Here is a 71387-nt window from a genome sequence, read left to right as displayed (position 1 = left end):
GAAACATTAAAGGAATTAAAATTGGTCCAAGTGCACAATGTAGCCGACGTAGTCCGCTGATTGGTGTTGCCAGTTGCCCCCAGTGCTAGACTTGGTAACAATGGTTTGAATAATTCCTCGTTTCATTGATAGTTGTCTGAACAGCATTTACAAAAGCGGGGTCGTACCCGTTGCGTAGCTTCCCTTAGCTAAATATTGAACAAAAATTTAGCTAAGTCAAGATGCTCTTGGGTAGCGGTATGACTATTTATAGTAATACCGAAGGTGCTCGGTATTCCAGGGGTGGGTCGTTGTGACGCCATCCTTGTCCATCAAGTAGAAGGTGCCTGGGCTAACGACCTCCACAATTCTGTATGGACCCTCCCAAGTTGGGCGGAGTTTTGTTGGCGGTGGTATGACTTCTTTCATTACCCAGTCCCCCAGTTGGAGGTTGCGGGCTTTGACCCTGGCATTGTAGAAACGCGATACCCGTCGCTGGTTTTGGAGATTGCGCAAATGGGCCGCGTCTCGCTTTTCCTCTAGGAGATCCTTGTCGAGGTTAACACTGTCGCCGTTGGTCTCGGGGCCGTAACCTTCAACACTAGCGGTTGGTTGGGTTACCTCGATAGGCAGGACAGCCTCAGCTCCGAACATCATACAAAAGGGGGTTTCACCTGTGGCGGACGTTGGGGTTGTCCTGATGGCCCATAGAACTTCCGGGAGGTTCTCCGCCCACAAACCCTTGGCCCCATCGAGCTTCTTCTGTAACAATTTCTTGATTATCTTGTTTGCTGCCTCAACCTGGCCATTGGTTTGGGGTGAGCAACTGACGCAAAACGCATCTTGGTGCCCAGGTTGGCGGTGAAAGAGATGAGTTCCTTATTGTTGAACTGCGTGCCATTGTCTGTGATGATTGCATGTGGGACACCGTAGAGGCAGTAGATGTTCTTCCAGAGGAAGTGAATTACCTTGGCGGTAGTTATTGCCGTCAGGGGCTCTGCCTCTATCCATTTGTTGTTGTAGTCAATGGCGACAATGATGTATTTGAACTGACCTTTGGCGGTTTGGAATTTTCCCATCAAGTCCAGGCCCTACGTTGAGTGGATCCAGGGACCGACGATAACCGACAGAGGTTCCGCCGGGGCATGTGGAAGATCAGCATATTGTTGGCATTTGTGACAAGATTTTGATATCCGCCGGGCGTCGTCACCAAGGGTAGGCCAAAAGTAGCCTTGTCGCATTGTGCGATTAGCCAAGGATCTGGCGCCTGAGTGATTTCCGCATTCTCCTCCATGTATTGTTTCCAGCACGACCTTTCCCTCCTCTGGGGTTAGATAGCGGAGGTTGGGGTGAGTGAATCCTTAGCGGTAGAGTTTGCCGCCCTGTACGTTGTAACTGGTTGCTCTCCGCTGGAGCCGTCGCGCCTTGATCTTGTCCTCTGGCAATGTCCCGTTGCGTTTGTACTGAATTATTTCGTCCATCCAGCTAGGATTGGACTCAATGTTAAAGATCTCCGCCAGGGTTTTTGTGATACTTGGCCTATCCAGAGACTCTACCCTTGTGTCTGCTGGACTCTGGTGTGGCTGGGCAGTTGCCAATCTTGCCAATGAATCAGCCTTGGCGTTCTTTTCCCTGGGGATTTGTGTGATGGTGTGGAACTTGAATTTTTGGATGAGCGTCTTGGCGTACCCTAAATATGCCGCTAACTGCTGGTCCTTGGCTTGAAAGCTATCGTTGATCTGGTTAACAACCAACTGAGAGTCGCTGAAGATGTTGACACTGTCGGCCCCTGAATCAATGGCGAGGAGTGGGCCGGCAATGAGTGCCTCATATTCCGCCATGTTGTTAGAAGCTTTGAAGTTGAATTTTAACGCGTATTCGACGCTAAGCCCCCCCCCCCCCCCCCCGGTCCTGTTAAGATGATTCCGGCGCCACTGGCCTTGGAGCAAGCTGAACCGTCTACGTGTAGGTTCCAGTCTGATTGTTGGGGAGCCGGCCCCTCGGTTGTCGCCATCTCTGTTCCGGGCAGTATATCTATCTTGGATTTGGGCTGACGCTCGGTGAGCTCAGCAATGAAGTCTGCCACCGCCTGACCCTTCATGGCGGTTCGTGGTTTGTAATCTATGTCAAACTCGCTAAGCTCGATGGCCCACTTGCTGAGACGCCCCGAATGTTCAGGGTTCTGCATTACTTGTCTCAGTGGTTGATTTGTTAACACATGGATTGTATGGGCTTGGAAGTACTGGGGAAAGCGTCTGGAGGCAACGATGAGTGCGAGAGCAAGCTGTTCCAATGGAGGATACCGTGTTTTTGCTCCGTTCATGCCCCTACCGGCATAGAACACCGGGAGCTCGTCCTGGCCCGCCCGCAGGACTATGGCGCAGCTCACCGCTGACTGAGATACCTCTAGGTAGATGTATAATGTTTCTCCTTGCACAGGGATGGAGAGAAGTGGAACCGCCGCTAGGTATTCCTTCAGGCCTTGGAACGCCGCTTGGCATTCTGGGTTCCAATCGATGACCTTCTTATGGGTTGTTTTAAGGACATTGAAAAATGGAGTGCATCTGTCGGTCAGTCTGGAGATGAATCGAGACAAGGCGGTTAGCCTGCCCTGGAGGCACTGGACGTGCACCTTCCTTTCCGGATCTTTTAGGTTGAGGATGGCTTGTACCTTGTCAGGGTTGGCCTCGATGCCCCGCTCACTGACAATATACCCCAGAAATTTGCTGGCGCTGACACCAAAGAAACATTTTTCTGGGTTGAGGCGCATACCATAGGTCAGGAGGATGGCTACTATGATTTTTAGGTTTGCCACATGTCCGCTGGCTTTAATACTCTTGACCAACATGTCGTCTACGTAGACCTCGATTATCTTGCCCAGATGTTCCGTGAACATGGCGTTCATCAGTCGTTGATAAGTTGCCCCTGCGTTCTTCAAACCGAAAGGCATCACGTTGTAACAGTACAGGCCTTTGTCGGTGGTGAAGGTGGTGCACTCCTGGTCGTGGGGATGCATCCTGATCTGGTTATAGCCGGAGAACGCATCCATCATGCTGAGGAGCTCGTGTCCGGCGGTTGCGTCGACGAGCTGGTCGATGCGGGGTAGTGGGAAGCTGTCTTTCGGGCATGCCTTGTTAAGATTTTCAAAGTCAACGCACATCCTCCACCTGCCGCTGGCTTTTTTGACCATAACTAGGTTAGAAATCCATTGGGGATAGATGACTTGGCAGATAAACCCAATGCCCTGGAGCTTGGCAACCTCTTCTCCTATAGCGCGGTACTTCTCCTCGTCAAAGGCTCTCCGCTTCTGTTTGATAAGGTAGAAGGATGGTTTGATGCTCAACTTGTGTGAGATGATTTCAGGGGAGATACCTGGCATGTCTGCATACGACCAAGCAAAGACCATAGCGTTGTCACGTAGGAACTAAATGAGCTCTGCCGCCAGCTCTGGGTCTAATTAAGCGCCTATGCGGACTGTCCGCTTAGGGTGCTCATCAGAGATGCTGACCACCCTAAGTGATGTTTCTGGGTTGACCGGCTCTTTCCTCACGTACTTCTTTTCGTCTTCCCTAGGGTCCTCAAAAATGTTTGGTAGTGGTGCCTGACTGCCTACCGCCAGGATCTCGTGGCGGCGAGTTGATTGTGCTATGGAAGTGGAATAACACTCGCGTGCCAACTGCTGACTTCCCTTGACACAGCCTGTGCCGTTGGGTGTGGGGAATTTCATGAGCAGCATGTACCCGGCGATGATGCACTTGAGTTTGTTGAGTGCTGGCCGACCCATGATGGCGTTGTATGAGCTGAAACAATCGACAATTATGAACTCCGTATGTATCTCGGCCATACATGGACTAGTGCCGATAACTAGCCGCATATAGTCAGAACCTAGAGGTTGCGTGACGTCACCGGAGAAGCTGAGCAGCGGTTCATGATCTTGCAGCAATTTTCTGTTCCGTTTAAGATTGTTGTAACAACCGCTGAATATAACTTTGACAGCAGACCCACTATCAACCAGGATTCTGCCCACGGACATTTTGCCGAGAATGGCGTCGATCAAGAAAGGATCGTCATGGGGCAGATGCACGCCGTGTTCCTCCTCCTCTGAGAAGGTAATAGGTTCCCAACCAGCCCTTGGGAGTTTGGCGGATCTCTCATAGCGGATGTTGCAGATTTCCTTTGGGTGGTTAGCTCTTGCATAACGCTTTCTACCTCTATGAGATATGTTGGTGATTGGAGCACCTCCGTCGATGGTGTTGATGCGGCCCATGGGCTCAATGTCGGCGATCACAGGTGGTGGTTGACGCACCTTGAATTGCTCAAGCTTGCCGTCACAGTACAATGTCTCAATGGCCGTTTTGAGGGCGTTGCAGCTGTTGGTATTGTGACCGCTGTCTTCGTGGTATTTGCACCACCTGCCGGTGTTTCTTGGCTTTCCTGTTTTTCGGTACTTTCCCGGGGGCGGTGGTGGGATCTGATCTTTGCACTGATTGTAAATTTCTTCATATGAGGCCGTGAGGACCGTGAATACTGCATACCGCTGGGAAGACTCCGTATGTTTGTTGCGGTTGTCCCTATGGGATGGGCGGTTCCCCTTGTAGTGTTGGTCCTTTTGTCACTTGTTTTGGTACTGGCCCTGCTGCCATTCCCGCTTTTTGTTAGTTGGCGGAATGCTGGAGGTTTTGTTAGCGGTCTCCTGCTGACTGGAGGAGGGTTATACCGACTTTGCCAATGTGGCCGGTGGCGTTGGGTTCTCTCCATATGTGATGAATTCTGCTTGGGCATGAATGATCGCCTCACTCATAAGGTGGTCATATACCGCATTTGGATGATTGTAGTTGAGGTGATAGAGAAATGGCCCTTTGAGGAGTCCCTGCTTAAAAGCCGCCAAAGCCATTGTTTTATCTAGATCACGGCATTGAGATGCTGCCGCTCGCCACCTTGTGACGAACGCTTTCAGTGTTTCCTCCGTGCCCTGCTTGACGTTGAACAATTGGCTTGTGTTGTGGTGCCCGGCAGACAGTAGGATGAACCGGGAAAGGAAAGCAGGCAATAATGCCTGGAATGAGTCAATAGATCCCGGCGGGCATTCGAAGAACCAATTCATTGCCTCATTGTCCAGCGTTTCACTGAACAAGTGGCACAGGGTGGCGTCATTGAATCCCTTGTTGTTGGTGACTTTCTTGAAGGTGTCCATATGGACGAAGGGAACAGTCTTACCGCTGTAATGAGACATTTTTGGGGTCTTCGCATACACCGGTCTGACGGCCAGCAAAATTGCAGTGGTGAATGGTCCTGGCCTGGACGCGAAAAGTGGATTTGAAGACGGCGCTGGGGTTCCTGATTCCGCCCGGATCAACCTTTGCTCCAACTGTTGCATCCTTTCCAGTATTTGAGCAGTTGCGTCACCAGTGAGGTCCAGCCTGGTACTCCGCTGAACTGATCCTCGTCTGGGGGCGGGTGGGTTTCCCTCTGTTCTTGCCCAAGGTCTCGAGCGGTGGGTGTGCAGTGATGACTTTGCCTCCTGTTCCAGCATTTGCTGGGGTACAGGGGGTGGTCCTATTCCCGCTAGCTTTGGTGGGTGCAGCGGGACCTGCATATGCACGACTGGTGCTGGTATCAATGCTCCTGTGCCGGGTAGGCTGTGCCAGGTGCTTCGCGACTGCTCACTTCGTGCCTGGTTGGCTGTTGCCTCCATCATTTTCTTTAGCTCCTCAAAGCGGGACACAAGCGTGGCCACTTGCTGTTGGGCCTCGGCCTTCTCCTTGCGTTCTTGTTCACGTTCTCTATTTGCCTTGTGAAGATCCACCAGTGCCAGTTCATACAGAGAGGCAAGGTCTTGGCCTGGCGGGCAGCTGCTACTTGGGTTTGCCTCACCGCCGGGGTTGACCGGGGTGGTGAATAATGCGCGGTTGATGCCTACCGCTGGGTTGGTGGGTTGGGGAATGGCAGACTGGTCTGCCTACTCGTCAGCGTCTTCCCCGCTACCGCTAGTCATGGTGATTGTGGCGGGATGTCTTTTGTTCAAGGCTTCCCACAGACGGCGCCAATGTTAATGCTCAGATCCGGCGGTAGCCGGATCCTTGTTTAACGCTGGTCCGGTCGTCGGACCGCTACTACGAAGATTGGATGACTTCCGCTTGCTGTAACACGAGAGACAAGGCGTCAGAGGGAGACCGCGTGGGGCGGTCTTCACTTCTCCGATGCCTAAGTCAGTCACTGTATATGGGCAGCATAATAATAAATGAGTAGTAATTGCGTAATTAATGAGGAGAGAGGAGAGAACCTTTTATAGGTGAGGAAGAGGTTGATCTTCTCCTTGTTTCCGATGTGGGATTACTGTGCTTCGTTTCCCAGCGTCTGGAGCTTCTGATGCTGCACGCGGCACGTCAGCGGTGATCTGGGCGGTCCGGGGTTCAAACGGTAGCCCGCCTGGCCGTGCTTCCATGGGTGGGAGTCGGTACCTCTGGCGGTACCATGAGGGTGGCTCATTATAGCTAATTATGCTCGTTCTGGCACATGTAGGTACACACCGTGACCAAACCATTCCCGTTTCTTCCCAATCCTCATATCGTTCGTCACGACCGAGGCCTGTTTACTTTGGGAATAGCCTGGCCATGCTCTATAAATCTTTTTTTTTTTTTTTCGGAGCAACTAAACTAAGGAATAATTTTGTACATGAGCATTGAGAACAGGCCACCAACAAGTATAACTTACCACCACTTAGAGTATGTGTGCTGTGACAATTCAAGGTGATAGAGAATATGTTGTTCAAGCTCACAATTACAGAGTGATGCAAGAGCATATTCAAAACATGCTAGGCACCTCATTGCACACAAATTTAAGGAAAGAGTACGGCCCTTGTCAATCTAAGTTCAAAATAATCTGTCAGACACTTAGGGATACAAACCACCATTTCAATCCTGAGTTTCAAGAAACTGAATCTAACAATGCAGAAACAAAAATAATAATGCACCTATACTATGATAAAGATAATAATGCACCTATACTATGATGAAAACATACAATATGAATGCATGCAAAATGGATCAAGCAAAGTGAGAGTCTCAATACTTAGAGCATCCACCAATGGTGCTTCTAAGTGATTCAAATTGAGTTCTGTCTGAAGGCCTAGTAAACGAATTATCCAATTTGTGTTCAGTAGGAACAAAAGCAAGCTTAAGCACATTACCAGGACTATCCATATGAGCAGAAAAATGATTGTTAGAATCTTTTTTGATCCAGATTTGCTTCTGCTTCACGTTCTGCTCGTTGGGGATTGCAATACGCTCTGCAATCCTTGCGATCAACCTCAGACCCTCTTTTAACTCGGCTTGCAGCGAGGCAGTTGAGCTAATTTTCGATGCTTTCCTCTGATTTGGAGTGGCCCTGCGAAGCATATTACATCTAGGAAGTATGTGGCCTAGTCTTCCACAGTAATGACAGTAGTAGGAGTAAAATTTTTGGGGTTTTGAACATACCTGGGCTGACCAAGTTTATCAGGACTTACCGAAGCAACCTTTTGATGGGTTTGAAGGGCTAAATTTGCCTCTGATCTTTTGGGCAACTTGGGACCAGAATCATGGTTATTTGAAGCTTGTGACTGATCCAATGAACTTTTACATTCTACACCTTTTACAAAGGTTAAAGGCTTCCAAGACTCACCTTCATAACCTAATCCTTCTTTGTTGCCATGAGTTTTACCAAAGCCCATCATCTTGGAGACCTTTACAGACCCTATAGAGAACTTGTTGAAGCTTTCCTTGACCCTCAATAATTCATCCTGCAATTTCTCATTTTCAAGGGTTAGTGAAATATTTAAATTGGATTGAGCTTTTATTTCAACCTGCAACACTTTGATTTTGTTAGTAAGCTCATCAAGTTCCTTGTTCCAATCTTGAGACCTGGCATTACCATGCAAAACTTTGATCTTATCAACAAAGTTAGTACGCTCTTCTTCCTAATCTCTCAAAGAAACTTCAAATTTCTGCTCAATTTTTATCTTTTCCACTCTTAAGGATTCGATTTCTTTTTCAAGTTTATTATTTTTTCGAAGAACAATCCTAGAGGCATTATACAATTGCTTGCATTTTTCATTTGTTTCTTCATCAAGAGTATCATCTTCAAAGTCATAATCATCAGATAAATCAATATCAAGAGAGGAAGTAAGAGCAAGATTTACCTCTTCACCATCTGATTGAGACCCTTCATCACTATCACTCCATGTGGTCTTTAAAGCCTTGTTACCACGTGAATTATACTTCTTGTTGCCACAATCGACAGCAAGATGTCCAATTCCACCACACTCAAAGCATTTAGGTTTGTTAGGAAAATTTTTCGAAGAGTTTCCACATGACTTTTTGTTTTTCAAAAAAAATTTGAACTCTTTTGTCAACAATGATAAATCCACATAATCATCATCAACAACATCTTTCTTTTTAATAGAAGAGAAAGCAATATTTTTTACCTTTTTCTCAGGCTTGATCCTCATCTCAAAGGCTTTGAGATTACCTATCAGTTCCTCAAGAGAATAGGTGTCTAGGTTTTGAGTCTCCTCTATGGCAATCTGCTTTGCTTGAAATTTTGAAGGAAGAGCCCTGAGAAATTTCTTGACTGTTCGGTGCTCCTCAAATGGATCATCGATCAAGGCTGCGGCATTAGTTTGTCACATTGAGAAGTCGAGCATGAAAATCATCAATCGATTCATCTTCCCCCATGGTCATGTTCTCAAATTCCAATACGAGTCTTTGAAGTTTCTGACCTCTAGCCTTCTTGTTTCCCTCATAAGTAACCTGAAGTAGATCCCAAGCTTGTTTGGCTGTGTCATAGTGGCTAATTCTCATCCTCTCCTTCTTGGACAAAGCTGTGAATAGTGAATTCCTTGCCTTAAAGTCACAATTTCTGTCACGAACTTCCTCTTCTGTCCATTCCTTCCTAGGTTTGAGAACCCTTGCAGAGGACCCTTCTACTTTCTTTGATTCTTCTGCCTTGGTTGTATGTTCCCATCCATTCTCAACTATATTCCACATGTTTTCATCCTAAGAGTAGAGAAAAGCCCTCATCATGATCTTCCCTTGTGAGTAATCTTCACCATCAACCAAAGGGGGGCAATTTATCGAACTGGAGGCTCTGTTATATTCACGTTCCATCCTTAACTACGGATCAACTAAAAAGCTTTAGAACCTGATCTGATGCCAAGTGAAAATATAAGGACATAATGTGTTTTCTGGAAAATGGGGATTGCAGTGCACAGATCAATCCTTACTGGGCAGCAGAAACCAAAGTTAACAAACAACACACCAGATTTTGTTTACGCAGTGAAAACTACAAATATGAGATTAAAAACACTGCAGGGCTCTTACTCTTGAGAACCCAAAATAAGAACAATTTATCTATGAAGAAGGATTGTTTTTTACAACTTCAAATAGCACTATACAATTTCAAGCAAGACTCTCAATTATCCTTGCATCACTTCGTTGGCTGCCTGTGCAGTTTGCATCCTCTATATATGTGTAGAAGCAACGCCAACCCTATTAGACTCCTAATAGGAAAGGATCTTGGTGATTGAATATTGACCAAATAAAATATCAAGTCCTAGAAAACTTAGGATTACACTACATCACCTTAAAAGCCACGGGAATACCTTTTCTAAATAAACATTGAAACCAAAAGATAATTTCCCTTAACAGCATCTTTAAAACAACATATCAGTTTGTATGGGAATGCCAATAAAACAACTTATATCAACATTTTACATGTCTGTTGAAACAATGGAGAAAATTTTCTGCTCACAAGTGATTCCTCTCTAATTACATGGATTGTGATTGCTGCCGGAATCCAATCGTTGAGTTTTCTAATAGAAAAATAAAGAGTTTTTAATTTTATTTTATTTTTAATTAAAGAGGGTAAGGAAAAAAATAAAAAAATAAAAATTTCTATTTGTTTTTCTCCTCGTCGCCACTTGGCAAGTTGAGAGTGGATATACGGCAAGTACTCCCCTATTTCTTAATGAAGTGTGGACCACGGCCATCTGATTCCTTGAAAGTTCAGGAATTTAGCGGTAGGCAAAAATCATGGCTACGAGACTCTGACAAAAACAAGTAGCATAACCAACTAGAAAAGAAAGACTACTGATTAAGAGTTGGAATGGAGACGAAGACTTTGAAAATTCAAATTTTCTCCCAAAAAAAGGTACATTTTTCCAACCTCAATAATGCAATGTGGTTGCTGGATATCCCCTATTTTGGTATTAGTGGTCCAAATAATTTCTCAAGACTGATGAAATCAGAGAAAGTATTGAGCTTGACAATCATCCAAAATAGACATATCGGTAAACTAGAAGCCGTTAGCAGTTTCCAGCCCCAATGTAGTCAATTAATTACCAATGAAAAAAGAAAAGAAGTAATAATGCAAGTGCAGATTTATAGTGGAGATCTGTACAAGAATTTATGGAAGATAAAGTTTTGAATCAAAAAGAGTGGAGAGGTTTTTGAATGTGTAAATTGGGTGAGAGAATCATCCCTATATTATTATATATTATTATTATTATTATTATTATTATATAGGGGAAATGATCATTTACCCTATTTTAGCTTAAAAATTGCCCACTTGCTCTACTAACAGTTTTTTAACCTCATTTACCCAAAACACTCTAAGGGATTATTTCCCTAATACCCAATTAATTCTTTTTTTTATTTTTTTATTTATTTTTGAGACTTTTTTGCCCTCTCCTTCATTCTCACTTAGAGAGAGAAGTCATCCTCCACCTTGCTGTGCTCCGATGACAAGTGGCCGGGTGCCGACTCCGGCGACCGGTGACCTGAATCCGGAATCCGGCTACCGGACTGGTGACTGGATTCCGGCATCTGAATTTATTGCTCCCTATTAATACCCAGTAACCATATTATTGCCCCCCAGTAATCATATTATTGCCTCCCAATAATCATATTATTGCCTCCCAAAATCATATTATTGTTGTCTAGTGAATTGTATAAACTCCCAAAACCAAAATGAATACACTACAGGCACAATTGATCAATTTATATGCATATTATTGCCCCCCAATACTCATATTATTGCCTCCCAAAATCATATTATTGTCGTCCAGTGAATTGTATAAACTCCCAAAACTAAAATGAATACACTACAGGCACAATTGATCAATTTATATGCATATTATTGCCTCCCAATACTCATATTATTGTCTCCCAATAATCATATTATTGCCCCGCAATAGACATGTATAACTACTCAATAAATCTTTCTTCTTTCCTTATAAGCCTTCTACCAAATTTACCAAAAAAAAAAAAGAACTTGAGAGAATTTCACAGAAGAAGAAGAAGAGAGAGAAAATTTCTACAGAGAGAAAGTTTGCAATGACGAACGAGAAGCTGCTGAGGAAAATTGCAGAGGCATTCAAGGAGCTGGAGGCAGCCGTGAAATCGAAGACCGGCGAAGTAGAAGTTGCGCCGATCTCACAGGCGTGTTATCTCGTCTCGACGCTGTTTCATGACGGGTACGGAGAGGGAGGCGACGATGGGCATGGCACGGAAGGCGGCGACCTGAGGCTAGAGGAATCGAACGTAGCGGTGTGCCACCACGAGCATGGTGACGGTGTCCATCTTCTTCTCCCATGGCGGCAGCTTCTGCAACCGTCCGGTGCCGTCTGAGCCGAGAGAGAGAGAGAGAGAGAGAGAGAGAGAGAGAGAGAGAGAGAGAGAGAGAGAGAAGAGAGAGAGAGGTCTGTGGCCAACATATCGCCTACTGGAGGTGGGAGGGAGGGAGGGAGAGATCAATGAGAGAGAGAGAGATGTAATTTATTAATTAAAATAGAGACAAAACTGTCAATGAATGTTAGATTGGGTATATGGGATTAAAAAACTCTTAGTGAAATAAGTGGACAATTTTTAGCCTAAAATCGGGTAAGTGGTCACGGCCCCTTATATAGCCACATGTTATAATCACTAGAAAATGTGCCCGCGCTTTGCTACGGGACTTGTTATTATTACAATTGCATTATTATGTATCATTCGGATAATCAAATTATACTCGGCTAATGTCAGTGGTGAAAATTGTTTGGCTGAGTAATTGCTTGTATAGACAATAATATTGTTGATCTCATAACATTAATTTGTAGAATCTTTGTGCAAACTGATTTGAATTTATTGATTACGGAGAAATTGGAGTAATGTCTTCACACACACTTTGAGGTCATGTACAACTTACCAACTACCTTTTGAGGTCAAGTACACATTACCAAAATTTCTTGACCCCAATCAATAAGTTGAATTGAAACTTGGTGTGTGAGAACTCTTGATGGAAGTTGGCCTGAACAGATTGAGCCAATGAAAAAGCACATTAAGACTTCTTTTGTGTAAGACTTTAGTGGCTTCCTGTTGCACATCTTTTTGCTGGATATAAGTTAGCCTCTGGTCTTGATATTAGCTTCCAGTCACTCCAAAGTGGTTGTTTTGGCTGTGATGATATAGAAGTATTATCAAAGATGTTATACAGTATGAAATGTTATAAGCAGGAAAAATGTTATAAAATAGTTTATGTATGATTCTTAGCTGAAATGTTAAGATGGAGAGGTAGTACAGCAAGAGATTAAAGCAGCTTGATTCGGCATGTAAAAGTTTAGTGTGAAGTTAATCTACTTGAGACACGATCATATCTTAAGAGAAGTACAGTTTATGTGCAATTTGATACGAATTTGTTTTCAGATTGTAAGAGTTGGAAAAGAGATATTCACCTTTATCCGAGAGTGAGCTAACATTGTGCTCAATCCTCTGTTGAGTCTTTTGCACATAGTTCTCTGCATATTTTGGAAGAACAACAAAAGCTTGAGAAATTTAACGCAAACAGAATTAATAGTGTTGGCATGCAAGAAGGAGATAGGAGATGTCAGTATACCTTGAAATGTTTTCACCCTGAGACTTGTGAAGATGACTAAAACTGGAGGAGAAAGTTCTCTTATACGGTCTGTTTCAAACCCATGTGCAAGGTCTCCCCACAGACACTATCTGCTATGAATAGCACAACTCTGTCCGATTACTTTTTCTGCAAGTAGAGTAGCAAGTTATTGCATACCTAATCGAGATTGATAGTTCACAAAATCTTACAGATATAGATTACAACATCACGCTCATAGCAAAATTACAATCTAAGAATATGAAAGGTAGAGTGATATAAAGTTGGCAAATTGGGATCTATCTATAATATATAGAGCATGCTTGACGTGATAATATAGGAGGACAAAATTAAGTCAGTAAGTTCCAGGTGTAGATATTGCATCCATTTTGGCATATTACTGTGGAAACTCCTCTCAGAGCTTTCCTTAGGAATGGCTTGTCCCTTGAATCTCCAGTCAATGACTTCGTAAATAAAAAGCACAACCATGTAATGAATGTTTGAAAAACAAAGACAAAGAAATATGAATAAAACAACCAAAAAGACTAACAGAACATCCTTTCCCTCTCAAAAGGGGTAAATTTATATCAACTAATTCCCATCTACCTCAACATAAGTTCCAAATCTTCAAGTGCAGCTTGCTTATCCTTCACCAACGCTTTTACTCTAGCTCTTTTGACAATCAACCTGTAACAAATTCAATCAGTTCATAATGAACACAATTACTTGAAGCAAAACCCACTATGCTTGAAGAAAATTATGAAAGCTTATAATCATATGAAATGTTACAGAAGATAGCTATTGGAATTGAGGAAAAAACGGAAGATAAACATACCAAGTAAAACGGAACGAAAATGAGGGTTTCTTCACTATCCATGATCATAGAATCAATAATCCCAAAAACCACGCAAAATAATTATCAGCACCCTAAAACAAACAAATCACCCAAAAATATCGAAACCATATTAATATTAATTCAAGACCAGAATTTTTGAAATCGCCCAAACATCAAAATCTCACCTCCAAGCTCTTCCAACCAATTACTGAAATCGCAAATTCCACAACAAACAATATCCCTAAAACATAAAAACCCATATCAATTCAAAAGCAACTACACGAAAAACCCCAATGAAAACCCAAAAACCTAGAGAGCTACCGAGATTGTTGGGTTTGTTACATGTGTGGTTGCAGTGATGCTGTACTTCTTCCATGTCGTAGTAAGTGATGGCGATAGCTTAAAGGGCAGAAAGGAGGAAGAGAGAAACCAACAGAAGAGAGAAGCATCCGATGGTCGTAGAAGAAAGAAGAAACTGATGGAAGCATCTAGTCCAGCTCCATGGCAGAACGGCACAAAAATCTCAAATGAGGGCAAAAGCGTCACTTCAACCGCGCTTATGAACAGTGCGTAGGAACAGTAACCCACCTTCAGTACTAGCGAGATAGCCCGTGCGATGCTGCGAGTATATTATCATCATTATTCCATTTGAGTATATAAATATTAGGTACACTAAAACACATTATTTTACATATTATAAAATCTGGTACTTTAAGCCAGATTTCAAAATTACATATATGTTACACATTATTTGAAGTCGGATACTTTAGCTAGATTTCAACACATGGTAACCAAGTAGGTATACATGTGCATATTACAAAAAATGGTTAAACTTCGCAAAAAAACTTGTCGACGATAGCAGTTCAGACTCCGCATCTTTAGCTAGTTCTTTGTTCTATTTACTGCTATCAAGTCCTCACAAATGGTCACCTAATTAGCCAAGACAAAGTAAGAATGCAGCAGAAGGGAATAAGAATGGATAACAGTTGAATATGTAGCAAGTAACGGAAAAACAGAGAATTCCAGGAGCTGTTTCAAACTGGAAAAACTTAATCAAAATTTGTTATATTAGAAACATAGAGAGAGTAGCTATACATCCAATGCTCTCGTTTCCAGTTAGTGTCGTCTTGAGTTCCTTACACCTTCATCAAAGTAGATGGCCTCCATGCCATATCTGTGCTGTACATAAAACATCAAGGCAATAAAGTCAAAGTTAGAGACAATAGAAGCCGAAGAATCACTGACAATAAGAGTTGCTAATGCACATAAGCAGAAATACAATTAACCATATACAAAGCAAAGCAGAACTTACTCAGAAAAATACGTGTTTAGGATGCAGCTGAGCTACTTGCCAAAACTTGGTATCGAACATATTTATGAAGCAATGAATAAGGACATTGCTTGCTGGTGTAGTAATATGTGGTTTGATTCATTACAACTCTCTCATCTGATTCAGTCGAGACAGTTGCAAGTGCATAAATTCCTGGAAAGAACGATGACAAAATTAATCCAACTATTTCAGTCATTTGGAGAAAATGAATTGTAATATATATGAAAAGAGTAGTAGATATGTTACTTAGCCATTTCTAATTGCTGGTACACAAATTCATTCTCTTTGTATCATTTATTTGGGATAGAAAGAAAAAAAAAAAGCCATTCTTTTCAGGATTATTTGGTTGGGAACAAAAAATAGACAGAAAGTAGGATCAATATTCAGGAACCCCTCCTTCTGGAAAAATAGGTTCAGTGGGAGCTGGAATTTGGGATCAAAGCTGAAACTATTAAATTAAAGTGATTTGAGTGATCAATCCATCTATTCGATCTCTACTTGATAAACCAAATACAGAAGCACTACACAACTCCACCACAAAAGTCCATAGCTATCCCTGCTCTCTATTAACCACCATAACCAAACAGCTTTTCCTGGATTCCATGCTCCCTTTCCAAAGCACCAATGCACTCACTGGTAACCCCAAAACCATGTACTGATAACCCCAAAACCATAAATACTCCGAAACAGCCAAATATATAATTTGCCTAAACATACAGAGCATATCAAATATTTTTTTTTCACACTTTTTGCTAAAATCAATTCTGAGTACCATTGAGCCAGCAATCAAATATACGGTGTAAAGGCAAATCGATCAACTCTATGATTGTTAAAACATGCTAACACCAAAACAATTCATTAGTGTTTGTTTTTCGCTTTTCAGCTAAACATCTCTTCATCATTTGATGCTTCAAGAATCTGAGCCATAGAAAAGAGTTAACCTGCGGTCAACTTACACAATGTTAGAGACTACTAAAATAGAACTGCTGCAAGGTCAAACCTATACAATGTTAGAGACTACTAAAATAGAACTATAGTGGGTGAAGCAATAAGTCATTTCACATTTTAAATGTAGTCCTTGGTACAAATTTACTGAGAGAATGACCTTGCGATAATCTATCAACACATCAAAAGAAATATGATAGCAAATAAGGAAAGTTAAAAACCTGTATACATAACCAATTCAAGCAAATATAAAATTGGAGTATAAGGAAAGCAAATGAATGCATAACCAATTTAAGCAAATGTCTTAACAATTAGCCAAGCTCAATAGTTGACAAAGAACATTGGATAACTTTAAGATCATAGCTTTAAGGTAAGTAAAATGAAAACAACCCTTTAGCATACAAAGTAAAAGGCTTGAAATTCTTACCAAAATTGGTTTTGTTCAAAGCAAGACTTGAAATTCGTTGCCGGAATCAAAACCACCAAGTCAACTTCAATAACTGGGCAATGAGTTGCAAAATTTCAGGCAATATTGTTCCAAACATCACACATTGTATACTGCGATGAACTAAACCATATATCAATATTCTAGAAGGCACTACTACTAACAGATTACAGGAACCCTAATCATACCTCATGTGCATCATGATATGAACTTATATTCTACTTATCTGTCTATAATGAATCAGAAAATAACCTGCACGTAACCTCCCAGTGAGATTCTGAAGCGCAGCTGCAGCATGTTCTCCCTCCCTAAACTGAACGTACACATGCCTGAATTATTCAATCACAAAATCCTACTTTTAGCCAAAAAAAAAATAATAATAATAATAAAGAATTTAAAACTGAGAAGTAAAACCATGCGGTCAGCCAAATTATCACAGATTTTCAAGGTCTTGATCTGTCTGTGATTGCTCAGCTCTTCAAATAGGTTCTCATGGAGATCCCGCACACAAAAATCAGATAAAGAACTTTAACAATTTTGGTTAAAGTCAAGGAGTAGAGAGTTGAAACTGGGAGTACAACTTTCTCAAAATCAATATATATATATATATATATATATATATATATATATATCCAAATTGAATGAACTTTAGTTATGAAAAGGTAATGTCAATACTAAGTAGCACTGATACGGGTACGGATATCCGAATACGATGCGATGCGATACGTGGATACGGCAAATCTTAAATATAATAGGATACGGATACGAGAAGGATACGTCAATTAAATATATATATATATATATATAATTAGAAATTTTTTTTTGAATAATCTATCTAATAAAAATAAATAAGTCAATAATAATAATTAAATCCAACAAATTTGAGCTCCATGTTCTTAGCATGTGCCTTCAGACACGTGAATGATGTGATCATGACTCACTGTAGAGGTTCCATTACCTCCAAGAAAGAAACCGTCAAGTTTCTGTCTCCTCTGTAACGTCCCGTATCTCAATTTACCTGTTTACTAATCATTTGGACGGTAAACGACAATTACTTTCACTTTTACTTTGTTTCGATTCTTTTAGTGGCCCTAAAAGTTGACTTTTTATTCGGGTCAAAATTTGAAAAAATGTTCTTCATGAAAGTTGTAGGGGACATTAAACCGAGCGCATGCATATGTGGTACGTAAAAATTGGAGCTCGTATGCAAAAGTTATAAGCGAAATACTAAAATTACTGTTCATATGGTAAGTTTCTATAAATAGCCAACTTACTGTGGTAAGTTTCCATTTTCGGAAACTTACCCAGCTTTTCTCTCTCTTCTCCCCCGATTCTTTCTTCTTTTCGGCCCGATTTCTTCTTCCTCTGATTTCTTCCTCCTACAGCCACCCCACGATGGAATCTGGGCACCTTCAAGCTCGCCTCCTCCTTCTTGTCACGCCTGTGGTGGTGTTTTGCGGTGACTCGACCGGTAGAGCTCGGAATTGAGCCGTGAAGTTCACTGTAGCAGCTTGGTAGTTTTGTCGATTACCGGCGATTCCGGCCGTCTCCGGCCACCAAACAGGCGTCGAAGGTTCTGTTTTTGTCATAGATCATTTCCCCTAAGGTCTTTCATTTCAATTTTCAGTGTAGAGGTCGAATTAACAATTTCAATTTCTAGGGTTCTTGGAATTTCTGGAAATTTTTGCACCGGCCGGTTTCGACTGTTTAAAAGTAAAATTGGGATGTGTTGTAGTTGAGAAAAATGATCAATGTGTTGAGTAGGTGTTGCTGTCAAATTTTGGTGTCCATTGGAGTTGGTGGCAGTGGCGGCGACGCCGCCACTGTGGACGGTTGTAGCGGCGGCTAAGGTAGCTTTTTAATTTCGATTTCTGGCTAGTTAAATTCTATAATTATCATAGAGAATATATGTGAAGTTTGGTGAATTTTGGAGGAGTTTGGAATTGTTTGTGAATTTCCGAAGTTTGAAGTTTTGTGATTGAATTGTGGGAAGTCCGGCCGTCGGATTTCCCTCGTTTTCATTGTGGAATATGTAAATTGAGGAATTGGTGTTGTGGAAGAGATTTGGGGGAATTTGAGAAGTAATGGAGATAGGGATTTTCGGGTTTCGTTTAGGTTCGTATTTATTTTATCGGATTGCCGTTTACGGAAATATAATTGTGTATAGGGCAATGTCGCGAGCTACGGCTAGATAACGGAACTCGTTTGCGTGGTCGCCCAATAGTATTGTGAGTGGACTTTTGATTTGAAGTGATGCATGCAATATTATTTCGTAATTAATTATTACGTTTATTATTTGAGAATATAAATTGATTTATCTCGGTTATAATTTCAAAATGATTTTGGCTCTAAGTTTTAAAAGGATATTGCGAATTTTGAAATAAAGTATGATGATTTGCTATCGGAAGTGATTTCGGATTTGTTTGGGTTTTGAGATTTAGGAAATATTATAAAGTGATTTTGGGAATGGATTGTTTTTAGATTTCAAATGGAATTTTTGTCGAGAAAACGATTGATTTAATTATTCTTTTAGCGTGTGGGACACGTACGCTGTTGATTTTTGTGACTTACTACAAGAATTTCCGGGTACGGTTGGGAATCATACCCCTGTTTTCTTTATTCGCGGGACTTATTGGGAAGCCTTATAGATTTATTGGATTTGAATGGTTTTTACCCGCTATACCTGGGTCGCTTTATTTTATTGCTAGCTAGCCTATTAGTACTCCTCCCTGCTTACTATGTGTTCGTGTGTGAGTAAGAGCAGAGCATGGGATGCTCCAGAGTGTGGGACACTCCGACCCGAGTTTGGGAGGCTCCCTTCTTTCGTATGGTGAAACTTCTTCCTCATATCTTATCGTTGCTTGACTAGAGGGGCCAGTCCGATTTTCACTGTAGCCAGCGGGGCTAGTCCTATCTTCTTGAGAAACGATATTTCAGTTTTACAATATATTTTCGAATGTTGTGACTAGCGAGGCTAGTCGGTTTATCGTTTTGAAATCCTTGGATTTAAAGCTAAATGTGTTTTACCATTTGTGCATGCATCGAGTTTTTAAAGGAATAAATGTGGGAAAGTATGAAATCCTTCTTATTTTAAATTGTTTATTTTTATCCACTCACGCTAACGTTTTTCGTCTACTTTCCTCTGGGCCTTTGGGTTTCTAATGCCCAGTTTGCAGACGTTATTAGTTGAGGTCAGGCGTACGTGGTTCGAGGCATAGCTGATGAATAGTTTCCTCACTTCTTCACTTGGCTCTGATATTTTGTGAGTTAATAGTTTTGGGTAGTTCACTTTAGGGGTGACTCGGCCAATTCTTGGTAGAGTTATCTCTAAGGTAGGCCCCGCAGGGCCACCTCTGATTTCATGGTGAAATCCAGGGAGGGTCCTGTCAATTTGGTATCAGAGCATTGGGTTGTTAGGTTCTGTAGACTCGTTTCTATTCTGTTACCTTATATGCTTGGTGTTTCCCAGTACCTCTCGAGTGATGGCCCGACTGCAGCGGTTCCCCATCGTGTACTCTTCGGTGCTGTGGTATTCATCAAGTGTGTATGGTACATAGCTAGTTGGTTTTCTTCTGGTGTTATGCCTCTTGTACGCCGACCTCCTAGGGTTTTCTTTGCGTATTCGATTGGTTAACTGTCTTGCCCTTATCCCTGGTGATGGTAGAGTAAAACTACTCTACAGTTTCGAGTTGTGCTACGAAATGTGATTGGAGGAAAAATGTTGTGGTTGTCTTTTCCTCCATGCCAACAAGTTTGTTGGGGCAGGGATTAAGGTGCGGAAACCGGAGTTCGAGTTTGTGTTTGAGAGTCTGAGATGAGTGACAATATTTTTGGGTTGTCTCTGCGTACTATAATTGCTTCGGAAATCAGGATCGTTGGTGGGAATGGAACTAGTGGTAATAATGGTGGTTTTGACTTTCAACCAAGTTTCGAGAAATATGTTTTGTGATGTGATCGGTTGTTAAGTAGCATTTGAAATATTATTGGGAGTTTTTGGTGATTCCTTGGGAACAGGGCCGGTCCTGAGAGTGTAGAGGCCTGAGGCGAATATATACATTTTTGTTTCCTTATCAAATTATTTTTTATTTAATTTAATAATTATATAATGATAACAGCGAAAAGAAACATATAGTATTTATGTTATATAAGTACTTCAAAGACATATGACTCGAGAACATGTCTGTACGAAAAAAAAAAAAAACTAATTCAAAAATATACAAAAAAAAACTTAAGAAAATATATGCAAAAATGTCATTAGTGGGATTCAAACTCATGCTAAAAAAGACCCCTAAAAGGCAGCCTTGCCACTACTCTAATTTATAACATTGGTGATTTAGGTGCATAGTTTATATATATTATATAATATTTACTGAAAGTCAGAGTTATGAGGCCCCCAAAAGCTGGTGGCCTGAGACGGTTGCCTCAGTGGGCAGCCCTCAGGGCCGGCTCTGCTTGGGAATCTCAGTGTTGGAAATCATTTACAGAGAAAATTGAATAAATATTCTAAATTTTTATGGCTAGATGTTGTGTTTCCAAGTGACTCTGGTCACTGATAATGGCAAAGTATTCCAGTGGTGATTAATTCAAGAAATTGGATCGTTATGTGGTGGGACCACTTTTGGATCCGAGTGTTGTGGTGTTTGATACAAGATATTGGACGAGTGCCATTTGTTCTCTATCATGGATACCATTTAAGGAAGACCTGGTGAATGGTGGTTTGTCGTCCTGGAAAACTGTTTGTTGTTTGAGTTTAAAACGTGTAGAGGATTGCTTTGGAGGAATTGAGTGGTCACACTATCTTGGTGCCATTACTGGTGGTAATGGTTAAGCTGTGAGATATCAGTTCTGACAACAAGTCTCGGAAGATGTGTTACATGACGTGATCGGCTATGTAAGTGACATTTGGGGACGTGTATAGTTGTTACTTGTCCGTGTTAATTTCGAGGGCGAAATTTTTATAAGGAGGGGAGATTGTAACGTCTCGTATCTCAATTAACCTGTTTACTAGTCATTTGGACGGTAAACGACAATTACTTTCACTTTTACTTTGTTTCGATTCTTTTAGTGGCCCTAAAAGTTGACTTTTTATTAGGGTCAAAATTTGAGAAAATGTTCTTCATGAAAGTTGTAGGGGACGTTAAACGAGCGCGTGCATATGTGGTACGTGAAAATCGGAGCTTGTATGCAAAAGTTATACGCGAAATACTAAAGTTACTGTTCATGTGATAAGTTTCTATAAATAGCCAACTTACTGTGGTAAGTTTCCATTTTTGGAAACTTACCCAGCTTTTCTCTCTCTTCTCCCCCGATTGTTTCTTCTTTTCGGCCCGATTTCTTCTTCCTCTGATTTCTTCCTCCTCCGGCCACCCCACGATGGAATTCGGGCACCTTCAAGCTCGTCTCCTCCTTCTTGTCATGCCTGTGGTGGTGTTTTGCGGTGGCTCGACCGGTAGAGCTTGGAATTGAGCCGTGAAGTTCACTGTAGCAGTTTGGGAGTTTTGTCGATTTCCGGCTATTCCGGCCGTCTCCGGCCACCAAACCAGCGTCGAAGGTTCGGTTTTTGACATAGATAATTTCCCCTAAGGTCTTTCATTTCAATTTGCAGTGTAGAGGTCGAATTAACAATTTCAATTTCTAGGGTTCTTGGAATTTCTGGAAATTTTTGCACCGGACGGTTTCGACTGTTTAAAAGTAAAATTGGGATGTGTTGTAGTTGAGAAAAATGATCAGTGTGTTGAGTAGGTGTTGCTGTCAAATTTTGGTGTCCATTGGAGTTGGTGGCAGTGGCGGCGGCGGCGCCACTGTGGACGGCTATAGCCGCGGCTAGGGTAGCTTTTTAATTTTGATTTCTGGCTAGTTAAATTCTATAATTATCATAGAGAATATATGTGACGTTTGGTGAATTTTGGAGGAGTTTGGAATTGTTTGTGAATTTCCGAAGTTTGAAGTTTTGTGATTGAATTGTGGGAAGTCCGGCCGTCGGATTTCCCTCATTTTCATTGTGGAATATGTAAATTGAGGAATTGGTGTTGTGGAAGAGATTTGGGGGAATTTGAGAAGTAATGGAGATAGGGATTTTCAGGTTTCGTTTAGGTTCGTATTTATTTTATCGGATTGCCGTTTACGGAAATATAATTGTGTACAGGGCAATGTCGCGAGCTACGGCTAGATGAAGGAACTCATTTCGTGGTCGCCCAATAGTACTGTGAGTGGATTTTTGATTTGAAGTGATGCATGCAATATTATTTCATAATTAATTATTACGTTTATTATTTGAGAATATAAATTGATTTATCTCGGTTATAATTTCAGAATGATTTTGGCTCTAAGTTTTAAAAGGATATTGCGAATTTTGAAATAAAGTATGATGATTTGCTATCGGAAGTGATTTCGGATTTGTTTGGGTTTTGAGATTTATGAAATATTATAAAGTGATTTTGGGAATGAATTGTTTTTAGATTTCAAATGGAATTTTTGTCGAGGAAACGATTGATTTAATTATTCTTTTAGCGTGTGGGACACGCTGTTGATTTTTGTGACTTACTACGAGAATTTCCGGGTACGGTTGGGAATCGTACCCGTGTTTTCTTTATTAGCGGGACTTATGGGGAAGCCTTAGAGATTTACTGGATTTGAATAGTTTTTACCCGCCATACCTGGGTCGCTTTATTTTATTGCTAGCTAGCCTATTAGTACTCCTCCCTGCTTACTATGTGTTTGTGGGTGAGTAAGAGCAGAGCATGGGATGCTCTAGAGTGTGGGACACTCCGACCCGAGCCTGAGATGCTCCCTTCTTTCGTATGGTGAAACTTCTTCCCCATATCTTATCGTTGCTTGACTAGCGGGGCTAGTCCGATTTTCACTGTAGCCAGCGGGCCTGGTCTTATCTTCTTGAGAAACGAGATTTCGGTTTTACGATTTATTTTTTGAATGTTGTGACTAGCGAGGCTAGTCGGTTTATCGTTTTGATATCCTTGGATTTAAAGCTAAATGTGTTTTACCATTTGTGCATGCATCGAGTTTTTAAAGGAATAAATGTGGGAAAGTATGAAATCCTTCTTATTTTAAATTGATTATTTTTGTCCACTCACGCTAACGTTTTTCATCTACTTTCCCATGGGCCTTTCGGTTTCTAATGCTCAGTTTGCAAGCGTTATTAGTTGAGGTTGGGCGTATGTGGTTCGAGGCATAGCTGATGAATAGCTTCCGCACTTCTTCATTTGGCTCTGATATTTTGTGAGTTAATAGTTTTGGGTAGTTCACTTTAGGGGTGACTCGGCCAATTCTCTGTAGAGTTATCTCTAGGGTGGGCCCCGCAGGGCCACCTGGGATTTCAGGGTGAAATCCCGGGCGGGTCCTGTCATCCTCTCTCTCTTGGGCGGGTCCTGTCATCCTCTCTCTCTTCAAGAAGTCCCACATTCACATTTCAAAAAAAAAAAAAAGTCCCACATTCACTATAACCTTGATCCCCCCGTCTCCCTCTCTGTCAAGCATTAGAAAAACTGAGGTCCATGCCTCAATGTGGCATCAATCTCAAGCTCTTGTCCTCTTCTGCTCCTTTCTCCTCCTCTTCCTTATCTTAATACTCAGATCAAACCTCTCATCTCCGACGCTGACTGATCAGACGACCTCCTCGCGTCCGCCCTCTGCTACATCCTTAAGTCTCTCTCCACAGCGTCATCTCACCGAAGCCCAAGCCTACCCGGACCGGATCCCCAACTCTCCCGGCCTGATATCTGCCTCGAGAAGCAGGACCGTTCTGAAATGGAGAGCCGAGTTCCAATCCATTCTGGAAGACAGCGTCGCTGGTGACTGCCGGAGCTGATTCCGTTTTTTTTTTTTTTTTTCAGGGTAAAAAGTCAGTATTATCCCCACATATCCGATTTATTTACGTTCTTACGTATCTAAATAGGATACGGATGTATCCAAACCATATCCAAATCTGGATACACGTATCCGAGCGTATCGTACCCGTTTCCCTGATCGATACGGGATACGAAGGCAAAATCACGTATCCGTGCATCATAGGTCAATACAATCCAAACTGTTGCAAGAGTAAGTCAAACTCATTAAAACTTTAAAAAACTGAATGTAGGAACTAACCTAGCATGGTCAGACAATGAACAGCAGCAATGGTGGTTGTTATATGCTTTTTCGGAAAATCTAACTTTTTAATGTCATAACATATCTCTTGAACCATTATCTCACTCTGCTCAACCTTCGTTTCGATTTCTGGATCTTATACATGAGTTCCTACTTCAGAGGATCACAAAAGAAATAAATAAAGTAAAAGAGCGACAACATATCACAACAAAAACAAATTAGCCATATATAGCAAAAACAATACTAATGGACAGAGTTCATTAACAGGCCTCCATGGCTTGTGTACCGGCAGTAAGAGAAAAGGAAAAATAAAAAAAGAGGAAAAGCTATCGAGATCATGTACTATTACCTGCTCCTTATCATATGGATTAAGAAGCTTCTCCATTGAAGCTTAAGGTCGCTTGCTGTACTACTTGAACTCTATGTGACAATGGTTTATCTGGCGAATGAAGACCCACAACAATTACTGAAATCTGACCTCCGACCTCTTCCAACCAATTACTGAAATCGCAAACTCCACAACAAACAATATCCCTGAAACATGAAAACCCATATCAATTCAAAAGCAACGGCAGCAAAAACCCCAATGAAAACCCAAAAATCTAGAAATTTTCAAATCGCCCAAACATCAAAATCTCACCTCCAAGCTCTTCTAACCAATTACTGAAATCGGAAATCCCACAACGAACAATATCCCAAAAACATGAAAACCCATATCAATTCAAAAGCAACTACACCAAAAACCCCAATGAAAACCCAAAAACCTAGAGATCTACCGCGTAATACCTTCGATGTTAAACCTTTCACAATCCAGGCAACCAACAGCCGACCACTTATCCAAACCGAACAGAAACCAATCTCTTCCCTTCTTCCCACGATGGTCCCAACGATTTAATAGCTTCTATCGCCTTCCTGTGCTGTACTCCCTTCGACTGCAAAAAGCCAACCTCACAATAGCCACCATCGAATAACAACGCACTACACCAATGAGACAGCGCATTTGACAAAAAAAGACCAGGGGCAAAAGCATCACTTCAAATCGGGCCCTTAAGAACAATGCTTAAGAACAGTAACTGACCTTTGGTATATAGTAAATATAGTAAATTTTCCATGAACTGATTATAAATCATTTGCAGAGAATTCCTATCAATGAAAAAAAAACAGCAGGTTTCAGTCTAACAAAAGGAGAGACTTCACCCACACGTACTCTATCTAGAGCTGAACCCACGTTGGCTTTGGGCCTTTCCTGTGTAGCTTAGTTTCCTGCAAAAGCAATATAAGAAAAAATCAATCAGAAACCAAGTGAAGGTAGGAGCAAAATTTAGGAAATTGAGATAAGGGTTCCTGCTTTGACGAATGAAACTGAGGAGAAATTAACTCACAGAGACAGTTGGACAATTAGTCAGTTTGATATGAGTACTGCAGGGTCAAAATAAGCAAAGCAGTTCTTAACGTTTAGTCACAGCAGGAAATCAAGCTTCTTGCTCAAAACAGTCACCTGCGAACACAGATACACTTTTTTTTTCTTGATAAACACAGATATTTACAAGTTAATAACTGGCATCAATGATAAATGAGGCCAAGCACAAAAAGTCAATCTTTCAACCTGAATTGACTACATAATCAATCGAACTGAAGTTAGAAAGGAATTCCATACAAACCATTATTATGATCAGTAATATGCTATGAGAGATCATGCAATATACAAACATCTTTGTTAGATATCTATTCAGATTTTCAAACAGGGGAAGAAAAGATCTTGGAATGTTAATTAATCTTGGTTAATGAAACTAATAGAACATGTGAGTTTGATCTTGTCAAATAATCAAGTAAAGATAAAGAATCTGGTATAAGATATTATCATAATTTTCAACTAAGCAGACCTGACGCAGAATTACAACCATATTTAAACTAGCCTAGTATAAACATAAGTAATATTAGATAACAAACCAGTTTAGCATTTGGTGGTGAATATAACCAGTTAAGCATGAACACAAAGTATCTATGTTTGTAAAAGAAAATGGTAATGCATTCTAATAAGAAACAGAAGAATCACCCTACTTGATCCAGCCTAGCATAAAAGCAAATAATGCATGGTTGTAAAAGAAGCCAAACTTAATAAACTGGTATTTCCGAAGTTAAAATCTGAGTTTCTGAAACTAAGAGGCTCAGACTAAAGTCCAGTTTATATTAGAATGAGCGACTATAAGCTGTGTGAGCTGAAGCTGTCAATTTGAGGTCTGACTAGATTGGTGGCTCTAAAGATGGAGGAAGTTTACAGGAAAAAGATTGATTGATCAACAATGATTGCTTGGTACTCAAATATTTTGAAGTTGTTTTTTTTTTCTCTATCATTTTCGCAGAAGAGAAACAAATTGAATGTTAATTCAAATGTTAGGTTTTATAAACTGAGTGGCAGCCAACACATGACTGTTGGAGAATACACGCATAAGATAGGAGACTATAACCATTTGCATTATTTTGGAATCAGATTTAGCCACTGTATTCATAAAAGTTCAAGGCTAAGTTTTGAATAGATGGAAGTAGTTTAGAGTACCATTAATGGAGAAATTCATAACCGCTCAAGAATTCTAAGACATTTGATACAACAAAAACTCTGGTGGCATAATTTGAGCAAGTAAAAGTTATCGCCAATCACCTGAAACAACTTAGGCAAAATCTATCCAATTCGAAGCTCAATCTCCATCTTCACAACCTCCATAACCTGCTATACCAATACAATATCCCAATAAGCCTAAAATTTGAGTTTGTTTTGCACTGAACACACTTATATAAAGTAATAACAATTGGAAAGCATCCTACACATTTGATTGAATAAAGGAATTCGAACATTGTTTCTGTGAGATGGACCCAGTTCTATGGACTCGCTTGATCTTCACAACACGAAGAGACTGAACCTTTGGGTAAATGATCAACTAATACAAAAACCGGGCTACTGTTGCCAGCACGTTGAAAGCAGATGAAGTAACCCTTCTAGTTCCAAAAACTACAGCAAAACAAAATAAAAATGACAATAAGAATTGGGGAAGATAATCACCAACATCCACCATCAGAAAAAGAAAACGTAAATATTAATGAATCAGAATTAATATATATATATATATATGTATCTATATATATATGTGTGTGTGTGTGTGTGGAAGTTCTTATACTTTTATATATAATATGTGCATTAGTGCATATATATATTCTACATATTGGTTGACCAATTCGATCGGATTCTAAAATATGGTGAAATTGGCTAAATTTTTTACCACACTCATAATTTATTTTAATAAACTCATCCAACGGTTGGTACGGTTTTTCCATTTTCTTTGAATTGACAGTGGTATCAAAGCTAGAACTACTCAAGATCTAGTTTGTATATAGTGATCAAGCTTCAAGCTTGAGGAAACTCAAGCAGCATATCCATCCAGTAAGGTTCTTACTATGTAAATTACTTTTTGTCTATTATCTTGCTATTTTATTACCTTGCTCATCTGTTAGAACTAAAATCTTGTTATAGAAAGATTTGTCACTCATATTTCATAGTAAAATGATAGGAGCATTTTAATGCGACGTTTTAACTGTTATTTCCCTATATTTCCTACGTTATTTCCTTAATAAAACTCTGTTTAGGAAAGTTTCCATTCTTTGAATGGGAAAGTTCCTAATTGTAGAAAGTTTCCGTTTTGTAATAAGTTTCCGTTTTGTAGTTTCTATTTTTCATTTTTAGAAAGTTTCCCATTTTAGTTTAGGAAAGTTTCCATTTCTTATTTTAGAAAGCTTCTATTTTCAGGTCTTTGGAATAAATAAGCTGAATTGAGTTCATAAATGGAAAGAGAAGCTTCATGAAGATGAAATGGCAAGAAGGTGACATCAAGAGAAAAATGTGGAGACTTAAGAGTTTTGTCGTCCAAAGCAAGAGGAAATCAAGGAAGAGTTTTTAAAAAGGAAAATATATTTTCCTTGGGGATTAAATTTGCCGTGTAATACTTAAGGAAAAACAAGGTGACAACGTGGGAATTAAAGATGATTGATTGAGGATTTCAAGGAGAGATTTTCTTGGGAGACTTTTATGGAAAGAAATATTGTTGGAGGAATAATTTGGTGTGATTGCCAACGTGAAAATCAGAAATAATCAAGGAGATGACGCCAAGAGAGATTCAAGAGAGATTTTTATGGAAGGAAAATATGTGTGCACCAAGGAAAAGCTCAAAACATGTCTAGGTCCATCCCTAAATTCCCTAAAGGAATTTTAGCCGAAATTCATAAAGAAAATCAGAATAATTTCAAGGAAATTTGGCAATTAAATATTAGGGAGGTATTTTAGAGAATTTTGATTGGTTGGAACACATCACAAGGCTTACTTGGCATTCTATGATTGGTTGGACCACATCACAAGCTTACTTGGCGAATTATCATTGGTTGAAGCTATGTGGAAAATTTGCTTTGTGAACCCTAGCCGTGCTCCTATATATACCCACCTCTTCATTCATAAAATTCTCTCCACAACGTCAAGCTTTCTCTCCATCCTCTAGTTTCAAGTCTCTGCGTCTTCAAGCAAAGAGAAGAAGAGAAGAAGAAGCCATGAAGCCTCCTAGCCGCCTTCATCTACCTTGTGTCGTGAAGCTTTGGAGCCTTGCTTTCAAGATCCAAGACCAACGTCTCAAGCTTTCCACCATTCATCCTTCATGGTGTAATTCTATCTTATTCCTTGTAACCTTTTTGGTTTTCTTTGTTTTGATTTCGTATGAACTTGATTTCTAGTTGACATGACGTTAAGGGCAAAGTTTAAAGCCCATTTTTATGTTTTGAAATAAAGTTGTGATTTCTTTATGTTGATTGATATGTTGCTTATGTGAGATTGCTTGATTGATTTTGGATTATAGAAAACTTTTGCATGTTTATGTTCTTTGGTGGCCAACTTAGGATATATGCATGTAATTGGAGCTAATTTAAGTAGTAAAGGCTTTGGACAAAAGTCGAAATCAATTAAGGAGGATTGCAAATAGGTGAACTTATTCATAACTAGGTTGTGCACTTTGGTTGACATCATTTCTTTGTTCTTAATGCGTTGAATGTGTTCTTGATTAGCTAGCTTTCTAGACTATGATTGCATGTTTAATAGGATTGATTTAGGTGTTTTCACTTAGATTAATTATTCAAAGAAAGTAAAAAATGGGAAATCGTTTGCTTTCTAACGTTTCACGTGGTCAACTTCTTCCTCATGACATAGAAAATCAACTATAGGAATTGTGATTGGATTTCATTCATATGATTGTGGTTTTGATCTTTGTTACATCTATGAAATATTAATGGCGAAACTTTTTGTAACAAAACCTTTAGAATGTTTATATGATGAACAAAATTGTGATCATACTTTACATATTCCAAAAAATTATAATAAGGATATTTCTGTTGTTAGTAGTTCTGTAAATTCTATTTGTGATATGTTACATATGCAATCAAAAAACACATAGTGAAAAAGTTGAACAACAACTTTCTAATCTAATTACTAAAACAAGCAAGATTGAACAAAAAATTCAATCTCTTGCTCAAATTGTAGACATAGATCTCAAAACAGAGACTAAAGAACAAATACAAGAGTTAACTAAAACAGTTAATACTCTTATTTTACAACAAGATGTGATGAGTTACCTTGGAGATAACCAAATCCCCAGACTGTTCTACGGAACAGAAGATATAATGGTTCTTCAAAACAAAGAACCAAATCAAGATGAATATAATAATATAGTTGAAATATTAGACTATTGTGGCCGAAAATAAATCAGAAAATCAGAATTTATTCATGGAATTTCAGCAACTTAATATTAGGGAATTATTTTGGTGAGTTTTTGGACAACACAACAAGGCTTACGTGGAAATTTTTGATTGGTTGAGTGACATGACAAGCTGACGTGGCATTAACTGATTGGATGGAGCTGTGTCATGAAGCCTTGATTTCCCTTATAAATGTCCTCCCTCCTTGGACGTTTGAGGGGACACACTTTACAATTTTCAGAAAATTACTTGCTCATAAACGTCTAGCCTCTCCTCCTCTCTCCATCCTCTAGTGCACCCACGGATTTCAAGCAAGGCCGAAGAAGAGAAGAATGAGCCGTGAAGTAATTCATCCATCACCACCCTTGGAGCTTGCTTTCGAGATTCAAGAAACCAACAACATAAATCATTCATCCTCATCTTCCATCCACGATGTAATTCGACCTCTTCTTTGTAACCTTGTTTTGATTTTCGTTGGGTTGTTTCTAGTTGACATTGATGTTTGAACAAAGTTGTTAATTCTGAAATTTATATAATTGAATGAAATTTTCGATTCCTATGTTGTGATTCTTAGTTGTTTTTGTGAGATTGTTTAGTTAAATTTGTTTGATTGAAATCTTTTATGTATTTATCTTATGTGGTTCGAAACATATAGGGTTTATATATAATTGTTGCTAGATTTAAGAACATGATTCAACTTATTCACTACTAGCAAAATAACAATACACACGGATTTACTGTAGTTAAAAGCCACAGAAATCCGTGTGAAATAGAAATACTAACAGAAATCCGTGTGAAATGAGCATAATCGGGCCCACAATAATTTATACAATAACAATATCAACGGAAATCCGTGTGCATAAACAACAGTCACAGATATCTGTGTAAAAACAAAAACATTTTCACACGGATATCTGTGTGAAAATCAATTCACACTGATTTCTGTACGTAATATAAATTAGTTTATTTCGAAATAATTAATTTTTTATGTTATGTGAATTATGGAGGGACGGATTTCCGTTACAATAAGTATTTGATACAGATATCTGTGTGAAAAGAACATAATTGAGCGCTACAGTGATTTATACAATAACAATATCGACGGAAATCCGTGTGAATAAACAATAGTAACAGATGTCTGTGTAAATGATAAAATATTTTTACACGGATACCTGTGTGCATACCAATTCACACTGATTTATGTGTGAAAATCCGAAATTAGTTTATTTCGGGATCATTAATTTTGTTTGTTATGTGAATTAAGGAGGGACAGATTTCCGTTATAATAAGTATTTGATACAGATTTCTGTGTGGAATGAGTAATACACACGGATTTCCGTGTGAAAATGTTGACACAGATATCTGTGTGAAAAGAACAATGAGCTACAGAATTCCGTGTGAAAAAAGGAGACTACACACAGAAATCCGTGTAAATAAACAACAGTAACTGATGTCTGTGTAAAAACTAAAACTTTTTCACACGGATATCCGTGTGCAAAGAACAATTAGCTACAAAATTCCGTGTGAAAAAGTATATGTATATATAAGGTTAACCACTTATTTGATATTGAAAGAACGGCGGATTGAGTTAATTTTTTTACACCGTACCTATTAATACGCTATAAATAGATGAGTAATGTCAAATTTATCAATTTTTTATTTTTATTTTTTGGATTGCACAAAATTCTTATATGTCTACTAATGTGGTATAACTAGTTTATTAGTTATAATGAAAAGTATACCTTCTATAAGCAACAATGCGTAGGAAATAGACTTTATTAAAATCGACCGTAGGATGTTATCATGATAAGAATAAATGGTTTTGTTCAAAATTTCAGCTATTTTCGTCGTCGTTTGGGCTTCGATCTAGTAGGTTAACCCTAAACCTTAAATACTACATAAAACTAATATGCTCATTACCGCTCACTCGTAACTTATTTTTTTGATCTGTAAACTCTCATGCTCTCATGGGTAGAAGCTATATCAACTAATGTAAAAATTTCTGAAATTTTATCTCCTCAAGGGTCGGCTCCCCTTAGGTAAGTAGAAGAGTTTAAAGGGTTGACCGGTTTTTGGCACAGACATCTGTGTGAAATGAGTAACAGACACGGATATCTGTGTGAAATATTAATACAGAAGTCCGTGTGAAAAGAACCATTATCTACAGAATTCCGTGTGAAAAACTCTATCAGGGACAGAATTCTGTGTAAACAATCGAATGACAATTAACATGATAGTTATTAGATACCGAGGTAAATATACACGGATATCAGTTACAATTGTATATGTATTTCACACGGATTTCCGTGAGAATTCTACTTGTAATTTAGAATCCCGCTCACCATTTTTAGCTAAATTCTAATTTCCCACCTTACTTAACATTCTTTTGGAAAAAATGAAACCAAATCGCAAACCCAGATCTCTCCCTTCATCTCTCATCTTGTTTCCTCTTCTTCTCTTCATCCCCACTCATTGATAAAAAGGCCGATGCCAATAATCCGGTCATCAGGTGAGCCCATCATCGGGTGAGTACTTCTCTCTCATCTCTCCCAAACTCAATTGGGGCTTGTTTCTGATATGACAATTTTTTTTTTTGTGAATTCCTTCAGAGCCAATAATCAGACAAGTCGCTGGTCACTCTGGTCTCTGTGGCTTCTAGCGAAGGAAGGCGAGAAGAGTTCCACACCGAAACGATGACGGATGAGGCGTCGGGGAATCTGGAGTACGATTTCTATTGGAACCCAACAAAGTGAAGGTAAGCTCTGTAAATGAAGGTTTTTTTGGGATTTTTGGGTACTATGTGCTGAAGTGGGTATCAATGGTGTTTGGTATCATCTGCATCTTATATGGGTATGAGAAATTTTGGTTCTATAATTGTAATTCTAGTCTCGTATTTGAGTTCTTTGTTTGCAACCAATTTTGAAATATAGGAAGAGTTGTCATTGACTTTTTAATGTGTTTAAGCTTGAATGATGAAATCAATGTCCAGTTCATGGTGTTAATTGAACCACGAGAGTTCTATATGTTTGAACTTCAAGAGGATCATATGTGGTTGTTTTTCCTTTAATACTCTTCTTCTGGGATTTGAGTAGAATCTGGTGACGTTTTCATTTATTTATTTATTTATTTAGGTGTCTTTTTTTTTATTGTGAGTAGATACGGTAACAAATTGAGCATCTAAAGAAGGAAGTTAGAAATTTGAGAGTTAAGTCGGAGCTTGGTCTAAATGTTTTCCAAACAGGGGAGTTTGCAAATCTTGGGAATTTATATCCCTTTTTCAAGTCCCACCACTCCAACAATATTTGGTATTTTCAATTACCTCTCCAAACACGTTATCAAGGATTTTTGTAGTCGAGTGATATATAAGTATCCCTCGACTACCTGTCCGTGAGGTGTTCTATAAGCTGTTGATTAATTTGATTAAGCTTGTATGTTTTTAAACTATGATTTCGGGTCATATGAGTTTCCAAATCCTAATGAATTTATACCATGGTTTACATGACTACCACTTATGTCAAGCTTTTCTCGCAGATTAACTGAATTATGCTCCTCTACACAGTATGATTTGATACATGTCGCTGCTGGAGATTTACTTAGAGCGGAAATTGCATCTGGGAGTGAAAATGGGAAGCATGCAAGGGCGTACATGGACAAAGGACAATTGGTTCCAGATGAAATAGTTGTTATGGTAGGGAAATTATATTCATGTTGGCTTATCGTCATGCTACTGGTGATTCTGTGGTGTCAATCATGTAGATGGTGAAAGAGCGTCTATTACAGCCAGATTCTCGAGAAAAAGGCTGGCTCTTGGATGGATACCCTAGGAGCTCATCGCAAGCAATTGCTCTTAAGGAATTCGGCTTCGAGCCGGATCTTTTCATTCTTCTTGACGTAAGTATTTGCTTTTCTGCTGTTGATCTTTCATAATGTTCATGAACTTTATATTTAAATAAGAAACTATCTTGAAGATGCTTCTGAACTCAGTGTAATTAAGTTGTTTGTGTTATACTGTTATTTCATAAGCTATGAATAAATATGGTAGTATGAATTATAACATATGATGATGCATAAAAAAACCATGTATATCCCCTTATTCGATCCAGAAAGTAAGAGTGAGCTGTTACAACCCTTGGTGATCGACCATGTCAACTTGCATTTGCAGGTCCCTGAAGAGATTCTTGTTGACAGAGTAGTTGGAAGAAGGTTAGATCCTGTTACTGGAAAGATCTACCATCTGAAGTATTCTCCTCCAGAGACCCCAGAGATCGCGGCAAGGCTCACCCAACGTTTTGATGATACAGAAGAAAAGGTATTATTCAAATTTATTCTTCCTACTTGTAATACTTGACTTCAAGGTGATCAAATTATCATTTGCCTATTAATTAATGGTGTTTTAACCTCCCATATTCTTATTTTGCACTAGTTGCTATTATTCTTAGCAACTATGTTCGTCTCCTTTTCTTGTTGGACAATGCAAAAGTACTCTGAAGAAATTAGCAGAAATGTTTTGGTCTTAATTTGTGTAGTGCTTAAAATACTTGTGTTGCAGGACCCCGTAATCAGGCCACTATATGAACTGGAGAAAAGTAACTTGGAAGATATTCTAACTGAAATTCCATTGTGGATTAACCTCTCCCGATTACGATTGAGTTAGTATCGCCATCCTTTCATTTTACATTGAACTTCTGCTCTTTCCTTCTCTAACTGCTGCTAAGAATATCTCAGTACTCATTATATGCTTTCTTGTGCCCTCAGGCAGAGACCATTGTGAGGTATAGGCCAACTTTTACTGGGGTCTTATCAAGCCTTTGGTTTACATCTATGTGCATATTTAATATTATTAGAATTTTTCTGCTTAGACACTTTGCTGTAATACTTATAAATTATGAACATATGTCCTTGAAAATTTTAAAATTTTCAATTTGAGGTTTAATCTTATGACTTCAAGTTCTAATTGTTTCTTCATCCCAGTAATTTCTGTTGATAACTGACCACTTATCCTACTTGGTTACGGCATTCCTCTCTTATTGCGTAGGAGATGATCAATACTTGGTTTTTTCATTGAGCAAAAGCCCTTGCTTGGTTTGCTCTCTGGTCCCTTTATGTGTTTTGGTTATACATAAAAGCAAGAGAAGTTTTGTGATTCCATTGAACATCATAGTATATATTCCTCCTATGTGCATTTTATTTGGATTCACATATTTATCTAACCATTCTGTTATGTTGACAGTTTATTTGAAGAGGGAGGTGATTGGGAAAGGAAGAATCGATTGAAGGTATATGAAGGCTTGTACTGCATGTCCACTCGAAATTTTAAGAAGGCAGCTGATTTGTTCCTGGATTCCATTTCTACCTTCACCACTTACACAATATTTCCCTATGACATCTTCATATTTTATACCGTCCTGACAAGCATTATATCTTTGGACAGAGTTTCTTTAAAACAGAAGGTATACTGTTTGTTACCAAGTATTTGTGATTTTACATTCTTGGTGTATATGTTCCTATTAATTCATTGGGTAATGGGCATGCATATGTGAATTTTACACTTTGGTGTGAGTTTTTTTGTGATATGGCTTTAATTTCTGGTTTGAAGTATCGAAATATAGGGATATATGGATTCTTGAAATTACGGATTTCTTGATTGTTTGAGGCTGAAGATCAGCTTGGCATTGAATGTGGTTTGGGGTTTTGCTCAAATCGGTTTTAGTTGCTCTGCTTTTAACCATTGAAATTATTTCTTGACTCTTGAAATGCGTAAAATGTAGCTTGATTCTTTGGAGCGTATATATGCTTTCCATTTGCTGTAGCTTGTCAACAAAAGGAGGTTGAATCCATGGGACCAATTGCAGAGCGTTGGAGAATCAGAAGTAAAAGTGTGTTACATATATTGAGATATGGAGGCCCTTGGTTGAAGAGAAGAGCTGGGTTAGGCATGGGTATGGTTGCAGCCTATAATCCAAGTCTCCATTATCTCATTGAATCTCATGGTTTTATTGAAGAGGATGCAAAATCTTGTACAATTTCTTTGCTTCTTTAAAGTAAAGCACTTCATTGTAAATGTTTGAAGTATGTTTATTGTAGATAAATAAAAGTATTATTATGTTCAGGTTGCAAATTAATTAGCAGAAATAATTTTTTTTTAAAATGCTGTCACTATTACACACTGAAATCAGTGTGAGATAAGAGTATAGGGATTTCACACGGAAATCCGTGTCAATAAGGTTATAAGTTTTGATACAGAAATCAGTATGAATTGTATTTCACACAGAAATCTGTGTGAAATAGAGTTTATACATTTGCTACAGAAATCCGTGTGAAATAGAGTTGTTCACACGGATTGTTTTCTATTCCGGTAATTTATATTTATGGAATTATGGTGGGGCCCACGTAACCTTTTCACACGGACAACATAATCCGTGTGAGATGAGCATTACCCCCCTCCAAACCACACGGTAACACCAATCTGTGCGTGTACTGTGTGTAAAGGCTATCACACACTGATATCCGTGTGTAAAAGTCTTATTACCCACAGATTAAAATCCGTGGGTAATTGTTGTTTTGCTAGTAGTGATTGTTTTGTGAACTTGAATAAAAAGTAGTAAAGGTTTTGGACAAAAACCGAATTTAATTGAAAAGAATTTCAATTAGATAGACTTTTTCATACTAAGTTGTTCACTTAAGTTGATAGCCTTTCTCCATGTGTATTGCGTTGAACATGTTATGATTAGCTAGCTTTCTAGACTTTGATTGCGTGTTTGATAGGATTGATTTAGGTGCTTTCACTTAGGTTAATTAGCAAGGAAAGTAAAATATGGGAAATCGTTTGCTTTCTAACATTTCACATGATCGATCAACTTCTTTCTCATGACTTAGATGAACAATATTAAGGTTGAATCGAATTTGATTATAACTTTGGTTTTGATTTTTGTTTCTCTCATTTCATTCATATTTATTTTTTTTGGTGTTTATACGTTTTCTTTGTTCTTTCTTTGTTTTTTTTGTATTTTTTTTTGTGTTTATACGTTTTCTTTGTTTTCTTTGATTATACCTTTTAATTTTCGAAAACCAAAATCTAAAAATCCCCCCTTATTTTGTAAATATGTTTATACCTTATTTTATTTTTGTAAATAATTTATTTTGTGTCTTAATTAATTGTTTGATTTCCCTACAATGACAGGTGTACCTCAATCCCCGGAATAGAACGATCCCTACTTGCTTATACTACTAATGATATTTATAGGGTTAAATTATATGCTTACTTTTAAGCGTATCAGACTCATCAAATGCCAGGGACGTTACAAGTAGTGGATTTCGTTCCCTCTCCCCATCCCAAAACGATATAAGTGTTTTGGAAGGTTTTGCTGATGCTGGGTACCTCTCTGATCCACATAAAGGTCGCTCCCAAACTGGCTATGTATTCACCATGGGAAAGACCGCGATATCTTGGAGGTGTACAAAGCAGACCTTAGTCGCTACCTCTTCGAATCATGCAGAGATTATTGCTCTTCACGAAGCAGTTCGTGAATGTATATGGCTTCGATCCATAGTTACGCATGTTCGAAGTAATTGTGGTCTGAAGTCTACCATAGATGGGCTAACGAGCATTTATGAGGATAATGTTGCTTGCATTGAACAAATGAAGCAAGGCTACATCAAAGACGACAACACCAAGCATATATCGCCCAAATTCTTCAACAATCAGCAACAACAGAAGCTCCTCAAGGTCAAAGTGAACCAGGTTCGATCTGGGGACAATGTGGCAGACTTGTTTACTAAGTCATTGCCTAAATCCACGTTCGAGAAACATGTGGCAAGAATTGGCTTGCCGAAATTATCTGAACTTCCATGATCGTAGTCATCAGGGGGAGACGCAGACATCAAGGGGAGATGTCTACATGTTCGTCTCGAATCGTGAATGGTGTGTTGTACTATTTTTCCCCTTTCGACCGACGTTATTTTTGTCCCACAGGGTTTTTGTTACTCAACAAGGTTTTTAATGAGGCATCGAGAGAAGCACCGTGTTTGGGCAACATAAGGGGGAGTGTTCAAGGAAAACCCTTATTTGTGTTTAGGGAAAACCCTTATTTGTGTTTAGCCCAAACTCTAGATTACTTGACCTAGATGTAATAGAGTTTAATTAGAAGAATCTAAAGATTATCTTTCCTTATATGATTCACACTGTATGTATTGTAATATTCTATATAAAGAAGATCCTATTATCAATAAAAATACACAGCAATTTCCTCTCAGTCTCTGATTCCCTAAAGTTGTTTTATTGTTTGTATAATGACTTTGTCACTAACCATTTGGGAGCATTTTAATATATAATACAATTTTATAATGTCTCGGGTATTACAAAACAACTTCGAAGAAAAGGATGTTAAAGCAAACTTCCTTCCCGATGCCAATGCAAACACTGCACACGGCTCAAATTCTCTGTTGATGTGGTCAACGCGTCCTCCATGTTGACGTGCCGGCTATATGAGCTGCCAATTGTGTAGGAAATACTTTACTTTTGCTGTAGATCTTTCTCTGCAATTCCTTTGTGCTCTCTCTCTCTCTCTCTCTCTCTCTCTCTGTCTGATTCTAGAAGTTCGGGCTAACAGAGATGGCGTCAACCTCTTCTTGTCGTCAATGTAAATACGATGTCTTTCTAAGTTTCAGGGGGACAGATACCCGCATGGGTTTTACCGGTCATCTGTATTCTGCACTAATTCAGAGAGGGATTCTCACCTTTCGGGATGACCCAGGGCTTGAGAGAGGAAGATCCATTAGGCCTGAACTTTTAGCTGCAATTGAGGAGTCCAGATGTGCGATTGTTATTCTCTCATGGAACTATGCTTCTTCGTCATGGTGCTTGGACGAACTCGTCAAGATTATTCAATGCATGAAAGAGAGGGGCCAACAAGTCTTCCCCGTCTTCTTAAATGGCGCGGATCCTTCTGATGTGCGTCACCAAAGGGGACATTTTGAGCTCAAAAGCAAAGCCAAAGTAGATGTGGAAGTAAGGGAGCATGAAGAAGTTTATGGGCAGAATAATGAGGACAGAGTAAATGCGTGGAGAGCTGCTTTGACACAGGTCGCCAATCTTTCTGGCTGGGATGCCAAGAAGTATTCGTTGTAAGTCTCCTTCCTCCATACTACTCATTTTTCCTTGCTAAAGTAGATGGATAATCAATCCCATCCTTCTGAGAGCAGGATAATCTCTTCTTTTTAAAATAAACTATTCTTTATGATTTAAATTGGTTTGGATTTTTCTGATTGAACATCCAGTAAATTTGAGAGACTGGATTAGCATTTTGCCGCTTATGTTACATTGCTAAGTTTCTAACTCAGAATTTTATCTCAATTTTCTCAGCACTGAAACAAGAATAATTGAGGAAATTATTAATCATATACTAAAGAACTCCGTGTATACATCTGCAAGTGTTGATAAGGGCTTCATAGGAATGGATTCCCGCATTGATGATTTATTAAGCAATTACATATGTCCGCAGCTTGGTGGGGTGCGGTTTATAGGGATCCATGGCATGCGGGGCATAGGTAAGACAACACTTGCTCGAGCTATTCATGATGAAATTCGTCAGGATTTTGACCGAGCCTACTTTCTTTCCAATGTCAGAGAAATGTCTAAAAACAATGGCCTAGTTTCTCTTCAAGAAAAACTTCTTTCCGAAATCCTCATGGCAAAAATTAAAAATATAGAGCATGAAGACACAGGAGCTGCTATGATAAAAAGGCGGTTGTGTAGAATAAAGGTGCTTGTTGTTATTGATGATGTGGATCAGTTGACACAATTAGAGAAATTGGCTGGAAGTCGCAACTGGTTTGGTCCAGGGAGTAGAATTGTCATAACCACCACAGATGTTCAGTTGTTAAAGGCACATGGTGTTGATGCTACATACAGAGCTAACGGGTTAAACTGTGATGAATCACTTCAACTTTTGTGTTTGAAGGCTTTTAAGAAATGTCCCCCACCAGAAGATTATTTGCATCTGTGCTACAATATTTTAGGGTATGCTAAGGGGCTTCCGTTGGCTCTCGTGGTTTTAGGTTCTTTTTTATTCGGTAGAAGTACTGATGAATGGGCAAGTGCAATAGATAGGCTAAAGAACACACCAGATAAACGCATTATTGATGTGCTTCGGATTAGTTTTGATGGACTGGATGAAAAAGACAGAGAAATATTCCTACATATTGCTTGCTTTTACAGGGGGAAGGATAAGGATCGTGTGACACAAATACTAGACTATTGCCAGCTAAACCCTGTCATTGGTTTGAGTGTTCTTGCTGATAGATCTCTCATAACTATCTCCAACAACGAACTGTGGATGCATGATTTGCTACAAGAATTGGGCTGGGAAGTTGTTCGTGAACAGTCTCCTAAAGAGCCAGGCAAACGTAGTAGATTATGGTCTCATGAAGACATCAACAATGTGCTGAAGAAAAATATGGTAAGATTTTGATAATGAAAAAAAGAAGCTAAGCATATTATTATTATTTGTGTTCTGTACTTCAATTATTGTGTAAAAAAAGAAATAAGTCAGATTTACTTGTAATCTGCTTAGGTCTTGGTATTCTTTGTGTTCTGCACTTGAGTTATTATTCTTGTTTTTCATTATCAGGGAACAGATTCAATCCAAGGCATGGTAATGGAGTGGACTAAATTACAAGTGGCTCATTGGAAGCCAGAAGCCTTTTCAAATTTGTCTCAACTTAGTCTTCTCCATATTTGTAATGTGGACCTTCCTGACGGCCTCACTTGTCTTTCTAATTCCTTGAGACTCCTCGAATGGACTGGGTATCCTTTGAGATCTCTCCCACAAAACTTTGAAGCAGATGAACTTGTTGAACTTAACTTGTGCCACAGCAACATTGAACAGCTTTGGAAGGGAACAAAGGTATGGCTATTAGTTAATAGTCTACTTGTTTATCTCTATGAAGCAAATTGTCTGTTCTGTGTAGTGGCTCACTGTTTCGATTTTATGAGCAGAATTTTGACAAGTTGAAGTTCATCAAACTCTGCCATTCTCACAACATTGTGGAGACCCCAGACCTTGCAGGCGTTCAGAATCTTGAGAGTTTAGATCTTGAAGGATGTGAGAATTTGTTAAGAGTCCATCAATCCCTTGGATTTCTCAAAAAGCTTATTGTCCTGAATCTTAAAGACTGCAAGAGTCTCGAGAGTCTGCCAAGTATAATTGAAATGGAATCTCTTGAAACATTAATTCTTTCTAACTGCTCAAAAGTTAATAAGATTCCCGAGTTTGTTGGAAATATGGAACGTTTGTCGGCGCTTTATCTTGATGAGACTGCCATTGAGGAACTGCCTGTGTCAATTGAACGGCTGAGTGGCCTTCTGTCATTGAATCTAAGCAACTGCAGAAATCTTGTCTGTCTTCAGAGCACCATCAATAAATTGAAGTCTATTGAAGATCTTAATCTTTCTGGATGCTTGAACCTCGGCAAACCTCAGGTAAATGTGGGGGTGATGGACTGTTTTGAGGAAACTGATGTGAATAGTGGGTCTGCAATAGAAATGTCGTCTACCCATGATCGCAAGAAAAAAGGGAGAGGTCCAATCTTTCAAGGATGCAAAGTAGTTTGGCGATCTTTCAAAAAGTTCTTGCCTTCTGGATTGGTGCAAAAAGTGAATATAGAGCCAAAGAGCTTCCACTTGCCTATATCACAAAACGTGAATGCAGAGCCAAAGAGTTTCCACCGGCCTATATCCCAAAAAGTGAATGCAGAGCCAAAGAGTTTCCACTCGCCTATATCACAAAAAGTGAATGCAGAGCCAAAGAGCTTCCACTCGCCTATATCACAAAAAGTAAATACAGAGCCAATGAGTTTCCCCTTGCCTATATCTGGTCTGTGTAATTTAATAAATCTGAACCTGAGTAATTGCAATCTTGGTGAAGGAGCATTTGCCAACGAATTTGGTTACTTTCCCTCTTTGGTGACCTTGAATCTAAGTGGGAACAATTTTGTTCGTCTTCCTTCAGGCATTGGATTGCTTTCTAAGCTTGAGAACTTTAACTTGGAGAATTGCAAGAGACTTCAAGAGTTGTCAAACCTTCCATCAAATAGTATACTAGATTTAAGGGCAGATGGTTGTACTTCACTGAAATACTTGTTTGATGCATCAAATTTGAACAGATTAAACAAATCATATTTCAATTTCATCAATTGCTTCAATCTAAACAGCAATCAAGGATGCAATAACATAGCATTCGAAATGCTGAAGACATTCATGTATCAGGTACTCCCTAAGTGTGTGTGCGCGCGTGTTTACGCATTTCTGCTCATATACTTATAGACATTAATCACCTAACAACCTATCTTTTTTTGCACAGGGAATCTCTAATAGCAGGGAAACTTTTCAAATTGTAATTCCTGGAAGTAATATTCTTGAGTGGTTCAGCCATCAGAGTGTTGGGTGTTCTGTAAGTGTATCTCTACCTGCACATTGGAATAACAGTCGGGTTTTGGGATTTGCTCTGTGTGCTGTTTTTGTACTCCATGAGCACCTTCAGGTGGATAAGCTTTATATAGATGAATTCAAGACTTTTAATGCAACACATCATCTTGTATGTTGCCTGAAGCTTGATGGAAGAGAATTGGAAGTATATGGCAGACAGCCTGCATTTCGCTTTAGTGAAGAATTTTGTAAGGTTAAGTCAGATCACCTGTGGCTATTCTATGTATCTCGTGATAAATACTTTGGTACAGAGTGGTGGCGTAATAGTTGCAGTCAGTTTGAGTTCTTATTTGAAACCAGAGGGCCAGGTCTGAAGGTGAAGGAGTGTGGAGTCCGTCTGATATATGAGCAAGATGTGCAGGAGTTGAACAAAACAACCACTCAATCAAGTAGTGGGATGTCTCCTTACGAGGATATATTGATTAGTTTTGACATTCCAGTTGCAGGGGAAACCAGTGGCAGTGGTAGCAGAACTTGCACGCTTGAAGAATTATAAGACTGGCAGAAATATAGGGTATCCACCACTGGCCACTCTGAAAGACCATAATTAAGGACTTTCTGATCCCATGGTTGGAAATGAGTTGCAGATCATGAATGGCCAATGCCTCTTCTCTCATTTTGAATTTCTGCAGTAATTACTTTCTGGAGCTCTCTTGCCTTCATCTTTTACAGTTAGGTGAGTCTTGATCACTCAAGTTTTGATATTTTGCCTAGTTATTAGTGGACTCCCCAAGTTATTTCCAAATGACACTATAATCTTGCTTGCATAACCGATATTATATTGAAGTAGTTTTAAAATAAACTGATTGCCTCTCTGTAGTTAGTTTGATAGGAAACGCTTATAAAGTTTCTCATATTGATTATAGTCTATAAGCTATCAGTACACTTGTAGGTTTGCACCAATAGTATTATACTTTTATACCTTGTATTCATGTAGAATGGTGTGCTGTTACAGAGACTTATAAGTAACCTTGCATTGCTTCTCCATTATATATAACTTATATGTAATTGCTTTCTGTTCGTGTTCATGTTTGCTTTCACCGTTTACAGCACGTTAGGGTTTCGTTTGGTACTGATTCCAAGTTTTTCTAATGTAATACGCTTTGTCTTGTAATAAGGTGAGACCACTGGTTTTTTATTATAATTATTATTGTTGTTATTATTTTTTTTCTCTGACATGGGAGAGAATGAGGCTAAAGGGGGAATTGAAATCCAAAAACTTTAATAATTTATGGTAAAGAGTATGATATGAATACGTTTTCTGAAGGATTTTTATGCGACAGAAATGTCTGCTTTTTCAATTTCTGGCTTTACGTATGCCCTGTCCTGTTTCGGATTCTTGAGTTTGTTTTCAACAGACGGCTCCCCTTCCTAATAGGGTAGCTATTTGCTCATCTCAGGCTGCTGTTGTGTCATTTCATAATCAAGTCGAGTACTCATACAGTAGTCCTATAATACTGCTTGGATTTCATACATTATCATATTATAGTCACTTTATTCGTATCATTCTGTTCAAGGTATACATTATCATGTTTCACAATTGGGTTATTTTTTATTTTTATAACTTGATTACTGTTTTGGGGTACAAGGTAAAGTCATTTATGGGTGCATTTCAAGTACAGATGAATCCGACTGCACTAACTTCGTGTTGTGTTCTGTTCATGGAGTTCATAACTTAACATATACCAAAATATAAAGGAAATTTTGCAATCTGCCAGACCTTGTCTGCTGGAAGCAATTTGGCATATTACTGTTTCCCTTGACCTTACACAGTATTTGGACATAGTTGATAAACTTCATGGATTGTTCATGCGTATAATTGTCTACTGTTTGTAAAAGTAAACTCCCTTAAGCATGGTAGCTTCCAGAAAATTTCAGCGTTTATACTCTTGCAAGATACAATGATCATGGTGATAGTGAATTCAGATACTCACAATTTCAGTTATAAATTTTCTAAACAAAATGTTGCTTGTATTTTAGAGTGATTCTAGATACAATAAGAATAGAAATTTATATTTAAATAATCTTACTTGTTTGCTGTGAACCATAGACACCAAGTATGTTTTCCTGTGATGGTATCTATGCAACCGATGAACTGACTCATTATGAATTTTATGCTACTCTGTCTCTACTCTCTAGTACAGCTTTCTAATTGAGGAATCGTTATGTTATATGAACTCGTACATGTAATGTGTTTATAATTATTTATTGTTCCTCTATTAAAACTATGATAACTATTGAAAAATCTCTGCAGCAACACTGCTAGCTGGGGATAGATCTGTAGCTGGGTTGATATTCATTCTGGCATCAGATAAATCTTGCACGCATGTAAGTTTGCATCATCAATCTCCATATGATAAAATCTGTATGCCACAGCCAAAAATAGCACAGTTTAGTCATTTTTCCATGGCTCAACAACTTTTACTAGACCTTAAATCTTCAAGAATATCTTTTACATAGTTGCAAAAAAATTCTGTAGTCCTGGTATCAGAAAGTATTTCATGCAAGTCAAGGACTTAAATTATTTCTTGTCTTTTACAGTTAAAGTTTTTCTTTATTATTATGGTACTTATTCATTTGTGTTTAACTTGGACAGCTTGGAAACTTTTGCACTGGGCTGAACATACATATAGAGAAATGGTACATGTTTTTTGTTCAAGATCTTGTATTCATTTATTTCTTTTAGTCCCTGGTTAATATTTAGGTGCTCACCCTTTAATTTGAAATTTACTATATTGTTGTGATTAAAGGATAATCTAATAGTAATAAGAAACTAAAATAAATGATTAGTTTGTGGAGTTGTGGACATGCTTAATGACAACGTTTTGTGAAATTGTAGTGTGTTGGCAATTTTCGAGGTTGATTGAATGTAATAAAAACCAGGACTTTTAGGGTGAAGGTAGGCAGTACTTGCAGGGAGATTTCATAATAGGCATTGTTGTGGCCCTTGTTGTCTTTGGTATCTTTTAAATTTAAATTGCCTTTTCTTCTGAATGTGGACTGGAGGTAGCGTTTCTTTGGCTCTTTGGTATAAGGTCTGCCTACCTATATTTGTTAATTGTATTGCTGGTTCACTCTGGTTATAATGCTTGAGTGAACCCTCATTTGACTAAATTTTTGAGCTTTGTGTATGTAAAAATTGTAGTATTTGCAAGTTCATGTTCTTTATTTCTCATTTATGTTTATATATCCTGTAAAGGTTGAAAATACATCTCAGGTAGATGGTGATGATGTTGACTGGGATACTGATGATGAGCTTGAGATTGAAAACTTCACTTTATCTTCTTCAGCTAATCCAGACTCTGGGGAGGGAAACCTTATATCTGACACACAGATTCATATTTCTTTGAAGATTTATGATATGAATCTATTATGTGATAAGTTCATTGGGACAGATGAAATACTGGCTTGCTTTGTACATTATCAACTGTGCAAAGTGTTTCTTCACTGGATATTCTTGAAAACTCTGCATCTAATTAACTAGTAAAAATGCATGTGGATGATATTCAGGTTTCTGTAGATTATTGACTTTTTCTTTTAATTATTTTTCCTTGAAAAGCAGTGATTGAATATTTCAAATATCGAAGATGTATGTTTTAGTGCTTTTGCTTTCAGAAAATTTAATTATCGGTTTTAGCTGAAAGATTTCAAAATTCACGCTTGCATCCTGTAATCTCATGCTATGGTTCAAAGTTAGCTGAGACTGCATGAGTGGAATTAAGGTATGGGAAGGTTGAATCCCAATTTGAACTAGAAGTGTGGCATTCTATTCTACCTAACCAAACTGTAGCACCCTATCATTGTACAGTGCCTTGTTGCTGTTCAGCTAATTGTGTTCGACTAATTTGGTTTCCCTGAGCACACTATCGTCCTCTTTTGTCAAGTATTCGCAGTTTTGTGTTTGCCTATGGGATATTGGACTAGGTCAGTAGATAATTAATCTGGGGAGTATAACCATGTATTTTGCATTCATTCATTGTCAAAGCTGTATTGCACGATTGTTTTAGTCAGCCTGTTGGTCCTTAGCTTCTACTGTAGCTAGATTTTTTTTTTATTACAGGTGTGTCTGGTTATCTGCCTCATATATTTCTACATCATTTAAGCCTAATTTTCATATCGTCTCACTAATTGTTTCGCTTTAATTGTTTTTCATGTACATATTGATATTGTCTTCTCTAAAAATCTTATAATCCCCATAGGTTTTCATTTCCACTAGATGGAAGCACTGCTCTTGCTTTTGCTTTAGTGTCCAGCATTGTGCCCATCTTCCATCTTTCTTACCTATCCTTGTAAATTCAAAATGAAATTGATGAGGATAAGAGGAACAAAAGAAAAAAGAAAAAAAAAATAGAACATTAAACTGGCATCAAAATTTCTGGTTAAGATTTCTAAATTAAGCAATGGTGTTCAATTTACATTGTCTTGTGAGTACATAATCAATTGCTATCTTGTTAGATTGTTAACCAATTGTTCAGATTCATCTGTCATTTCATGGTAGTATAATGCACATATTTATTGTTTTTGCAAGTTGAGTTGGTCCCAGGTTGATGACTCGCAATAAACAGAAATAAGATTTTACATTCTTCTGCTTTCTTGCTATTATTTTGCAGGCCCTTGAATTTAGTCCTCCGGAGCAACATTCTCTGCCAGAGATTCTCCTCCAGAACAGTGCTCTCCTCAAGAACAGCAACAAACTGACTCGGATCTCTTTTCTTCAGATTATGATGGGAGCTTTCTAGATAGTTTTTCAGATCTCAATAGCTCTGATGATGAGGTAGTGAATGTCTTGAATACTGTAGAGCCCATTGGCCCTTTTTAATAAGAATCTCTATCCTCCACGCCACATGATATTATATTGTTTTGCAATACTGATGGAACTTCCTCATCATTCTATAGGCTTGTACATCAATTTACATGGGATTATTGGTCCATGGCAATGCCACTTCTCTTGCATGTTACATATGTGGACTTCACAGAAAATTAATCAACTATTTTTGCAGGTAATCATCGATCCTACATCTGAGGTCGAGACAAAACTTATGTCCTTGGTTAAAATGGGGTATTCAATGGCTATAGAAAGATGCGGTATAACTTTATTTTTTTTTGAGAGTTCTCATGTACAGATTTATCTCTATGCTTTAATTCTTTTTGATGATTGTGTTGATATTCTGTGAACTGCTATTTACTTGCTTTAGGTATATGCATATCTTTAGCTCCAAACCAAACTCCAGAAGTATAACTAGAACAATTTCATTTAGTGTAATACTCTAGTTTCATCTTCAACGCATCCAAAAAATATATTGGTTCCTTTCTGGGTAGTCAGGAATCAGGATCACAATCATGTAACTGGAACTGTATAGCCGGAGAATCTAGTGGAACTAGGCTACATTGTTTTTCATACCATAAAAAAGGCCAGTGATTTTGGGGCCCACTTTCTGCTAGTTCAGTCACTAGGTTTACTAGTAAATCCAACTAGGTTTACTAGTTTCTTTGACTTGGACAATAAACCACTTTCTGCTAGTTCAGTCAGTTGGTGATGCCATCCATCCTCAGTTTTTCAATTCTATATATGTTGTTAACTGTCTCTTTTTACTTATTCCTGTTTTTTCTCATTCAAACATTGCAGGTATTGACTCGTCACTTGTTGATTTCACTGATTTCATATCAGCTGCTCAAATTTCAAAGGCAGAAGATGGCCATCTTCCCCTTGAAGAGATGGTATTCTTTGTCCTTCTTGCTGATATTCAATGTTAATTTCTGGACTAAGAATCAGTTTATCTACTCATTCCATGTCTGGTAGATTTTGACTGCTGGTACAACTTTTACAGCGTACACGTGTGGAGTGAGTATCCTGAGAAGAGTAAGAGGAAACTTTGTGAATCTTCATTGCTGAAAAGGAAAAGGATTATCGGACATGGAAACCAGATCATAGGGGAAGATGCTGATGCAATTCATCTCCCAAATCCAATGGTTGGGTTTGGGACTCCAGATCTCTGTCAAATCTACCAAAATCTTCCAAAGGCAGCCGCAGGACCTCCTTATTTTTACTATGAGAATGTGGCATTGACACGTAAAGGAGTTTGGAGCACAATGTCCTGCTTTTTGTATGACATGAAGCCTGAGTTTGTTGATCCGAAGTATTTTTGTGCTGCTGCAAGAAAAAGGGGCTATGTTCACAATCTTCCAGTCAAAAACAGATTTCCTCTCGTTCCCCTTCCACCACAAACTATATTTGATGCATTTCCCATGACAAGTGGAATCTTGTTTGGGGAAAGAAAAAGTGGCCCCACTTGAGCCTGATGAAGTGGAAATGCTTTTGAAGGGACCAGACAAGGGGAATAAGCAGGACAGATAGATATAAGTCCCTGTGAAATTCATTCCAGGTAGAGTTCTTTCTTCTTCCATTTGCATGAACATTTCTTTCTTCCTTATTGTTCAGTTCATGTACTGAATGATCCTGAATATTTCAGACAGTTCCATTTGCTTTGGTTTTTGGTGCTGTTCACAAGCATGATCTGTATTTTAACTTCTCTATAATTGAACTTTATGTTTGAAACTTTCCATCAGTTGTCCCATCATTTTGAAATTACATTTTGCTTATGGTTCATTGGCATTCAGGTATTCTCTGCTATTAAATTCGCTCATGGGTTCGTTTGCATTTATATTTCCTACAGTTTCACTTTACCACAGTAATATTTGCTTCAGTTTTCACTTTTTGTCTGCTGAATCATGACAGTTTTGAGTATATTTGTATATTTTGCTGTTTCTATCTAATGAACTTTGTATTTGAACAATTCTACTCCAGTAGATTTTCACTTTTATCGCATACTCTTTGCTATTACATTTTACTTACGGGTTCCACTTCTTCAGATTGATACAGTGGCTTATCACCTGTCAGTTTTGAAAGATCGATTTCCCAATGGCATCAATGCCCTCTCTCTCTCCCCTCTGGTATTGGTGGTGCAGAGATAGCTCTTTACGGGCTTGGTATCCCGATGAAGAATGTTGTCAGTGGAGATTTCAGAGGTGAGCAGAAATGTTGTGAGGTGTTGGTGGGAGCAGACAAACCAGAGAGGAAACTTGTATCACCTTGCTGATGTGCAAGAGTTGAATGCTGACCGCTTAGAGCATTATATCAGTTCCTTTGGCGGGTTTGCACTGGTGATTGGCGGCAGTCCATGCAACAATCTTGCAGGTAGCAATAGACACCATCGGGATGGGCTTAAGGCTAAAGAGTCTTCTCTTTTTTATGACTATTTTTGTATATTGGATTTGGTCAAGGGTATTATGGCAAGATACAATTGATCGAGTGTGTAACTCTATATTTTAGATGAATGAACCATTGAATCTCTTTGTTTCTGACTATTAATCTCTTATTCTTTTTTCAAATGATATCAGAATATGGAGTGATTCTTGTTATCTTTTCATTTTCCGTGTGCTGCTTCTTTCTTTGCATTTGTCTGAGAATGCATATGGGGAGCTAGCTCTTCTCTTCAGTGGCTGTTGTGAGTAATTCATGGAAAAGAGACTTCTAACTATGAATTGAAATTTAAAATATGAAACTACTTGTACATTGGGTAATCTTAAGAATTAAGAACCAGATAATTGAAATTTCATTTGAGTAATGTATAATTTAAGTTGTCCAATATGCAAAAACAAATACTAAGAAGAGTTCCCAACAGGGGGAATACCTGATTGGAACAGCAAGAAAATGACTTGGAAGTAATTCCATATATACATGTTATTCTGTATCTATTCAGACACAACGTGCACTTCACCCATTATTGTATGCCCATTTTGTTCTGTCTATTAATCGCAGCTCATGTATAGGACTTTTGGCGTCTCTCAATTTGAGATTTCTTCTTTCTCAGATGTCAGCTCGGAAACTGGGACTTATGGTGACTTGCTGACAGTTGGCCCTAGCGTTGGGAACTCGTAGCTTGATAGTTTATATCACTATTCTCTCATTCATTGAGGATCTGGAAACTGTATGCTGAAAGAATAGATGCAGCCCAGAAATTGGAGACTGTATGCTGAAAGAATAGATGCAGCCCAGAAATAGTAGCTGAAGCTAGAAAGAGTTTCACTTTGTTTTGCCTTATAAACAGAAACTTCTGGTGTCTCTGAAATTGAACGAACTAAGACAAAATGTAACGACTACTATAAGGCCATACCAGTATGTACCTATTCCAAACAAGAGTCCTATTAAGTACAAACATGTTTACCAAATTTTGTTCATTAGCATGAATCATGTCTCTGTTCTCTTCTTTTTGGGTCTGAATCCCCCCTCAACCAAAATTACTTCTCTCTCTCTCTCTCTCTCTCATTGAGATATGGTAAAACTGAAGCTATGAATTGCAATTAGAAAAGTAGAGATTGTTTGCGCCTACACACATAGGCTTGTAGGTGTATGTCTAGGTTGTCAAAGTTGATAGGTTTTGCAGCTTTCCAATATAAATTAACGGGATGGTAAACTGAAAGAAAAGGAAAAGCAACAAAATTTTAAAGAAATTTAAAGAAAAAGTACTCGAAATACACAACAACTTCATCTTTCATCATACTAATGTTTGCACAGAAACTATTAAATCTTGTTATCAATCTACTGAAAGATCAAAAATCCCAGATCATATGTGTGCTCATTATCTGCTACATTTTTTCTGGCGTAAAGAAATTAATCCTAGGAACTCCAAGCAGCCATTCTGCAGGTAATGAAGAGGAAACAGTGTAAAGACCCTAGCTCTAGGAATCTCTCATACACACTGTTTAGCACTTTCAGATTATTCATCAGCTAGCAGTATTCATTAGCAATTAGATCAGAATGGACTTGGACATCTGAGGTTCCTTTTTGAGAACAGTAATCACATCTTTGACAGATATACTACGAGTACTAGCCACCTTTGTTTGAGGCATCATCATAACTTGGCAATTCCTCCCAAATTTTCCAACAACACTCCCAGCTGCAGACACCAAAGCTTCTACACCGCCCCTTTTCTCCACTTCTACACTGACATTCATTGTTCTTCCAACAGTTGATGTCGCCTTGTGGTTTACATCTTTAACTCAATGCTTCACCCGGGCCAGCTGATCCGCCTTAAGTTGCCATTTCGCCAATATGTCATGTCCTCCAAGAGCAGCAAGGGCAGCAACATATGCTGCTGCTGTACTTCTCCTCATTTTGTCATCTCCATTGTCATGTCTGTCCTTAACACCCTCAAATCCGCTAGTGCTAACCTTAGCTTCATTAAGCTTCTGAGCCTTGTGTGCCTCTGCAGCCTGCACTCTTCCCTAGCTTTCTTGTTGAGTATCATAATTTCTTGCTTCACATCAGATGTAGAAACAGTGTGGTGTCTCGATTTTTCACAATCAACCCGCTCCTTCGACTGTCCAATCAAATTGCATATGATCCCCTTCATTCTCTCCCCCACACACATTGACAAGCATCTCTCCATATCTTTGTCTACACCAATTCACAAACCACACCACCACACCACCAACCCCCCCCCCCCCCCCCCCGGTTTTCTTGAAGCACAAGTTTTCGAGATGCTTGCTGCTTCTTGGGCCTCGAAAGCAACAGCATGCGCTCTTGCTCTTCCACAAGATTGACTCCACTTACAGAAACGACATCGCAGAGTTTCTCAATGCCTTCTTGATCTGTGTCGACCTCATCATCAGCTACCTTTTGCTTCTTACTTGGTGGCGGTGAAGCACGACGCTTGTTAGGGTTTTTGACAGGAGGAAACAGAGGGTTTGGGAAGAACGGTGAAAACCCCATTGATGAAGACGGCCCAAGATTTCTATAGGAAGTTGAGGTTCTAGTTAAACTCACCCAAAGCACAGAGGCAAAGCCAAAAACAAGTCTCAAGTCCGAATAGAACAAGAGAAAAGGTTTCATATACAGGTTGAAAAAGGCTGGAGCTCTATTTATTGAGAGCTTCTATTCATATCTCCAAAATTAGTATTTAGACCTCGCCACTTAATAGACCTCCAACTTACTTTTACAAATAACCAATATGCTATCTACACCTCCCTAATTTTCCCATAATACTCATCATCTAATAATATCAATAATTTTTTTTTAGAGTGTTCTGTTCATATACCTCCAAAATCGGTAGTTAGACCTCTATCAATTTTTGAACATTTCACAATATTATTTTACTCTTGTTATAACTAAGCTGAAAAAAAAAAATCAATTTATAGCTCTCTCCCTCTCCCTCCTCCCTTGCTTATTGTTGTATTTTGTAGGCATATGCATCTTTAGAGACCAAGAGCAGTTCATTTCTTCAACTTCCTAAGATTCCCTCGTTTCATATATTTGCTCAAACAGTATGCTCCAATGGATGAGTATGATTTAAAGAGAAAGTGGTCTGTTGGTGTTTTAGTTAGAGAATATTGCATATCCGAAATTGACTTGAGGAACTGCAAAGTAAGGAACTAGTCTATTGATTTCTCCGCTGCTTGGTAAGGATGAAGACCATAACAAAAAAAAAAAAAGGGAAAAAATGGCATGAGTGTAAAAGTAAAAATGGATTGGAATGGTCTACTCATTTCATTTCATAGTCCCTTTATATAGGGAAGAAATTACAACGGAAATATTGATTACAATGATGATATTAAATGCTGATTTGACAGGACCCGCCCCGGATTCCACCCTGGAACCCGAGGTGGCCCTGCGGGGTCCACCTTAGTGATAACTCTACCGAGAACTGGTCGAGTCACCCCTAAAGTGGACTACCCAAAACAGTAACCCACAATAGATCAGAGCCAAACAAAGAAGTGCGGAAGCTATTCGTCAACTATGCCTCGAACCACGTACGCCCGACCTCAACTAATAACGCCTGCAAACTGGGCATTTGAAAACGAAGGGCCCAGGGGAAAGTACATAAAAACGTTAGCGTGAGTGGACAAAAATAAACAAATATAAACCAAATGGATTTTATACTTTCCCACATTTATTTCTTTTAGAAATTCCCGATGCATGCAATGATTAACGAAAACAAAACAAGAGAAATTCCACTCATAAAAACCGACTAGCCCCGCTAGTCCCATATGATTTAAAAGAAAAAGTTGGAACTTCGATACTCAAGGAAAACAAGACCAGCCCCGCTGGTTAAATGAAAATCGAGCTAGCCCCGCTAGCTAAGAACAACAATCAAAGAACATAGGGGAAATGGGTTCACCATACGGGAATGGAGCCCCTCAGGCTCTACCTACCCTCGACTGCCATTCGCACATAGATTGTGCGAGGAGGAGAACTAATAACCTCAACTACCATTCGCACATAGATTGTGCGAGGAGGAGAATATAACCTCGACTACCACCCACGTGAGGAGGAGAAAGCTACCTCACTGCCACCCACAAACACAAAGTAAGTGAGGAGGAGACCTAAACACATGACCCGCGTATGGTGAAAAAGAAGATAGTCGAAAGCCAAGCAAAACTGTATAATTTCCCCACTTATTTCACAAAGTAAAAAATCCAAATGTATAAAGACGTGACCCCGCACGCCAAGCTCAACTCAGGTTCAAATATAAGTAAGGTATAAATAAGTATAAAATTATACTTCCTCGAAACTCATTAATAATCTCAAATCGTCGAGTAGAAATAAATAAATAGTATAAATTGATCCGCATGAGTCAAAGTCCTCAAATCGAGCATAACGAAATTTAATTCAAATGTTCAAACCAATAAATCAATCATAAACCAAACAAATAAAATGCTCGATAAATAAGTTGATAAATCAATATCTTAAAACATGCGGAATTTAATTTGCATGCATCAATTAAAATCAAAGGTCCACTCACAGTACTATTGGGTGACCACACAAACGAGTTCCTTTATCTAGCCGTAGCTCGCAACATTGCCCTGTACACAATTAAATTTCCGTAAACGGCAATTCGATAAAATAATTACGAACCTAAACGAAACCTGAAAATCTCTATCTCCAATACTTCTCAAATTCACCCCAAATCTCTTCCACAATTCCAATTCCTCAATTTACATATTCCAATAATGAAAACGAGGGAAATCCGACGGCCGGATGTCCCATGATTCCACCACAAAACTCCAAACTTCGAAAATTCACAAACAATTCCAAACTCCTCCAAAATTCACCAAACTTCACATATATGCCCTATGATAATTATAGAATTTAACTAGCCAGAAAATGAAATTAAAAAGCTTCCCTAGCCGCCGCTACCGCCGCCCACAGTGGCGGCACCGCCGCCACCGCCACCAGCTCCGATGGCCACCAAACTTTGGCAGCAGCACCTACTCAACACACTGGTTCAACTTCTCAACTACAACATTCCCAAATAACAACTAGAAACAGTCGAAATCAATCCAAGAACACAAACCCAGAAAATTTCAAGAACCCTAATTCGATCCGGCCTCTACACTTCAAATCGCGTTACAAGACCATAGGGGAAATGATCAGTGGTAAAAACCAAACCTTCGACGAAGAAATGGGGACCGGAGGTGGCCGGAGTCGCCGGGAATCGGCAAAAGTCCCAAACTGCAGCCGGAGTGGTTTAGGCTTCGATCCGTGGTTTTCCAGCCAAATCGTGGAAAACCAAGGCTGCTGGGGTGCTCGGAGGGAGGAAGCGCTCCTCTGGTGACCGGTGGCACGCCGGTTGGTGGCCGGAATCGCCGGAAATCGGAGGGAGGAAGGAAAGGGTCGAACCGGAGAAGAGAGAGCTCGGGGGGGGGGAGGAGAGAGAAAGGGGAAGGGTGGGTTTCCGGAAATGGAAACCTACCCTAGGTAACTTTCTATTTTAAACAAAAATTACCATGAACAGTAACTTCACATTTTTGGCCATAACTCTCGCATACTAAGTCCGATTTTTACGCACCACATATGCACGCGCTCGGTTTAACGTCCTCTACAACTTCCATGAAGAACCTTTCCTCAAATTTTGACCCGAACAAAAGGTCAACTTTTAGGGCCACAAAAAGTACTAAACCGAAAGTAAAAGTGAAAGTAAAGGCTGTTTACCGTCCAAATGACTAGTAAACCGGTAAATTCAGGTTCGGGACGTTACAATCTCCCCTCCTTAAAAAAAATTTCGCCCTCGAAATTAACACGGACAAGTAACAACTATACACGTCCCCGAATGTCACTTACATAGCCGATCACGTCATGTAACACATCTTTCGAAACTCATTTCATCGTCAGAACAAATATCTCAATAACTTAACTATTACCACCAGTAATGGCACCAAAATAGTAAGATTACTCAATTCCTCCAAAGCAATCCTCTACACGTATTAAACTCAAACAACAACCAGTTTTCTAGGACGACAAAACACCATTCACCAGGGTATCCATGATGGAGAACAAATAGCACTCGTCCAATATCTTGTATCAAACCACACAACACACGGATCAGAAAGTGGTCCCGCCACGTAACAATCCAATTTCCGAAGCAATTATAGTACGCAGAGACAACCCAAAAATATTGTCACTCATCACAGACACTCAAACACAAACTCGAACTCTGGTTTCCGCACCCTAATCCATGCCCCAACAAAATTGTTGACATCGAGGAAAAGACAACCATAACATTTTCCTCAAATCACATTTCGTAGCACAACTCGAAACTGTAGAGTAGTTTTACTCTACCATCACCGGGGATAGGCGCAAGGTAATTACCAATCGAATACGCAAAGAAAACCCTAGGAGGTCGGCGTACAAGAGGCATAGCACCAGAAGAGAACCAACTAACTTTGTACCTTACACACTTGATGAATACCACAGCACCGAAGAGTACACGATGGGGAACCGCTGCAGTCGGGCCATCACTCGAGAGGTACTAGGCAACACCAAGCATATAAGGTAACAGAATAGAAACGAGTCTACAGAACCTAACAACCTAATGCTCTGATACCAACTGACAGGACCCGCCCCGGATTCCACCCTGGAACCCGAGGTGGCCCTGCGGGGTCCACCTTAGTGATAACTCTACCGAGAACTGGTCGAGTCACCCCTAAAGTGGACTACCCAAAACAGTAACCCACAATAGATCAGAGCCAAACAAAGAAGTGCGGAAGCTATTCGTCAACTATGCCTCGAACCACGTACGCCCGACCTCAACTAATAACGCCTGCAAACTGGGCATTTGAAAACGAAGGGCCCAGGGGAAAGTACATAAAAACGTTAGCGTGAGTGGACAAAAATAAACAAATATAAACCAAATGGATTTTATACTTTCCCACATTTATTTCTTTTAGAAATTCCCGATGCATGCAATGATTAACGAAAACAAAACAAGAGAAATTCCACTCATAAAAACCGACTAGCCCCGCTAGTCCCATATGATTTAAAAGAAAAAGTTGGAACTTCGATACTCAAGGAAAACAAGACCAGCCCCGCTGGTTAAATGAAAATCGAGCTAGCCCCGCTAGCTAAGAACAACAATCAAAGAACATAGGGGAAATGGGTTCACCATACGGGAATGGAGCCCCTCAGGCTCTACCTACCCTCGACTGCCATTCGCACATAGATTGTGCGAGGAGGAGAACTAATAACCTCAACTACCATTCGCACATAGATTGTGCGAGGAGGAGAATATAACCTCGACTACCACCCACGTGAGGAGGAGAAAGCTACCTCACTGCCACCCACAAACACAAAGTAAGTGAGGAGGAGACCTAAACACATGACCCGCGTATGGTGAAAAAGAAGATAGTCGAAAGCCAAGCAAAACTGTATAATTTCCCCACTTATTTCACAAAGTAAAAAATCCAAATGTATAAAGACGTGACCCCGCACGCCAAGCTCAACTCAGGTTCAAATATAAGTAAGGTATAAATAAGTATAAAATTATACTTCCTCGAAACTCATTAATAATCTCAAATCGTCGAGTAGAAATAAATAAATAGTATAAATTGATCCGCATGAGTCAAAGTCCTCAAATCGAGCATAACGAAATTTAATTCAAATGTTCAAACCAATAAATCAATCATAAACCAAACAAAATAAAATGCTCGATAAATAAGTTGATAAATCAATATCTTAAAACATGCGGAATTTAATTTGCATGCATCAATTAAAATCAAAGGTCCACTCACAGTACTATTGGGTGACCACACAAACGAGTTCCTTTATCTAGCCGTAGCTCGCAACATTGCCCTGTACACAATTAAATTTCCGTAAACGGCAATTCGATAAAATAATTACGAACCTAAACGAAACCTGAAAATCTCTATCTCCAATACTTCTCAAATTCACCCCAAATCTCTTCCACAATTCCAATTCCTCAATTTACATATTCCAATAATGAAAACGAGGGAAATCCGACGGCCGGATGTCCCATGATTCCACCACAAAACTCCAAACTTCGAAAATTCACAAACAATTCCAAACTCCTCCAAAATTCACCAAACTTCACATATATGCCCTATGATAATTATAGAATTTAACTAGCCAGAAAATGAAATTAAAAAGCTTCCCTAGCCGCCGCTACCGCCGCCCACAGTGGCGGCACCGCCGCCACCGCCACCAGCTCCGATGGCCACCAAACTTTGGCAGCAGCACCTACTCAACACACTGGTTCAACTTCTCAACTACAACATTCCCAAATAACAACTAGAAACAGTCGAAATCAATCCAAGAACACAAACCCAGAAAATTTCAAGAACCCTAATTCGATCCGGCCTCTACACTTCAAATCGCGTTACAAGACCATAGGGGAAATGATCAGTGGTAAAAACCAAACCTTCGACGAAGAAATGGGGACCGGAGGTGGCCGGAGTCGCCGGGAATCGGCAAAAGTCCCAAACTGCAGCCGGAGTGGTTTAGGCTTCGATCCGTGGTTTTCCAGCCAAATCGTGGAAAACCAAGGCTGCTGGGGTGCTCGGAGGGAGGAAGCGCTCCTCTGGTGACCGGTGGCACGCCGGTTGGTGGCCGGAATCGCCGGAAATCGGAGGGAGGAAGGAAAGGGTCGAACCGGAGAAGAGAGAGCTCGGGGGGGGGGAGGAGAGAGAAAGGGGAAGGGTGGGTTTCCGGAAATGGAAACCTACCCTAGGTAACTTTCTATTTTAAACAAAAATTACCATGAACAGTAACTTCACATTTTTGGCCATAACTCTCGCATACTAAGTCCGATTTTTACGCACCACATATGCACGCGCTCGGTTTAACGTCCTCTACAACTTCCATGAAGAACCTTTCCTCAAATTTTGACCCGAACAAAAGGTCAACTTTTAGGGCCACAAAAAGTACTAAACCGAAAGTAAAAGTGAAAGTAAAGGCTGTTTACCGTCCAAATGACTAGTAAACCGGTAAATTCAGGTTCGGGACGTTACAATCTCCCCTCCTTAAAAAAAATTTCGCCCTCGAAATTAACACGGACAAGTAACAACTATACACGTCCCCGAATGTCACTTACATAGCCGATCACGTCATGTAACACATCTTTCGAAACTCATTTCATCGTCAGAACAAATATCTCAATAACTTAACTATTACCACCAGTAATGGCACCAAAATAGTAAGATTACTCAATTCCTCCAAAGCAATCCTCTACACGTATTAAACTCAAACAACAACCAGTTTTCTAGGACGACAAAACACCATTCACCAGGGTATCCATGATGGAGAACAAATAGCACTCGTCCAATATCTTGTATCAAACCACACAACACACGGATCAGAAAGTGGTCCCGCCACGTAACAATCCAATTTCCGAAGCAATTATAGTACGCAGAGACAACCCAAAAATATTGTCACTCATCACAGACACTCAAACACAAACTCGAACTCTGGTTTCCGCACCCTAATCCATGCCCCAACAAAATTGTTGACATCGAGGAAAAGACAACCATAACATTTTCCTCAAATCACATTTCGTAGCACAACTCGAAACTGTAGAGTAGTTTTACTCTACCATCACCGGGGATAGGCGCAAGGTAATTACCAATCGAATACGCAAAGAAAACCCTAGGAGGTCGGCGTACAAGAGGCATAGCACCAGAAGAGAACCAACTAACTTTGTACCTTACACACTTGATGAATACCACAGCACCGAAGAGTACACGATGGGGAACCGCTGCAGTCGGGCCATCACTCGAGAGGTACTAGGCAACACCAAGCATATAAGGTAACAGAATAGAAACGAGTCTACAGAACCTAACAACCTAATGCTCTGATACCAACTGACAGGACCCGCCCCGGATTCCACCCTGGAACCCGAGGTGGCCCTGCGGGGTCCACCTTAGTGATAACTCTACCGAGAACTGGTCGAGTCACCCCTAAAGTGGACTACCCAAAACAGTAACCCACAATAGATCAGAGCCAAACAAAGAAGTGCGGAAGCTATTCGTCAACTATGCCTCGAACCACGTACGCCCGACCTCAACTAATAACGCCTGCAAACTGGGCATTTGAAAACGAAGGGCCCAGGGGAAAGTACATAAAAACGTTAGCGTGAGTGGACAAAAATAAACAAATATAAACCAAATGGATTTTATACTTTCCCACATTTATTTCTTTTAGAAATTCCCGATGCATGCAATGATTAACGAAAACAAAACAAGAGAAATTCCACTCATAAAAACCGACTAGCCCCGCTAGTCCCATATGATTTAAAAGAAAAAGTTGGAACTTCGATACTCAAGGAAAACAAGACCAGCCCCGCTGGTTAAATGAAAATCGAGCTAGCCCCGCTAGCTAAGAACAACAATCAAAGAACATAGGGGAAATGGGTTCACCATACGGGAATGGAGCCCCTCAGGCTCTACCTACCCTCGACTGCCATTCGCACATAGATTGTGCGAGGAGGAGAACTAATAACCTCAACTACCATTCGCACATAGATTGTGCGAGGAGGAGAATATAACCTCGACTACCACCCACGTGAGGAGGAGAAAGCTACCTCACTGCCACCCACAAACACAAAGTAAGTGAGGAGGAGACCTAAACACATGACCCGCGTATGGTGAAAAAGAAGATAGTCGAAAGCCAAGCAAAACTGTATAATTTCCCCACTTATTTCACAAAGTAAAAAATCCAAATGTATAAAGACGTGACCCCGCACGCCAAGCTCAACTCAGGTTCAAATATAAGTAAGGTATAAATAAGTATAAAATTATACTTCCTCGAAACTCATTAATAATCTCAAATCGTCGAGTAGAAATAAATAAATAGTATAAATTGATCCGCATGAGTCAAAGTCCTCAAATCGAGCATAACGAAATTTAATTCAAATGTTCAAACCAATAAATCAATCATAAACCAAACAAAATAAAATGCTCGATAAATAAGTTGATAAATCAATATCTTAAAACATGCGGAATTTAATTTGCATGCATCAATTAAAATCAAAGGTCCACTCACAGTACTATTGGGTGACCACACAAACGAGTTCCTTTATCTAGCCGTAGCTCGCAACATTGCCCTGTACACAATTAAATTTCCGTAAACGGCAATTCGATAAAATAATTACGAACCTAAACGAAACCTGAAAATCTCTATCTCCAATACTTCTCAAATTCACCCCAAATCTCTTCCACAATTCCAATTCCTCAATTTACATATTCCAATAATGAAAACGAGGGAAATCCGACGGCCGGATGTCCCATGATTCCACCACAAAACTCCAAACTTCGAAAATTCACAAACAATTCCAAACTCCTCCAAAATTCACCAAACTTCACATATATGCCCTATGATAATTATAGAATTTAACTAGCCAGAAAATGAAATTAAAAAGCTTCCCTAGCCGCCGCTACCGCCGCCCACAGTGGCGGCACCGCCGCCACCGCCACCAGCTCCGATGGCCACCAAACTTTGGCAGCAGCACCTACTCAACACACTGGTTCAACTTCTCAACTACAACATTCCCAAATAACAACTAGAAACAGTCGAAATCAATCCAAGAACACAAACCCAGAAAATTTCAAGAACCCTAATTCGATCCGGCCTCTACACTTCAAATCGCGTTACAAGACCATAGGGGAAATGATCAGTGGTAAAAACCAAACCTTCGACGAAGAAATGGGGACCGGAGGTGGCCGGAGTCGCCGGGAATCGGCAAAAGTCCCAAACTGCAGCCGGAGTGGTTTAGGCTTCGATCCGTGGTTTTCCAGCCAAATCGTGGAAAACCAAGGCTGCTGGGGTGCTCGGAGGGAGGAAGCGCTCCTCTGGTGACCGGTGGCACGCCGGTTGGTGGCCGGAATCGCCGGAAATCGGAGGGAGGAAGGAAAGGGTCGAACCGGAGAAGAGAGAGCTCGGGGGGGGGGGAGGAGAGAGAAAGGGGAAGGGTGGGTTTCCGGAAATGGAAACCTACCCTAGGTAACTTTCTATTTTAAACAAAAATTACCATGAACAGTAACTTCACATTTTTGGCCATAACTCTCGCATACTAAGTCCGATTTTTACGCACCACATATGCACGCGCTCGGTTTAACGTCCTCTACAACTTCCATGAAGAACCTTTCCTCAAATTTTGACCCGAACAAAAGGTCAACTTTTAGGGCCACAAAAAGTACTAAACCGAAAGTAAAAGTGAAAGTAAAGGCTGTTTACCGTCCAAATGACTAGTAAACCGGTAAATTCAGGTTCGGGACGTTACATGATTGATCTATCTTTTATGCTGATTGATTGGTAATCACTAATTCCTTGATTCCCTCTTCGTCAGTTACTTTGACGAAGGCACATAATGTGTTTTTCCTTTAACACTCCCCCTTGTGCCAAGTCAAAGACGAAATGGTGCATAAGTTGTTGCCTCACTAAAAACCTTGCCAAGTAACAATAAAAACCCTGTGGGACAAAAAATAAAACTTGGTCGAAGGAAAAGAGCACAACGCACCTTCTACATTTGAGAATGACATGTGTGCGTTAGACTCCCCCTGACGTCTACACCTCCCCCTGATCTTTACATTAATCAAGGGAGCTTGGAAAGTCTTTGCATTCCTATGCTTTTCACATGTTTCTCAAATATGGCCTTAGGCAATGATTTGGTGAACAAATCTGCCACATTCTCCTCAGATCTTACTTGATTCACTTGAATCTTGAGGAGGGCCTGTTGTTGTTGATTGTAGAAAAACTTTGGCGATATGTGTTTTGTATTATCACCCTTGATATATCATATCTTCATTTGTTCGATGAAAGCTGCATTATCTTCATAAATGAAAGTAGGCTCTTCAGTGGTAGAACTCAAACCACTAGTCCCTCGAATATGTGTGATGATAGCTCTTAACCATTCACACTCACGAACCGCCTCATGTAGGGCGATGATCTCTGAGTGATTCGAGGAGGTAGCCACAAGGGTTTGCTTGGTTGATCTCCAAGATATCGCCGTGTTCCCAATGGTAAATACATAACCAGTTTGGGAACGACCTTTATGTGGGTCAGAGAGATACCCAGCATCAGCAAAACCAATCAAAACATCATTTGGCGTTTCGGTGTAGTGTGTGGCACTTTCACCATGAATATTTCCTTCAGGGATTGCAGTTCCATCTGCGGTCCCTCTTGTCTCTCTGTAGGGAAAGAACAGTCCCAAGTTAATGGTTCCTTTTAGGTATCTTAAAATGTTCTTGATACCATTCCAGTGATGCTGCGTTGGCGCTGAGCTAAATCTAGCTAACAAGTTCACTAAGAATGCAATGTCTGGTCGAGTACATTGGGCTAAGTACAATAATGCGCCTATTGCACTTAGATTGAGAATTTCAGCTCCCAACACCTCTTCGTCATCTTCCTTTGGATGAAATAGATCTTTCCTTGCATTCAAACTTCGACCGATCATAGGAGTACTAGCAGGATGCGCTTTGTCCATGTTAAATCGCCTGAGCATCTTTTGGACATGCGCAGACTGGTGGATTAGTATTCCACAAACTCGGTGTTCTAGTTCATGGCCTAGACAGAATCGAGTTTTCCCAAGATCCTTCATCTCAAATTCGGATTTCAAGTAGCTCGTGGTTTCTCTTATTTCATCAAGAGTACCTATTATGTTCATATCATCGACTTATACTGTTACAATTGCAAATCCGGAACTTGTTTTCTTTATGAATACGCAGGGACATAGTTCATCGTTCTTATATCCCTTCCCAATCAAGTAGTCACTTAGACGGGTATACCACATCCGCCCAGATTGTTTAAATCCGTAAAGTGAGCGTTTCAACCTAATTGCAAACGCACTCCGTGGTTTAGAGTCACTTGACTTGGGTAATGTAAGGCCATCAGGCACTTTCATATATATATATATATATATATATATATATATATATATATATATCTCTGAATCTAGATCCCCATAGAGATATGCAATTACCACATCCATGAGCTGCATATCCAGTCCTTCAGAAACTACTAGGCTAACCAAGTAGCGGAACATTATAACGTCAATTACGGGAGAGTATGTCTCCTCGTAGTCAATTCCAGGGCGTTGGGAGAAACCTTGTGCCACAAGACGAGCCTTGTACCTCAGGACTTCATTCTTCTCATTACGCTTTCTAACAAAGACCCATTTATGTCCTACAGGCTTTACACTTGGTGGGGTTAGCACTACCGGAACAAATACCTGTCTCTTTGTCAGAGAATCTAATTCTGCCTGGATTGCTTCTTTCCATTTAGGCCAATCTGCTCTTTGTTGACATTCTGCAATAGAGCGTGGTTCGATATCATCGTGCTCTATGATTTCTTGAGCAACAGTGTATGCAAATACATCATCAATGTGTATGGAAGATCTTTCTATCAACTTATACGCATTCTCATAATCCATTGAGATTTCTTTGTTCTCTGGAATCATTTCAAACATCGGAGCGTCCTCCAGTATTGATTCATGGACATAACTATAATCAGAGACAATCTCATGAGAGGGATTCTCTACATTGATGATTAATGGATCGGTTTGTGCCTTACTCACCCTCATCTTCCTTGGGTGAGTGTCAATCGAACCCAGTGGCCTCCCCCTCTTCCTTTGAGGAGCCACGGCCTCAACCATACCTCCACTAAGTGTGGTTGGAGTGCCTCTATCTGCGGCACCGTGCCCCTAGTTGGGGACTTCTAACCTTGCAGGCACATTTGCAGCTGGTATATGTGATCTCGTCACTTTTGCGATATCAGTAAACGCATCAGGCATCGAATCTGCTACGTTATGAAGATCGATTATTCTTTTCACTTCACTTTCACATTGTGAAGTGCGGGGATCAAAATGAGACAGAGTGGGAACAAACCACGAGAATTCCTGTCGTTCCCTTGGAAAATCCTTTTTCCTATCTCCCCCTAACGACGGGAAGACTGTCTCATCAAAGTGACAATCCGCAAATCTAGCGGTAAAGAGATCGCCTGTCAAGGGTTCCAAATAGCGGATAATCGTTGGAGATTCGTATCCAACATATACACTACTAGCAAAACCGGTTACTCACACAGATTTATATCTGTGTGCAATAATGCTATTTCACACGGATGTCAGTAGGTAAAAGGTTGTACCTATGGTGCAAGCACGAAATATTTTTCGGTTGCCTTCGGAGGGGGCGCTAATGCTCTATTCACACGGTTTTTAGAGTCCGTGTGAAAATTCTTGTGGGTCCCACTTGTCTTCTAACAAGCATTGTAAAAATTTTATGTATCCATATGAGATGAAAATAATATTTAATACATCAGTCAGTGTGAAATACCTTATTAACTCACACAGATGTCTGTGTGAAAAGAGTAGTGATATTAAAAAAAATATATTATTATTTTGCTAATTTTATTATTCCAATAATCAGAATTCAAACAGTAACACAGAATGAACTCACAATTGATATTGGTACCCAGAACTAACTAGAAAAGAAAAATATCATTTCAAATGACTTCAAGTTACATCATAAACTAACTTTATACAAAAAGATTACATTGGCAACAAGATGAAGTTCTAAACCCTTGATCACCTCCAGTTGTACCCTTCCATAGTTGCCGTTGACAGTCCCAATCTGTTGGATTTATCCCATACTCCTAATGAAGAAAACAGTCACAGTACTTGTAAATAATAAGTAATGTACCTAATTCATATGACAACTACTAGGGTTGGCCATTATGCCAAGATAACTACCATTAAACTCCACTTCAAGAGCAGACATGAACCACAATAAAGCCATATCTACTAAAGATGTGTTCTTACCATCCAACCAAGTACCAATTGGCAAAGCCAGCCCCGATTGCCCATTGATTACAACTCGGTGTTTAGCCAATTATTCCATCTGCATATAGTGAATCTACACTTCACCAACAAGTCAAAAAGAAGAGAATAAGAATAGAAATTGATTGATCAATCAAATTCATACAAAAGACAGAAAGAAAGAAAGCAATTAGATAATCTGAGGTTCAAAACCATTTAGAATCAAAACCAACCTTTTTAGAAGCAAAACCTACACATTTATAGGTTCAAAAACAGAAATAAAAAATACAAATAGAACACAGAACCCAGAATTTCTTTGTGAAACCTTCTTCAATCTCAGCCTGGTGAAACAAAACCCACAACCCAGAATTTCTTAAAATAACCAGACTCACTGAAACAACCTAAACTGAAAATTAACAATAACCCACAACCCAAATATTATTCTATGTTGCACTACTCAATTTATCTTGCTACCCAAACTTGAATACAAGCGTCGGGTATCTACACATATAAGAAATTATGCATGAATATATATATATATATATAAGCCATTCGATTTACCATCTATTTTTAAGTCATTCAACTACTGGAAACAGAAAAGAACTAAGCATTAACAACCAATTTTAATTTCTACAATAAAGAAGAAGTTCGCTCTCTCTGTGCGTTCGCCGGGGTTGAGGGAGTTATGGTGGTGGTCCTGGACCAATTGGTTTTCCTCTTGCAGGAATCTCTCTCTCTCAGACTCCCTCTCTCTCAGACTCTCTCTCTTCGATTTATTTTCTCTCTCCTCCCCCTCATCGATCTCTCCCTCCCTCCCTCCTACCTCCGGCCGATGATATGTTGACCACAGACCCGATCTCTCTCTCTCTCTCTCTCTCTCTCTCTCTCTCTCTCTCTCTCTCTCTCTCTCTCTCTCTCTCTCTCTCTCTCTCTCTCTCTCTCTCTCTCTCTCTCTCTCTCTCTCTCTCTCTCTCTCTCTCTCTCTCTCTCGGCTCAGATGGCACCGGACGACTGCAGAAGCTGCCGCCGTTAGAGAAGAAGATGGACACTGTCACCATGCTCGTGGCGGCGCACCGCTACATTTGATTCCTCCAGCCTCAGGTCGCCGCGGTCCGTGCCATGCCCATCGTCGCCTCCCATTCCGTGCCCGTCATGAAACAGCGTCGAGACGAGAGAACACGCCTGCGAGATCGGCGCAACCTCCACTTCGCCGGTCTCTGATTTCACGGCTGCCTCCAACTCCTTGAATGCCTCTGCAATTTTCCTCAGCGGCTTCTCGTTCGCCATTGCAAACTTTCTCTCTGTAGAAATTTTCTCTCTCTTCTTCTTCTTCTTCTTCTGTGAAATTCTCTCAAGTTCTTTTTTTTTTGGGTACATTTGGCAGAAGACTTATAAGGAAAGAAGAAAGAAGAATGAAAAAAAAAAGAGGCTTTATTGAGTAGTTATACATGTCTATTGCGCGGCAATAATATGATTATTGGGAGACAATAATATGAGTATTGGGGGGCAATAATGTGCATATAAATTGATCAATTATGCCTGTAGTGTATTCATTTTAGTTTTGGGAGTTTATACAATTCACTGGACGACAATAATATGATTTTGGGAGGCAACAATATGATTATTGGGAGGCAATAATATGAGTATTGGGGGGCAATAATATGCATATAAATTAATCAATTGTGCCTGTAGTGTATTCATTTTGGTTTTGAGAGTTTATACAATTTACTGGACGACAATAATATGATTTTGGGAGACAATAATATGATTTTTGGGAGGCAATAATATGAGTATTGGAGGGAAATAATATGATTACTGGGGGGCAATAATATGGTTACTGGGTATTAATAGAGCGCAATAAATTCAGACGCCGGAATCCGTTCACTAGTCCGGTAGCCGGATTCCGGTGACCGGTTGCCGGAGTTGGCGCCCGGCCACTGGTCACCGGAGCACAGCAAGGTGGAAGATGACTTCTCTCTCTAAGTGAGAAAGAAGGAGAGGGCAAAAAAGTCTCAAAAATAAATAAAAAGAATAAAAAAAGAATTAATTGGGTATTAGGGAAATAATCCCTTAAAGTGTTTTGGGTAAATGAGGTTAAAAAACTGTTAGTGGAGCAAGTGGGCAATTTTTAAGCTAAAATTGGGCAAATGATCATTTATATATTTATAGTTTCTCTTTATGACGGTGCTTTGTGGGTTCATATCTTGAATTTATGATTTTAAGCATTTATTACTGTTAGAATTCATCCTCTATATTCGAAGGTAAACAGTTGATTTTCATTATTCATAATTTTTTTTTTTTGAAATAACAGATGGTGCAGCTACCCTCAAGCCTTTATTAATGAAATGGTTGAATACAAAGAGGGGGACATAAAGTCTAAATCCTGAACAATTAGTAACAAGAGATAATAACAAGAAATCCCACTAATCCTATGTATTCAAACATGCACCAACTAGCAAGAATTGACATACCAGATAACTGGGCAACTCCATTTGCTTCACAATAGTGACATACCGGAAAGATAAAGCTCATATAAAGCCATAAAACAATAAAATCTGCTTTCCCACTATGCTGTCGACCAGAACTTCTGACGACACTTTATTTCATCTTGCCACTAGGAGGTTGCGTCCATCTGATAAAGACTTGCCTCCTCTCTAAGGCTGACAAGACACTGAGAGTGCATACCAAGGCAAAAAGCCCAACTCGCCCTACTGGTATAGAGTAGGGATTTATTACTAACACAAAGTAATAAAATAAAAAGGATTAAATACTATTTAATCCTTGAGCTTTTGACCAAAAAACACTTCAGTCCTTGACCTTCTAATTTCATATGTTTAGTCCTTGTACTCTCAAATTTTGGACCAATAGGTCCATTCTGTTACTCTCTGTCTAAAAACTCCGTTAAGTTGCTGACGTGGTAATTTTTCACATCAAAAAGTCCATTATACCCTTAACTCTTTTTTTCTGTGTTTTTTTTTTCTTTCTAATTTTTAATCTTTCTCTCTTTTTTATTTTCTACTTACCCTCTCTCCAAAAAACCCCAACCTCTTCTCTCTCCCGACCACCACCTTCCAACCATCAAAACCCAGAAATTCCGACACCATAGCCGCCGTCAGCAGGGAGGTCTTCACCGACCCTATAACTGACTTGCCGTAATTCCAATTTGGAATTGGAATCAAACAAATGGGTCAGATCAACGGCGCGGATTGAAAACTGTGCCCCTGGTGATTCAATTCTTCTTCATCTTTAGCTTCGAAATTGATTTGGGTGGGTATTTGTAGGCGAGGTCGGCGCCAGAAAGGGTGAGGCAGAGTGGTCGAAGGTGGGGATGGAGAGATCCCCTCGCACTTCAGACCATACTTCTGGTGTTTGCAGTCTTACTGGAAATGGTAACCCTGACAGTGATGATGCAGCTGTAATAGCCTCACAATTTAACCCTACAAAATGTAGTTGTCAGTATAGCATAAGCATGGATAGTTCAGTCCGGGGATTGTAGGGTACACCTAAACAAAAAGGTTAATTTAAATTAGTAATTAATAAAACAAATATTAACAAGTATTTATCTACAAACGTACACAAGAAACAACCATAAAAGGGGGGATTCAACTTTTGGTTTCTAAGTTCCTACTAAATAAAACAAAAAGATAAATATATACATGTGATCGACTTCTTCACACTCAAATCAGAATTTTCAAACCATGTCAACATGCAATGAATTGTTTCAATCCATACAACCTAAAATTGTGCCAACACTAAATATCAGAAATGAATTCGAAGTATAAGTCTGAAGAGATCGAGTACCACTTTAATTCTTCTTTTATCTCCTAAGTTAGGAAAAGTCCGTAACTTAAAATATTTCATATAAAACATCACGTTAATACTGAGGAGCATCCGTCAACATTAAATATGAATCATTAAGTGCAATTAGAATTCTGAATTCAAACATGTATGCATCCATAAGAAGTTACAAATGCACGAACATGTAGCATATAATCTCGACCATTGTGCATAGCCTTTACCACTTCAATTTCTACCCTAAAATGATTAGGTGAATTAGAACACAAATTTGGCTTTATTAACCTGCTAATTAACATCATTATTAAACCAAAATCATATGCTTAAAGATATAAAAGGATGGCACTAAATCAAATTGTAGAGATATCATAAACAACTCAAGATCGAACGTAAAGAAATAAATCTGAAAATTGCTAACATAAACTCATTCTTAACAAAAATCCAACTCCAATGATAAAGCTCATAATCAAAATATGAAATTCAATACTAAAAAGTATGAAAACAGAAATAAGGGCCATGAATTACATTTTTTGATCTTCAAGGAAGCTTGGAGAACGTCAAGAGAACACAGGCCTTGGCCTTCAAGAACACGAACAGCCTTGGAGAAGTCCTAAAGCTCTTCACGACAAGAGGCTTTTTCTGAATTTTGGAGAGGCTTTTGGAGAGAAGAGTGCTAGGCCAATGAACTGAATTTTGTGGGAAGAAGTGATGATTTTGGAGTAGAGAATGGCTGCTATTTATAGTGGAATTATCATCTCTTGTGATGCAATCATGGCCAATCATCTAGAGGTGATTTCTCCTCCAAATTTGCTTGATTTTCTCATGACAAAGTCTTGATTTTTCTGATCTCTTTTCCCCTTAATGACTCTTTGTATATGCCTTGAATGGTGACCAAATACATCCCTTATTCCTCTCCTTTGAATTGCACTAATTTCTTCTTTCAATTGTGCACATAATGAACTCCTATAATCAAGAAAAAATCAGAATCTAATTAGTGTTATAATCAATAGAAAATAAGATAATCAAGAATAAATATTGATTATAAACACTCCCTTTTATCTCCTTGAATTCTTCCTGATTTTTCTTTTAAGTTTTCCTTGAATTCATCACTCAAGAGTTCCTAATTTGATGGACTCCTAAATTCTCTCTTTAAAACAAGAAAATCAACAATAGGAAAGTTCAAATGAAGAAAGTTCCCTAAAACAAAATAGGAAATATTTCCTAAAATGAACGAGGAAAGTTTCTAAAATGCTTTATTCTTCATTTAAGCTTATTTCTGCTCTTTTTCATCTCTTTTCTCCATTTTCGTCCTTGAAGTACCTAAAAACATAAACTATGTCATAATTAGTAATTTTAAGAGAATAACTTAACCAAATGTGAGAAAATACATATTAAAAATGTCACACTTTGTGCTTTTATCAAGTGAAGGAGACCGTCGCGTTTCTCGAGGTGAGATGGGTTGGCTTCTTCTTGATCCAAACTAGTGGGCTTCCATTAGATTATGTCTTGTATGATGTCATTATGTTATCTTTGGTTAATTGGCATGTTACAGGACTAGTGATATCAGGAAAAAACTTGAGCATGCGTACAAGTTGTTTCCAATATCGCAGTTATATCTCTGTTGTTCATCCATTGGATAGCTTGAATTTGAATGCTACAAGATGGAGAGCACAACAATTTTTTAG

General features: G+C 39.4%; 3 protein-coding genes and 3 long non-coding RNA genes across 23 annotated transcripts; 3 read left to right on the top strand and 3 right to left on the bottom strand.

Moving 5' to 3' along the window:
* Positions 1 to 14609: 14609 nt before the first annotated feature.
* Positions 14610 to 15366, bottom strand: LOC121051081. Its single transcript, XR_005805063.1, has 3 exons — positions 15033 to 15366; positions 14816 to 14899; positions 14610 to 14650 (listed from the first exon to the last, which is right to left on the bottom strand). It is a non-coding gene; the product is annotated as an uncharacterized LOC121051081 (long non-coding RNA).
* Positions 15367 to 15547: 181 nt separating this feature from the next.
* On the bottom strand, positions 15548 to 16788 carry LOC121051080. The gene is made up of 3 exons (XR_005805062.1): positions 16693 to 16788; positions 16423 to 16495; positions 15548 to 15991 (listed from the first exon to the last, which is right to left on the bottom strand). It is a non-coding gene; the product is annotated as an uncharacterized LOC121051080 (long non-coding RNA).
* A 7760-nt stretch (positions 16789 to 24548) lies between these two features.
* On the bottom strand, positions 24549 to 25240 carry LOC112192373. The gene is made up of 3 exons (XR_002933507.2): positions 25184 to 25240; positions 24893 to 25077; positions 24549 to 24693 (listed from the first exon to the last, which is right to left on the bottom strand). It is a non-coding gene; the product is annotated as an uncharacterized LOC112192373 (long non-coding RNA).
* Positions 25241 to 32685: 7445 nt separating this feature from the next.
* On the top strand, positions 32686 to 36470 carry LOC112202878 (adenylate kinase 2, chloroplastic). Of its 6 annotated transcripts, none has more exons than XM_040512855.1 (8): positions 32686 to 32836; positions 32937 to 33082; positions 33859 to 34015; positions 34084 to 34218; positions 34490 to 34636; positions 34877 to 34976; positions 35558 to 35777; positions 36096 to 36145. In XM_040512855.1, exons 3-7 carry the CDS (start codon positions 33974 to 33976, stop codon positions 35599 to 35601), a joined length of 468 nt encoding a protein of 155 aa, XP_040368789.1. In that variant the 5' UTR covers positions 32686 to 32836; positions 32937 to 33082; positions 33859 to 33973; the 3' UTR covers positions 35602 to 35777; positions 36096 to 36145. The 6 variants fall into 6 exon arrangements, with proteins under 6 accessions (XP_040368789.1, XP_040368787.1, XP_040368788.1 ...); XM_040512853.1 differs by having other exon boundaries at positions 32692 to 32852; positions 36138 to 36470; XM_040512854.1 differs by having other exon boundaries at positions 32692 to 32852; positions 33887 to 34015.
* Positions 36471 to 38707: 2237 nt separating this feature from the next.
* LOC112202875 (disease resistance protein RPV1) lies at positions 38708 to 50180 on the top strand. Of its 13 annotated transcripts, XM_040515458.1 has the most exons (14): positions 38708 to 39450; positions 39689 to 40784; positions 40956 to 41231; positions 41324 to 42592; positions 42687 to 43487; positions 45066 to 45139; positions 45408 to 45451; positions 46011 to 46533; positions 46620 to 46735; positions 47422 to 47585; positions 47812 to 47896; positions 48438 to 48529; positions 48640 to 49194; positions 49682 to 50180. In XM_040515458.1, exons 1-5 carry the CDS (start codon positions 38939 to 38941, stop codon positions 43305 to 43307), a joined length of 3774 nt encoding a protein of 1257 aa, XP_040371392.1. In that variant the 5' UTR covers positions 38708 to 38938; the 3' UTR covers positions 43308 to 43487; positions 45066 to 45139; positions 45408 to 45451; positions 46011 to 46533; positions 46620 to 46735; positions 47422 to 47585; positions 47812 to 47896; positions 48438 to 48529; positions 48640 to 49194; positions 49682 to 50180. The 13 variants fall into 13 exon arrangements, with proteins under 13 accessions (XP_040371392.1, XP_040371409.1, XP_040371406.1 ...); XM_040515475.1 differs by lacking the exon at positions 46011 to 46533; XM_040515472.1 differs by lacking the exon at positions 46620 to 46735 and having other exon boundaries at positions 46011 to 46321.
* On the top strand, positions 43406 to 49105 carry LOC112202865 (DNA (cytosine-5)-methyltransferase DRM2-like). The gene is made up of 7 exons (XM_040519638.1): positions 43406 to 43487; positions 45066 to 45139; positions 46029 to 46226; positions 47436 to 47585; positions 47812 to 47896; positions 48438 to 48560; positions 48612 to 49105. Exons 1-7 carry the CDS (start codon positions 43406 to 43408, stop codon positions 49103 to 49105), a joined length of 1206 nt encoding a protein of 401 aa, XP_040375572.1.
* Positions 50181 to 71387: the final 21207 nt, after the last annotated feature.

This window comes from Rosa chinensis, chromosome 1 (genome assembly GCF_002994745.2).
Source record: "Rosa chinensis cultivar Old Blush chromosome 1, RchiOBHm-V2, whole genome shotgun sequence".
Classification (NCBI taxonomy): Eukaryota; Viridiplantae; Streptophyta; class Magnoliopsida; order Rosales; family Rosaceae; genus Rosa; species Rosa chinensis.
This window is presented reverse-complemented; position numbering and strand designations above follow the sequence as displayed.

Excerpts from the sequence above, each read along its gene's own strand:
- LOC112202875 (XM_040515463.1), top strand. The coding sequence starts at position 38,939 with ATGGCGTCAACCTCTTCTTGTCGTCAATGTAAATACGATGTCTTTCTA. Across the intron at positions 40,785-40,955 it reads ATGTGCTGAAGAAAAATATG|GGAACAGATTCAATCCAAGG; the intron begins GTAAGATTTTGA and ends TTTCATTATCAG. Across the intron at positions 42,593-42,686 it reads TGAAGACATTCATGTATCAG|GGAATCTCTAATAGCAGGGA; the intron begins GTACTCCCTAAG and ends TTTTTTGCACAG.
- LOC112202865 (XM_040519638.1), top strand. The coding sequence starts at position 43,406 with ATGGCCAATGCCTCTTCTCTCATTTTGAATTTCTGCAGTAATTACTTT. Across the intron at positions 43,488-45,065 it reads CCTTCATCTTTTACAGTTAG|CAACACTGCTAGCTGGGGAT; the intron begins GTGAGTCTTGAT and ends AAATCTCTGCAG. Across the intron at positions 46,227-47,435 it reads ATGAAATACTGGCTTGCTTT|TCCTCCGGAGCAACATTCTC; the intron begins GTACATTATCAA and ends CCTTGAATTTAG.
- LOC112202878 (XM_040512853.1), top strand. The coding sequence starts at position 33,974 with ATGGACAAAGGACAATTGGTTCCAGATGAAATAGTTGTTATG. Across the intron at positions 34,219-34,489 it reads ATCTTTTCATTCTTCTTGAC|GTCCCTGAAGAGATTCTTGT; the intron begins GTAAGTATTTGC and ends TTGCATTTGCAG. Across the intron at positions 34,977-35,557 it reads CCTCTCCCGATTACGATTGA|TTTATTTGAAGAGGGAGGTG; the intron begins GTTAGTATCGCC and ends TTATGTTGACAG.